The sequence below is a fragment of the Emys orbicularis genome, chromosome 2 (assembly GCF_028017835.1).
Source record: "Emys orbicularis isolate rEmyOrb1 chromosome 2, rEmyOrb1.hap1, whole genome shotgun sequence".
NCBI lineage: Eukaryota > Metazoa > Chordata > Testudines > Emydidae > Emys > Emys orbicularis.
Window position 1 is genome coordinate 178,700,795 of NC_088684.1, and position 72,089 is coordinate 178,772,883.

General features: G+C 45.6%; 1 protein-coding gene across 1 annotated transcript; it reads right to left on the bottom strand.

The window, feature by feature from the left end:
* Positions 1-4,308: 4,308 nt before the first annotated feature.
* GLIPR2 (GLI pathogenesis related 2) lies at positions 4,309-46,303 on the bottom strand. Its single transcript, XM_065398283.1, has 5 exons — positions 46,177-46,303; positions 25,874-25,982; positions 19,886-19,989; positions 6,679-6,756; positions 4,309-4,853 (listed from the first exon to the last, which is right to left on the bottom strand). Exons 1-5 carry the CDS (start codon positions 46,187-46,189, stop codon positions 4,693-4,695), a joined length of 465 nt encoding a protein of 154 aa, XP_065254355.1. The 5' UTR covers positions 46,190-46,303; the 3' UTR covers positions 4,309-4,692.
* Between the last annotated feature and the right edge of the window lie 25,786 nt (positions 46,304-72,089).

The window sequence follows — 72,089 nt, forward strand, 5'->3', positions numbered from 1 at the left end:
GTCCTTTTGCAGCCTCTGACCCCAGTCCCATCATGCCTGGAGGGGTAAAAGATTCTCCACCTGCCATCATATTTCTAGTCTTGTCCTTATCAGAGTCTCTGGGTGAGAGAGGAACCCTAGGTTACATAAGCAAAATATAAAAGCAGTTATTTTCCTGTTAATCAACAACTCAGGTATAAGCTGCTCCCCTGTTTCATTCTGCCACATTCCAGACGGTTCTACAAAGAACATAGTGACATTACACCATTCTGACTGAATACAGACTGAGTGTGGGGAGGGATAGCTCAGTGGTTTGAGCCTTGGCCTGCTAAACCCAAGGTTGTGAGTTCAATCCTTGAGGGGGCCATTTAGAGATCTGGGGCAAAAATCTGTCTGGGGATTGGTCCTGCTTTGAGCAGGGGGTTGAACTAGATGACCTCCTGAGGTCCCTTCCAACCCTGGTATTCTATGAACTACAAAAACAAAGGGTGTATTTTCAAAGTGCTAAATGAAATCACTTAAATTCTGACTGATTAAAAAGGAGGAAACTGCACTTCCAACAAGGAGTGGACCAATTTCTGCTGCTTGTAGTCCTGAGTTGTCTCCTCTATCACCTGCAACAGGAACCAAATGCGAGTTGCCTGATAATTAGCATTTCTGAGCCACCACATCAACCACCACTTAAGCCTTTCCCTGGGCATTACTTTGGAAAATAAGGCTGTTCTTTCTGCTTATCCTGGGTTGATGATTTTGAATGGTGCCATGATAGATTGATTACTCAGCCTCGTCTCTTGCAAGCCAACTGTCAGCTCACAGAACAAGCACTGAAATCAGTTCAGAAATAGCTTAGTTTGCTCAGCCAAACTGAGTGCTGGCAGATTTCCAAAGTGGTGAAGTTGATAAAAATGATTTTGATGAACTGGCAACCAGTGCTATAAGTGAGCATAGTTTCAGTGCTCTACATCATATTAAAAAATGGTTTCTAATTACAATGTGACAGTCACAGCTCAACAGGTGTATGACTTTACATGTACATAAGGACAAAAGTGCAAATGTACAGCTTATAGATGTTGCAGAAGAATTCATTTCACAAACCCAGGGGGAAGAGCAGTGTTTGGAACTTTTTCAGCTTTGGAAGTCATTCATTTTCTTAAGTTTTAAAAAGTAATGCTATAATTAGTAGTACTGTAGCATGACTAAATATGTCCACTTCTAGTAAACTGGGATAAACGATGTTCTGTGCTAAACTCAGCGTTTCCTTTATTTATTAATGCAATCCCTGAATTTCTGGGTGGGGAGAGGCTAAAGCCTACAGTTGTCTCTACACCCATGGAAGGCAAAGTGGGGAGGCTACCAAAATAAAATGGTGATTAGAGGCAGGATTCCCCTCCAGCATACTTTGTGATCAGGAGTGGGAGAACATTTACCCATCCTGTACATTTTTTTTTACTATGTAGCTTGGTTGATTGGAGATGGAGGCCAGGTCTAGTTAGCATCCCACCTGTGACTGCATAGAGAAAACTTAGGGTTTGATCCTGAGCCGAGCAAAGTCAATGGGAATCTTTCCATTGATTTCAGTGGCATTAGATCAGGCCTGTTCCTAGACTGTTGCAACTCTTGCTACAGGCATAGCCCCAAAGAAGGAAGCATTGTAAACACAACTCTACATTAGTACAGCCTATAACTACTGTTACCATGCTCCCAATCCCCCAGTCAGCTTCATATCCCGCTAAGAGAAGGTGGGAATGGTTTGCCTTACATAAGTTGACCTGCACTGATAAACATGATCGTTTGGAGGTTATTCTCTATAGGCTCTGACTAGCTGGGCTCGATCATGGAACTACACAAAGCTCCAATTCTCTTTGGGAGGCCCCCATCAATGATGCTACCACTCCCAATGGACATGGAATCAAACCTGGACCAGGATTTAGGGTGTGGACTGAACACATTATGCACACACTCTGTGTATCAACATTCCATGTCTTATGTGTGGGGCACTGAGAACTAAATTGGCATTTCTTGACTGCTAGCCATGTTTAAGAACTTGCTTTGTAAACATGGAACTGGCTTATTGTGACTGTGCTGTAAAGTTGTTTGTGTCTGGATGTCTTTATGTGTTTTTCAATTTTTATTCTGTTTTGCACATCTAAGCTGCCACAGACTGCTATTTCTAAACAGCTTATGAACCATTTGGAGAACAACTACTTATCACTAAATTTTTTAAAGAATGTTGCTAGGTTTTGATTTTCTCCTTTATCCTTGTCCCTATCCCCCTAGTTCTCCATGATACTTAGGAAATTGTTAGCAGGCAGAGAAAGTTCACTAGCCAATTCTTTTACTAATGATTCACACGAACAGATCTGGCCAAGTTTTCCCGGGTCTAGTTCCTTGTTCAAGAGACAATACAGCCAGTCTCAGGGCTGTCAGCAAGTATAACAAGCATATATTTATTCAAATAAGGTAATAAAGTTGGTGTTGCAAATTATCAGTTTTGTCTAACATTTTGTTAAAATTCTTCCATTTTCACCTCTGGAGGGGATAGTATGTTGCACGGATGGTAGTAGCCTGTCTGGAGTTGTTGGTTCCAGCATTTCTCAGACTGAGTTCTTGGGCACAAAGTCCCCAAACTTGCAAACACTTAAGTGCCCTATGTAAGAGTTTGCCAGGATCAGGGCCAAAGTGAGAATCTTCTACTGAGCATGTGTGAAATTAAAATAAACAAATAAAAAGATGAAAACAACATTGTAACAACTCCTGCTTCTAAGATGTGTGCAACCTTGGACCCATCTGGGAGCAAGTGTTAATTCAGACCTCATACAGGAGGTATGCGATATTTATGATCTGCTGTATCATTTACAACTTGTTGGGGGTTCCCCCCCTACTCCTTTCTTTACTGGATCAAAACAATCACCACTCCTGTGCACCGCATTGTAAAAGTTATAACTATATAATTCATTCTGAAAATAAAGTGTCTGGATTAGTTAATATAGACTGAGGTAAACGACTCAAATTAGTCTACAATTACCTAGAAGTAATTCATAAGAAAAATATTTATTTTCATTTTCAGATTTTCATTTTTGTGTGTTAAATTCTTGGGTTACAGCAAAAGGAATCTAACACACTACCACAGTGACATATAACTAAGCCATAACATTGCAATATACCAAAATTGTGTAAACAAAAAGCCTTTCCATACTGGTACTCTCTGTGGGCCAGATTCTGACCTACAGAATCCCACTGAAGTCAAAAGGAATACTTATGAAGCACAGGCCTACCCAATAGGAGTCAGGGTTTCAGCACCTGGCCCTGTAGTGCTGGGATAACACTGATCCCCTTTTTATATTTGATCAGGGGGGGAAATGCCTGCAGCCAGTTTTTAAAGAGATAATTATTTAACCTTGGATTGGTTCACACATCCATCCTGCACAGGAAAATATTATTCTTATTGCCTAGTCCAAACTCAAAGTAAACTATGTGGACCAAAGTCTTGCCTCATTTATACCCAATGCAACCCCATAGGATTTTGCTAGAGGATAACAGAATAGGACTCTGGAACATTATTGATCTTCTAGTATGAGGCATGTACCTGATATTCATTTGGAAGCAAATATTAGTTCATTGAACAAAAATGCAAAATCCAAGATGCTCCACTGAAGTTCTTCTTCTGGGGCCCAGGTACTAAGTATTATTCCCTCTGCATGGAAGCACGAGCCATCTGCACCATCTCTGGACCTATGTCAGGCAATAGATGTCTAAGAGAGAGTTTAGCACATTTTGATGGTAAGTAAACTAGCAGTTCCTTAGATTAGGTCTAAAACCGCAACTTGTGGCAACATTTAGTGAGTCAGAGAGAGAGTGCAAGAAGCTAAAGAAAGGGGGATATTTTGTTTTTCTGTAATGAAATAAACAGGACATGTGCACTTAATATCTATCTCCAATTTGATGTACATTATAATAAGGCAACATAAGTACTGTAAAATCTAAGAGATTATTTGAATTGGAAATATAGTCCATTCAAAAACTATTTTAGCTACTAATACTTAAAATCTACCAGTTGAATATAAACATCTTTGACAATGTACTAGACATTAATTACAGAGCAGATTGGTTTGTATGGTTTCACCTGCTGTGTTTTGGATAGCATTCAACAAGATTTTTCTCTTCATAGAAGAGGGTGGGTCTGGTCCCACCGCCCTTACTCGTATGTAACTTCCTATTGAAGTCTAAGGGAGTGTTGCGTGTCTCAAGACTGCAGGATTGGATCCTAAAACAGTAACATACAGATGGCGTCTCATTAAAAAATACTGGAAAACTGGAATACAGTGATAGATAATTACAAGGTGATATTTTTAGTTAAAAAGTTACAAAGTTACAAACTTGTTTGCTTTAAAAAAAAGCCACACACAGTTCACACAAACTATTAAAAAGCCACATAAATTCTTGCCCTTTACATGTTTGGCAAAATCAAAATCTTGGAGTTTGCATATACCCATGCTTTAGTACTTTTCAAATGAATTAGTTCAGAACAAGAACATATCTCAGAAGCTGTATAGATCTACTGTACAGACTCATTCAAGTAGCATAGTTGTTGCTTCGTAGTGACAGGTGAATGGTAGTATCAAGCATGGACTATCATTTGATTTTATTTAATTTTAAAGATGTCTTCAGTCCACAAGTACACTTTTCATTAACCAAAAAAAACCTGTCTTTTTATTATTTCTTTGGAGGAAGAACATTTTCTTCATAGAAACCTGGATTTACTACATTTCCAGGTGGATCGTATCTGGCCACCACAAATGTGGAGCCATCATTTGCTGTGGCTTTTCCAACTCCCATCTTCTTTGTGTTCTTCCAAACCATTGCTGTAAAGTGACCTAAGAGGAAAAAGGTCAAATAAACACATTAACTTTGGACAACAAATCTGAAAAATTATTTCTAGTGATTGAGCAAAAACAAGTCACACCAAACTAAGTTAGTTTCTTTCTCTGACAGGATAACACGCCTAGGGGGTGAAAAAGAAAATGCAGCTGATCTAATAGTTTGTCTTTAGAAAGACAGCCAACATGGTTCTCCACTGCACTCATGAGCTCCTTACTCTGTTCCAAAACCAAAATACATAGGAAAAGTTATGTGAAAACAACCAGGCCTGGATGAACATCAAGTACAAAAGCCCCAGATCCAAGGCCCTGGGTACACACCATACCATGCGCAACAATGATCCCAGCCCTGTCACTCCCAGCAGTATGGCTGACAAAGTAACCATCCTACCACTGATTGTTCCCCACCTGCTTCAACGTTCTGATCACCCCGATTATGTTTCTATGGTGCACAGCATAAGTTAATAGCATTAGTGAAACATTAACTTCCCAGGCTTTTTTCTAGTCCCTTATGACAGTTATGGAGTAGCGGTCTCTCAAAACCTACTCCACCAGCTGTTCCCTCTATGCACAGTTACAGATAAATGAAACTTTCCTATGAAAAAAGAACAGGAGTACTTGTGGCACCTTAGAGACTAACAAATTTATTTCAGCATAAGCTTTCGTGGGCTACAGCTCACTTCTTCGGATGCATAGAATGGAACACAGACAGAAGGTATTTATACATACAGAGAACATGAAAAGGTGGAAGTACCCATACCAATTGTCTTACAGTTGGTATGGGTACTTCCACCTTTTCATGTTCTCTGTATGTATAAATACCTTCTGTCTGTGTTCCATTCTATGCATCCGAAGAAGTGAGCTGTAACCCATGAAAGCTTATGCTGAAATAAATTTGTTAGTCTCTAAGGTGCCACAAGTACTCCTGTTCTTTTTGCGGATACAGACTAACACGGCTGCTACTCTGAAACCTTTCCTATGAAACACTTCTGAAATCTCTCTCATTGTTTCCTGCCAATTCCAAGAACAATGGTATTTTCATCTCATACTAAATTGCCAATAGGCAACTAAGGAGCCAAAATTTGGCCCCAATTTACACTCTAGGTAACCAGGGCTGGCTCCTGCTTTTTTGCCGCCTCAAGCGGCGAAGCAAAAAAATAAAATAAATAAAGCCGCAATTGGCGGCACTTCGGCGGCAGCTCTACTGCGCCGCTTCATTCTTCGGTGGCAATTCGGTGGCGGGTCCTTCGAGACGGACTAAGGGACCCTCCGCCGAATTGCAGCCGAAGACCCGGATGTGCCGCCCCTTTCCATTGGCCGCCCCAGGCACCTGCTTCCTTCGCTGGTGCCTGGAGCCGGCCCTGTAAGTAACACCTCATTGACATCAATGGGATTAGATGGTACAAGAGGTAAACCAAGGCAGACATCAGCACAGTATCTTTAATTAAACAGCTGTATAGTTTCTATTATTACAATTTTGATATTTTTTGTGGGAAATAAAGTGCATTTGTCCTCAAAACCAACACCTTTTAATACTGATGGTTGAAGGAAAAAGACTGTAGAATTTTTTTAAGATATATCTACTTTGTTTCTAATACAAATTTTGTTTACTTTCTCATTCCGCTCAGAATCACAGTTTCCTTTTATCTTTACAGTTATTGTCATTTTCCTGAGAGCAATTCTAACATTGGTCTTTTATACACACACACACCTTAATTTTTTTTTAAAAGCTGATTTTTGAAAAATAGTGAGAAAGTAGATTTAACAACTTTTTAAAGTAAGAGCTGCATCTTTGAAGGAGCAGTGCCCAGCCTGAGCTCACCTGTCCCAGAAGAAAACCCCGGATTTTGAAAGCTGTAATTTTTTATTTCAGCGTACCATCTTTCAGCTACTTCCTTTCCTGCAAGACAAAAGAAATGATGCTGTAGATTTGCAACAGACAGAGTGAACTCAGCAAACTGCAACTCACATCTCCCTGCCCACAAGATTCTTCTGTTAATAGCTCAGCAAGAACTGTTGATGCTTAAATGGAGTCATATAAACATGGAATGAGTAACAATTTTAAGCTACTTCTTGAATCAAGAGAAGTTCTTAGTTACAAGTGGCCTTCCCGCCCCACTCCCCAGTTACCATCATAATCAAATATAGCATTCCATTATAAAAGGAACTAGAGCAAGAAAAGAGAAACAGAATGCTGATGGATGCTTTCTATAACAGAAGAAAACCCTAGGCCCTTTATGAGCAACAGCAGCGGAAAGAGACATGAAAGGCCACACCCTAAACAGGATGATGTACTTTCAGAGAGAATTAAAATTAAAAACCACAAACCTACCCAAAAGGATGAGCACCAAAGTGAGGTTTCAGAAAGATTAACTCATCCTGTTGGCTGATGGCATGTACAGTAAAATTATCCACTGTTTGTATTATTTACACAGATCACGATAAGTTAAGGATGAAGTGCTGGTCTTTTACAGAGGGGTTTCTGCTCGGGGATTTGTGGACAGGATGCCACAAAGGCACTGCTCCCACCACCCCCATTTCCACATTTCTGGGTGATTTCTGGTCTTATTTATTCCCTGTGGTCCAAATAGCAGAGGGCAGTGTGATTATTATTACACCTGGCAAATTTATCCACCAATTAAAGCAGAGATACCCCTTCCCCATCCCCACCAAAAACCCCAGTAGTAATCCAAGCCTGGCAAATTTATAACCCCTCAAAATTGGAAAACATGAAAAAATAGAAAAGCAATAAATCAAAAGCAATGATAATATTTGGTCCCAATATAAAGCAGTTACCAGCAGCTTTAAGGTAATGCACTCACTGGGAAAACTTAATTTCCCTGAAATCTTTCAGGCAATTTCCTCTGTCTCAATGAACTTCGGCTAGAGAAAAATATGAAAAGGCTTGCAGTTCAAATTATTGGGCCCTCTCTGGATGGCAGGTGTGATCCAAGAACCTCTTGATGTCCATTGGCAGAGGGCGCAGGGGTTCACCAAAGCAGGTCAGATAAAATCTTTGCTGAAAGCCTGTGTCACAGTGGTCATCAAATCATTGTGAAATATATGGGCAGAATGTATTAATATATACTGAAAATTATATTCATAAGCCTTGTAGTTAAAGGCTGGTCACTTAGAGGTAGTGTGCACTGAGACAGACTTCTCCGGACAGGAGGTGGGAGATGACCATTGTGAATCTTACAAAGGAAGTCTTTCAATCAGACTGCGAGTGCTGCAGGAAAAAACAAAACCAGCAGGGGTTATCCTGTTTATGAGTAAAGACAATGAACTTTGGGGGGCAAAACTGGGGGTATGGAGGTACATCAGGTATCCTTCAATCTGTGAGGACACGCTGCTAGCTGTATTGATCTTATGAAAAAGGGTCTCAGCCATTCTGGTTGAAAAGGCTGGGGAAAGGACTTAGGGGAAGCTAACCTGTATGAGGCAGGGCTATTCGTCTTGTGTGTTATAGGCTGCACCAAGCATATTATCGTTTTGTTTTACATGTTACCAGTTGTTTCCAGTATTCTTTCTTACTATCATTTGAATCTCCGTTCTTTGATGACAAACTTGCTTTCACTATAAATGTATCTAAGTTCTGTGTGTTAAGTGGAGTGGTGATCCTGAGGTGAAACTAGTAAGCTGCTGTGTACTATTCCTTTGGGAGTAGCCAACCTGATAGTTCTGTGAGTGTTCAGTGGAATAAGGGCTGGGCACTGCAGAGGTATGCACAGAGGACTAGGGATTGGTGTGTGCCTATTGCTAATCCATACAGAGAGAGTGAAGCCTATGGAGGCCTGGAAGGCAGTGCTTGTGTTGCCAGAGGCTGGTGGAGTCATGGAGCTCATCCACACCAGGCACAGACAAAACTTCCTCATGCTAAGGGCAGGTGGCAGCGAGGTACCTCACAACCCTGGGTACCCTGGGAAGCATTACAGCAGGTCCACTCCAGAAGTCAGTCAGGAAAAAGTCACAGAGAGTCAAGAAGGTTCCTCCATCCACCACCAAAGAAAAGGCAGTTGAAGGAAAGAAGGAGCCACTTGAGACTCTACAACAAAATTCAAAGCAGGACTCCCCTGCAGTATTCTTTTGATCAGGGATAAGTGTAACACCACACACACATACACACACACACACATTGTAAGCACTGAACTTACCGATACTGTGCCTGTGCTGTACAGTTTGTGTTGTGTGTGTGTTTTTCAATGCTGCCTGTTTTGCAGTCAATCCCCGACCCCAGCGTTTTAATTCTATACAGCTCCTGCACCATTTGGAGAACATCTATGCGGTCCAATTTTCTTGTTAACCTTCTGATACAGTCAATTACTACAGCTGCTCTTCTAAATTTTTTGAATGAGTTATTAAAGACACTAGACCCGATTCTCCAGTGCTGTGCAGGTGCTTGGGGCCACCTGGAAAGAATCGTCTCGCTCTAAAGCAGTGTAAGTGAACCAGGGAAGATCGGGTCAGTGCGAGGGAAATCCTCTGGTGGAACAGAGCTGAGGTAGAGAGTCCTGCACCATTCCCTTTCCCTGCTGCAAGTAGATTAGGGAAAAGGGGACATGGCAAGACACCCCTGTGATACATCAATCTTTGGCTGCAGTTAAAATCCCCGGGGCCATTTGTTAGAGTAGCCTTCAGTTCACAGGGACTAGCCCTGCATAAAGCCAGCACCAGGATCAGGGAGGTAACAATGTGAGCTTTAAGCTACCCTGGCTGACACACCTGAACTGTGCTGTTCACCTCCACCCCAGGAGCTATCTGACCAGAACCACATTTCAATACCTGTTTTTACTGTTTACCATCTTCTGCTATTTTAATCCATGTTTGTCCCGCAATAAAATTAAGAAACTTTGATTATACTACACAAATCCTTAGAACAAAAAAAATGACCCAGGCAAGCTCTGTCTTGAGTGAAGAGTTTTATCATTTGTTAGTAACACTGCACAGTGCTTTGTTAATGTTTATAGCCCTGTGATCTGTTTATTCCCAGCCTTGGCAGAACAAGGCTTGCAGTTTGTTGGAGCTCAGAGGTTTTATATGAAACAGATTGTGTTTAATGGGGCTAACTGATCATTGACTTATATACCATGTAGTTCCACTAAACTCTATGGGAGTGCATGGAGCAAGGCTGGCCTAGGTGTTTTCCACCCAGGGCGGAAAATGTTTTTGGCTTGCATACACACATACAAGCAGATCAGCTGAGAAAAAAGTTGGCATCCAACTTGCCTGCCTCAAAGGCTGGCTTTCAGTTTATGTAAGTGATGAATTTGGCTCTATTTTCTTTCTTTGTTTTGGGGGAGGAAGGGGTAAGCTGTTGAGGATGGAAAGTTTATTTGCTCTTCTGTTTACTGTCAGGTTCTTTTGTGTCTGCAACTTTGAGGAGGCCAACAGCCATTTCATTTTGCTTCTCTGCCATGAGGGGCCAATCCTGCAAATTCACCATTACTTCCTGACAGTTGTTAACTGATGGAATTCAAAATGGGAGTTGAGGGTGCTTTGCACCCCTCAGGAACCAATCGAGAACTTGCAGGATCAATAAATTGAGAGTGTCCTGGGGGACTTGCAAACTCAGGTCATAGGGAGTCTAGCTGTATTTTGGTGGCTTCCACAGGTACTAACTGAGTTTTGAGCTGCCTCTCCACACCTCTGAACTTAACTGGGAAGATCCTGAACGCTGCAATCACACCTTGGAGATTACAACTCCCATAATGCCTTGGGGAAGGGAGAGAGTCATCCTCTCCCAGGGAGTGCAGGGGGAGCGTGTGGTGGGCTCCATTTTTGGGAGAGGACCTGAGATTGCTTTTGTGGATCTCTGTCCATACCAGGAGCTGCTGCTAACCTGCTGCCAGGAAGCCAGAAGCTACTACTGAGAGCCTGCTGCGGCTTTGACCAAACAGAGAGCCTCAGAGGTGGTTGGTGGCTTCACTGGAGCCAGGGAAGAGACTGTTACTGTTCCTGGAGCTGACTGAGGTGGGCCTGAGGTGAAGGCAGTGTGCGAGTAACCACTAGCCTGGTTTGGGAAAGCACTTGTACGGGAAGGGGCACAGCAAAGAGACTCTAAGGGGTGGCCTGAGAAGAGGCAGAGTGATCTTCTCATCGAACAAGAACCAGGGTTGCTGACATTTGGTTAAAACAATCTTCAGAGGGGTTGTGCAGCTTGTTGCCTTGGCTGGATGGATTCACTGGACCAAGAGAGTGCTATCTCCAGTTTCAAGATCTCCAAGCACGCCCACGCAAGCAAGTGTTGAGAACTCTGAAATCCAGAGGAATGTCCACTCCGGGGAGGGGTAAATGGTGGCAGAGTAAAGGCAAGTTAGATAAGTTTTTTTGTTTTTGTTTTTTTAAGAGAAGAGAAGGGAAGGGAAAAGGGTACCTAACTAATACTGGTAAGCTAAACTAAGAGGGAAAAAAGTTGAACAAGGGAGAGAAGAAATTCTCTAACGAGTCTGCTGAGCTCTGTCTCAGGCAGGGGACGGTAGAGAAGGAACTGAGGAGACCGGTCGTGCACGCATACTATTAAGTACACTCGGGGAGGGGGGGGCAGGCTCTGCGCGTGCTTGACCGGTACGAGTACTGCTGTAAAAATCTCCGAGCGAAGGTGCAGGGACGCACCAACACCTGGAGTGGAGCACCCACAGGGACATCTCTCGAAGAAGAAAGGTTTTTTTAAACATAATTATGATAATTTATGTGACACCACAGATGAATATCGCTCTGTATACAAGGAAAAGTTTATCAAATAAATAACCCTGCTCTAATTTATGGTTTCGTGTATCTGGTTTCCCAGTCAATTCATCTGTAATAAGTAAGGCAGAACAGAAAATACTGAAAGCAGGGTCTCCAAACACAATTTGCAGATGCAAAGCACTCTCTCTGAAGTCTATTTTAAAAAAAAAACCCACAACCATAGTTTGCAGAGATTGCTTATAACAAGCATCAGAGGGCCGAGATTTGTCTCCCACCCCCATCAGCTATGTTGTCTCTGCTTAACATTCCAGGAAGTAGAGTAATAAGTCAGTTGATGCTGCCAAAGCTGTTAGGCCTACAAACATGCACAATGTTGGGCCCTAGTTAATTCTCTGACTGCAGAACAGCAATGACTCATGTTTTGCTACGTCCCTCGGCCCGTGCCGCTTCCAGCAGCCCCCATTGGCCTGGAGCAGCGAACCGCGGCCAGTGGGAGCCGCGATAGGCCGGACCTGCGGACGCGGAAGGTAAACAAACCAGCCCGGCCCGCCAGGGGCTTTCCCTACACAAGTGGCGTCCCAAGTTTGGGAAACACTGATACAGAGAACTCACCACCGCATTTCTAGTTAATCTGCCTGAATTGATTTTGTATTGAGCTATGTAATTTTATATTAAATGCCACCATTTTACTTTACATTTGAATAAACCTTTTGTAAAACAACAGCAACAACAAACAAACAAAACCCCAAATAGGAAACATTTGGCTGAGCTGGCACTCGTAAGAAGTACATTTTAGTTTAAAGGAAGAAGCCAAACAAACCAACCACACCCAACCACCCTAGATGACAGTTACCAGATCATAGCAGAAGTGGTGGGTGCAAGCAGTGTGCAAACAGATGTGATCTCTTTTTAAATCACTTCCGGAGCTTCCTTTCTGCTGGACTTAGTTGCAGAGCAATGCGCTAACACTTTAAAAAAAAAATACTTTACTTGATTTTACTGCTGTGAACCACAGCTGAAATTGCAAAACTTTTCTAAGGAAACACAGCTGCTGCTGACAATGTCTGACTGATGGCCCCTACTAGACAGCAATCCTGGCCTGCCTCTCTGAAGTGTGAACTGAACAGTCTGGGATGGGTTTCGACATGCCCTGGCTGTGAGGACAAGCTGCTAAAATTCCATATCGCATGTAGATGACAGAACATGTATAATAAGAACAGGACAATCTGATAAGCGGAAGCTTTAAGTTCTAAGAGTTGATACTGCTCTATTGTGGTGATGATAATGATTTTATAGTGAAGATGAAGAAGAGGTATGCATTATACTTAGGGTTACCATACGTCCGGTTTTTCCCGGACATGTCCGGCTTTTCGGCAATCAAACCCCCGTCCGGGGGGAATTGCCAAAAAGCCGAACATGTCCGGGAAAAATGCCGGCCAGGCACTTCCCCTCCCGCGGCTGCTCTGCTCCTCCCCTGACTCTTCGGCTCTGTTTAAGAGCCGAGCCGCCCGAGCGCTACCGGCTTCGGGCAGCCCCCATGCCTCCGGACCCTGCGCCGCCGGAGCCTGGGAGGGGAAGTGCCCGGCCGGGGGCGCAGGGGCCGGAGGCATGGGGGCTGCCCGAAGCCCGAGCGCTACCGGCTTCACGGTTTGCCGGGCAGCCTCCAGACCCTGCGCCCCCGGCTGGGCGCTTCCCCTCCCGGGCTCCGCTGCGCTGGGGAAGCGCCGGCCGGGGGCGCAGGGTCTGGGGGCTGCCCGGCAAACCGTGAAGCCGGTAGCGCTCGGGCAGCCCTTTTCGCGTGGCTGGGAGTGGGAGGGAGGAGGGGGCGGAGTTGGGGCGGGGAAGGGGCGGAGTTGGGGCGGGGCTGGGGGTGGGAAATGGGCGGGGCCAGGGCCCCGTGGAGGGTCCTCTTTTTTTATTTGTTATATATGGTAACCCTAATTATACTTCTCCCTCTAAAACCTCTTCTCTCTCTCACTCGCTTTTTTGTACACTTCCTTAATATCTTGTGGTGCCTTTCCTCACACTGAGTAGTAATTTACTCCGTGAATAATCCTAGTGATTTTCATAAGTAGACTAACAGAGTTAGATATTATTCCATGTAAAGAAAAGCAGCAGAATTGGGCTCGATTAAAAAAAAAAAAGTTGTAACATTTTTCTAATTTCATTTTTAAACAAAAACTGTCTTAGAATTTACCAGTTCCCACAAAACACAGAAAATTAGGAAATGTAGAGTTGTTTCCTCTCAAAAATAAACCACATATTTGCTTAATGTAACCAATATTTATTTGTAATATTGAACCTTTCTTTTCTGCCAGCCCTCTTTGCGTGCTTGATTGGGGGGGTGGGAGCTGCCTGGGGCCCCGTGGTTGCTGGGGTGGCACAAGCAGCAGCGCACGGCCCAGGACCCCCACTGGTGCTGAGGGGGGGGAGTTGGTGGAGGCGGCAGGCTCCCTACCTGGCTCTTCCCCCCCCTCCCCCCAGCAGCAGAGTTTGGGTGTGGGAGGGGGCACAGGATGGGGTGAGGCGGGCTCTGGGCAGGGCTTACCTGGGGGGCTCCCCGGAAGCGACAACACTCCCCTCGTACAGGTCTTTCTAGTAGACGTGCGGTAAGTGATGCTGCAACGCACCAGGTGCTACAGCCTCTACAGACCTTTATACTGATCAAGCCCGTAGGGTGCAACTCTGCACTGAGTGGTAAGGAGCCATCCATGCCATGAGGCGTATTGGGGAGTCTCAAGGCGTGCCTGCTACTACACTCCTTTATTGCGGTGAAGCTTGCTCCCTTCTGCATGCTGATCCATCTCCATAGGCTAGGCCCTGCATCCTTCCAATCCTCTGGGACATCATGTGTCCCCCGGAACAGTGAAGTCCCTTTTCTCCCCAGAGTGCACAGCCTGCAGTCCTCTATGGCCATTTCACGGACCACAAGATGCCCTCTCATACTTCCCACCACATAAGGTCTAGTCAGAATTTCGTCCTAAGCGTCTCTAGTACCTGCCTTCAAGTTCACAAGACACCTGGCATGCCATCAGGTGTTTGGTGTACCAGAGCAGCCCAGAGAAGGGAGAGGTAGAATACACTAGGTAACTGTGATTATGCTGTCACTCATCTGACCATAGAAAAAGAAAGTCTGCAACGCAACTTCCTCAGGATCAGAGGAAGCAAATGACTGACGCATACTTGTTAGAATACAGGGCTAAATAAATTTCAAACAACAGCCATAGACTGTTAGCTGGAAATCTTATAATGAAATTTAAAGAAATTCTAAAAACTCACAGTTAAGGCATTACATTTTCAAACCCTACTTTTCTTCTGACACATGAAACCCAACTATGCCAGCATTCTTGTTGAACACCAAGAATCCAGCAGTGCAACAACTCTTTTTAGAGAGACTGTATGCCAAGTTGAAGACTTACTGATGTTTCCTTCATCTGGAAAGGAAATTGGAAGACACTAACTCCCTTTGTTAACTACTTGACTAGAATCCATAATACAGCCAGTTTCCAGCCTCATTCAGGTTGACGCAAATTAATTATCAGGATGGAACTGGACAAGGAAAAAAAATGGAAAGAGAACCAACTCCACAGGGGCATAGCCTAAGCCAACAGCTGAGAACAATTTTCTGCACACAACTAGCTTTCACTCACAAGCACTTAAAAAGGCCCTGCTCTATAGGCAATGTAGTTGACTCAAAAGATTTGTATCATAAAAGTTATCATTTTGGGGAACAAGGAGAGGACATGGCTCAGACGGACATGCAATGCTGTAAATAAATAAATTAGATACAGCCATATAAAAAGCTCTCCATGCAGATTAGACAAAACACCCGTGGAAACAGCATGTAGAAGAAAAAACTGCTCCATGAAGGAGTAAGGATTATATAATGTAGAGGTTTTTTTTTTCCTCGCTAAGTTGTCGAACAAAGTCATCATATAAACTGTTAAAAATGTTTGTGGAACATTAGTGCTAATAAAAAGGAGGAAATAAAGTACAGCTAGCAAGGGACAAGCCCTGTGCTAACTTCACACAACTATGCTCCCCCGGTTGCCCCAAAAGCATGTTTCATGCTATTCCAAAGGACATCATGCTAATAGTTCTGAAATGAGCCAAAGTGTGTAATGATTTTTTTACTATGAACGAATATCCATTAAGGGATAGGTCTGGGATTTTCAAAGGTGCTTAGAGGCCTAATAACAATGGGATTTGGGTTCCTACCTCCCCAGGACTCTTTTGAAAATCCCGGTCTAAGGTGACAGTATGAAACTACTTTTCTTCTAAGTCAAATGTTCTCTGGAAGGGATAGAGTCCTAACCTACTGCATTGCCTGGTCCCTGCAGAGGGAAAGCAAGCCTTAAAGTCACTAAAATAAGGGACTGGAGAAGGGATGGATGGGAGCTCAGTGAAAATTGTTCTTCCTGACCACTCACCACATGCAGCCTATGTGAGATAGTTTTACTAAGAGCTCGATTTGTCACATGTCTAAACTAAACCATATAAAAGTCATTTCTCTTTTAGGTCAGAAAGTATTTGCACTGGTGATTCAAGAGGGACCACAAAGCTGTTGACACAAAGGTCTCTAGAAGTGATTTATTCATATAGCAGTTCCCACACTTGGAGAGGAGAATGCAGGAGCAATTAGCATTGACTTAGGGCTGATCTACACTGAAATCCTACATCAGCATAACTACGTTTCTCAGGGGTGTGGGGAATCCCTCCCATTGCTATAGTGTATGTCTACATGGAAGTGCTGCTGCAGCTGTGCCAATGTAGAGTTTCAAGGGCAGACAAGCCCTTAGGCTTCTTGGCAATGTTGGGCCAACGACTCTCCTATGTTGTGCTGGTGCAAAATTGGGACAGGGAATAGAGAAGGTGTAGGAGGCTTCTTTCCCCGAAGGGGCATGGCCTGCTACTCACAGCATGCAGATCCAGCCCACCAGCTGTCTGTCACCTGCCGTTAGCAGACCATGCTAGCTGCAGCAGGGCCGCCCAGAGGATTCAGGGGGCCTGGGGCAAAGCAATTTCAGGAGCCCCTTCCATAAAAAAAATTGCAATACTATATTCTCGTGGGGTCCCCTGCGGGGCCTGGGGCAAATTGCCCCACTTGTTCCCCCCACCCCCGCCGGGCGGCCCTGGGAAAAATAAACCTTCCGCATCTCGGCACAAACCCAGTTTGAGAAAACTTCTTTACAAGCTATCACTGGTTCTCAGCATCAGCTAGTGCTAAAAGGCACTAAAGCTCATTAAAAGGGTTGGACAAATATTTTCCGTCAAAACTTTTTTTGGATCGAAAACTAGGGGTTTTTAAAAAGCAGAAAAAATCACGGACAATGTCTGCTTTCCTTCAAAATTTGTTGTGGTTTTTTTAATTGAAAATCTGAAATTAGTCTGCCAAAACCTGAACATGGATGGGGTTTCAGAAGTGTGTGGCCAAATATTTGCTGCTTGCTGTGTTTGATTGTTTAAAGAAACAATAAAAAAATTCTGCTTAAAAAAATCCAAAACTTTTGAACCACCTCAGCTTGTGACCAAACGCCTGAGCCCATCAGTCAGAGATGTTTCCAGGTTTCTGATACTCTGCTGGCTTCCTTGACTCCTATCTGTCTCCATAACTTTGGGTTCATTTAGGTTAGAACATAAGAATGGCCGTACCGGGTCAGACCAAAGGTCCATCCAGCCCAGTATCCTGTCTACCGACAATGGCCAATGCCAAGTGCCCCAGAGGGAGTGAACCTAACAGTGATCAAGTGATCTCTCTCCTGCCATCCATCTCCACCCACCCTCTGACAAACAGAGGCTAGGGACACCATTCCTTACCCATCCTGGCTAATAGCCATTAATGGACTTAACCTCCATGCATTTATCTGTTTCCTAGAGACTGGCTCCATGGGGTCCCTCACAAACTGGAGACGGTTACTGTGGGTTTGTCTTTAGTATAGCTTATGTACATACTCCACGAACTGAGCATTTGAGCTTGTTCTAGAATCTGGGATGAGCCTATGTTGTGAAAATTGAAATGCTCAAAATAGCACATGCATGTGAATGGACACAAGGTGCTAAAATTAAATTAACCCAGGGGTTCTCAAACTGGGGGTCAGGAACCCTCAGGGGTCACAAGGTTATTACTGGGGGTCGCGAGTTGCCAGCCTCTATCTCAAACCCCGCTTTGCCTCCAGCATTTATAATAGTGTTAAATATATATAAAAGTGTTTTTAATTTATAAGGGGGGGGGTCGCACTCAGAGGTTTGCTATGTGAAAGGGGACACCAGTACAAAAATTTGAGAAGCACTGAATTAACCCCTCTGAAGCCTCAGGGAATGCAGGGGAGGGCGGTCTCCCTTGGTAGGGTTGGGAAGGAGGTAGGTGGTGTAGGATATTGCTCTTCTCATGTGATCCCTCCCCCAGTGGCTAATTTTAAATGAAGCTACCCTCCCCTGACATGAATCTCCCTATGGCACTGACGTTAAATATAGACTATAATTTGGCATTTGAGAAGTGAAAGGGACGGCAGCAGTGGCGTAGCCAGGTTCTAAGAGCAGGGGGAGCAAACACATAAAAAAGGCGCCACCCCCTTGGCTCCTCCTCTGGCCACACCACACACCCCCCTTGGCTCCTCCTCCAGCCGCCCCCCCCCCCAGCTCCTCCGGCCGCTCCACACACACCCCCTTGGCTGGCTCCTCTGTCCGCGCCCCCCCCCCCCCTTGGCTCCTCCGGCCACGCTGCGGCCATGCTATGCCCCCCCCTCGCTCCTCCGGCCATGCCACCCACCCCCATGGCTCCTCCAGCCGCGCTGCGGCCATGCTGCACCCCCCTCGCTCCTCCGGCCGCGCCCGCCACCTCCCCTTGGCTCCTGCGGCTGTGCCACCCCCCCCATGGCTCCTCTGGCTGCGCAGCCCCCCCCGGCTCCTCCGGCCGCGCTGCGGCTGTGCTGCACCCCCCCTTGCTCCTCCAGCCGTGCCGCGCCGCCCCCTCTTGGCTCCTCCGGCTGTGCTGCACCCCCCCTTGGCTCCTCCAGCCATGCCGCCCCCTCCGCCTCGCTCCTCCGGCCGCACCCCCTAGCTTTTTTTTTTGCTTGGGGCAGCGGCAAAAAAGTTAGAGCCGGCCCTGTGCTCCCCGTCCCAGCTCACCTCTGCTCCGCCTCCGCCTCCCTGGGCCTGAGCGCGCCGCCACTTGCTTCTCCACCCTCCCAGGCTTCCCACGCAAACAGCTGATTCGCGGGAAGCGGGGGGGGGCGGAGAAGCAGAGCAGGGCGGAGCGTTCAGGGGAGGAGGCGACCCACCCACCAAATTTTGGAGCACCCACGAGTCGGCGCCTAAGGCACCACTTTTGGATATGTGCTCAGTGGGGGAGCGGCCGCTTCCCCTGCTCCCCCCCAACTACGCTAGTGGACGGCAGCCCTAATGGAAAAGCTAACAGCTTGGCTCTTCTGCAAGCCTCAAACTGCTGAATGAGCTTTAGGGTAGGGAAGGCTGTGCATCCCAAACAGCCTGGCCCTGCCCCCTATCAGACCCCACCCCTGCTCCCTGTCCCCTGACTGCCCCGACCCCTATCCACCCCCCCCCGCCGAGTCCTGACAGACCCCCGGAACACCCACGATCCAACCCCCCCCCCCGTTCCCTGTCCCCTGACCGCCCCCCCCCCCAACCCCTGCCCCTTATCCAACCGCCCCGGCCCCTTACCCCCGGGCCTCCCCTCACCCGGAGCCTCGGCGCGCCGCATCCAGGAGCGTCCCTGGACAGCGCTGCAGCGTGGCTCCGGTGGGGCCTGAGCTCCTCCCCACTAACAGCCACGTGGTAAGGGGGCGGGGCTGCAAGCTCCAGCGAGGCCTGAGCTCCTGCCGTTCGGCCCAGAGCTCGCAGCTCTGCCCCCTTACTATGCGGCTCTGAGCGGGGAGGAGCTCAGGCCCCTCCGGAGCCAGGGACGCTCCTGGATGCGCTGAGGCTCCGGGAGAGGGGCAGAGGCGGGGTCGGGCCGGGGCCGGGGAGGGAGCCTCAGTCGTTCTCGTGGGGACCCCTGTGGAACCCGGGGCCTGGGGCAAATTGCCCCACTTGCCCCCCCCTCTGGGCGGCCCTGAGCTGCAGCATGCACATCTTCTTTTCAGCACAGCAGTTTAAGTGTCCACCACTGCACATCCCCTAAGCCAGTCCCATGGAACCAGGTTCATACTCTCAAGATTTCTGGAGCTGAGGAAATATCTACCCGTGTTCTTGCTCTGAGCCACCCGACCAGCCAGGATGGGATTTGGGCCTTTGTATTAAAAATATTTACATGCCTAGTTCAAAGTGACTAAAGAGGCTTGTTTACTTAATATCGATGAGTTAGGAGCAAAGACCAAACTTACCTGGCTGATCATAGGAAGCCCACGCTAGATTTTCTCCACATTTTCCATTTGAAGACTCAGGGCTGTGTTGGAGGACCTTGGTGCTAGCCAGTGTTGCTGCATACCTAGCAAAGGAATCATACACCAGTGACAGAGCAGTACCAGCTAATATCGCATGCAGATAGCAGTCACACTGACCTGAGGGTTTATAATCCTGTTACAGAATTTCCAGGTGCCTAAAATAGTGGGTGCTCCGAGATCAACACAGATCTCAGCAGCATGAGGAGAGGAGACCAGAGGCCTTCTGCCTTCTTATTGCCTCTAGGGCCTCCCCACTTCTATACAGCATGACGCTCTGCCACAGAGAGTCTGGTACAAAGCCTCATGTCACTGAGATCTGTGTCGATCCTGGAGAATCCAGGAGCTGCAGCTTCTGCCACTTCTGTGTACGGAGAAGAAAAAGAACCTGCAGAAACTGCTGTAAGTGCCAATTCCTATAGTTTTTAGTCCTCTACATGGGAAAAATCTGCATAGGGACAATATGAATTATTAGGGTTACCATATTTAAAAATGAAAAAAAGAGGAGACGCCACAGGGCCCTGGCTCCGCCCCTGCCCCAAGTCCGCCCCTTGCCCGACCGGCCCCGCCCCAAGTCCGCCCCCTCCCCTGAGCGCCCGCATTCCCCCTCCTCCCTCCCAGCCACGTGAAACAGCTGCCCGAGCGCTACTGGCTTCGGGCAGCCCCCAGACCTCTGGACCCTGCACCCCCAGCCGGGCACTTCCCCTCCCGGGCTCCGGCGGCGGCTACTGCGTGCTGCTCCCTGACTCCTCAGCTCTGTAAGAGCCGAGGTGCCCGAGCACTATCGGCTTCGGGCAGCCCCCATGCCTCCGGACCCTGCGCCGCCGGCTGGGCACTTCCGCTCGGGGGGCGCAGGGTCCGGAGGCATGGGGGCTGCCCGAAGCCGGTAGCACTCGGGCACCTCGGCTCTTGAAGAGCCGAGGAGTCAGGGAGCACAGCAGCTGCCGGAGCCCGCTCTAAGGTAAGCCAGGGATGCCGGAAGCTGGGAGTATTTTTCCCGGACATGTTCGGCTTTTTGGAAATTCCCCCCGGACGGGGGTTTGATTACCAAAAAGCCGGACATGTCCGGGAAAAATCGGACGTATGGTAACCCTACGATTATAAATTAGAATATATTTGGGGGGGGGGTTCCCAAGTCCCAGCCAAGAAGTTATAAAGAGAACAAATTAATCGTGGCATGAGAGGTAAATAGTCATGGATTAGAGATTGTTTAAGAGACCAAAAACAGTGAGCAGGAAATAAATAGTCAATTTTCAGTGTGGACAGAGATGATTTAAAAGAATTTAAGCCCAGAAGGACCATTAGATCATCTAGTCCAGGGGCTCCCAAACCACAGTACATGAACATGGTATGGGAGCCTGTTGGAAGGGTTACACCCAAAACTCTAAAAAACCCTTTCGGTTCCAAAGGAACAGTCATTTCCTGCACCGCGGAGGCCAAAAAATGCCCAAGAAGCAACATGTATCAGAGGGGTAGCCGTGTTAGTCTGTGTCCACAAGAACAACGAGGAATCTGGTGGCACCTTAAAGACTAACAGATTTATTTGGGCATAAGCTTTTGTGGGTAAAAAAACCCCACTTCTTTAGATGCTTTTGTGGGTAGAAAAACCACTTCTTCGGATGTATCTGAAGAAGTGGGGTTTTTTTACCCACAAAAGCTTATGCCCAAATAAATCTGTTAGTCTTTAAGGTGCCACCCGACTTCAAGAAGCAACATGGTGCTTTCAGCCACAAAGGTGAACAACTTGCCCACTGCGCCGGCACAGTAGTTTTATTCGGTGGTGTGTTGAGCGTTGTGGCTGTCCACAGGGATGCTCTACTCTCACCAGGCACCCAGCTAGCTCCCTTTCTGCTATATTATTTTGCGTCACTGTAGTGCCTAGGACGAGGCCCCAGTTGTGCTAGGCGCTGCACACAGAACAGAAGGCCGGCATAGTCTTCTACTTGTACAGGGCTACACTGCTCAAGTTATTGTAGCAAATGTGCAAAGTTCCCTGTCGTGCCACAAGAGCTCCTCTCATCCGAAAAGACACGCACAGGCCGGGCTGGTTCAGGGCGGCTGCAAAGCTCACAGTCACAGGGAGCCACGGGATTGAAGCCCCCTCACCCCCACCACACACATAAGTAACCGCTGCAGAGCAGGAGCTTCCTCTGCACTCCCTGCCCCACAGAGGCTGAGGCCTGAGGCCTGACCCCTGCAGGGCTGGAAGGCAGGGGATGCATGGAGAATTCCCCCTGCCTCTGCAGGGAGGCCGGGAGGGTGGGGTGGCAGCTGGTCAGGTCCAGTGAATAAAAGCCTGGCTACAGGACTAAGCAGAGTCACATTGCTCTGGCTGCAGTCTGAGCCTCATCCTAAGAACGGGGCCACTGTGCAGTTTGTCCAGCATTGCAGATGTCCAGGGGCCATGTTTGGGAGTGGAGGCTAGAACTGAGGAGCAAAAGACCTCCTGGAGCTGCCAGGTACCCACATAAAGGCCCCAACTTCCAGCGAAGACTCTTCCACCAGCACTTAAAGTGGAGAGGGCAGGAAGGAGCATGCAAAAGATCACAGACCTAGTAAAAGACATTTAAACTCAAGCTGGGTTGCTGGGGGGTGCACTGTAAGCACTGTTTTACCAAAGCTGCTGCTCCCAGGTTAGGATAGAACCCCCACCTCTTCTTTCAGACCACTTTAAGCACTGTCCTCACCTCTCTACCCCACCTGCTGAGCCCCCCTGCCCTTTCACACAGATATGTCCCCTTCTCATTAATAGCACTCTTCTTTTTCTCTGACAGCTACTCAAAGTATTTTGTGTTTTTCTTGATTTACATCTTGCAAAAGGAAAGCAACATGACCTTTGGCTTGTGTTCAACAACCATCCAGATAAGAATTAGCAGGAACTCTGAATTTAAAATGAGATGATTTAAAAAGTCAAGCCATTGCATGTAGTACAGCCGCATACCAATACAGATCAATGCATCATGGATGAGATATGTAATTGTTTCTTGTAATCTGAGTACTATGAAAGGCCAATAATAATAATGGCTGCCTCAATGTGCTGCTTCTTGTTGCACTGTCTAAAAACCTGAGATGTTTTCAAATATTATAATCAAATATTTGAGGCTTCTGTATGCATTTATTTTTCTATAGAATCTGGAAATACATAAGGTAAGCCTCCTAAGGCCTAAAATAAATATGCACAACAAGGACAAATTTTCATGTGGTACCTCAAACATCAGTTTTTTTAGGAAGGTAGTATGTGAATCAATCCAGTTTGGGAGCCACTGATCTACTCTGACCTCATGTATATCACATGGCATTTCACCCAGAGACCTCTATACTGAGCCCAGTGATGTTTTAATTAAAAAAAAAACATGTCAGTCATCAGGAGACTAAACTATTGTGTGCCACAAGCAGGGCCGGCTCCAGCATTTCTGCCGCCCCAAGCAAAAAAAAAAAAGCCGCGATCGCGATCAGCGGCGGGACAATTGGAAAAAAAAAAAAAGCTGCGATCGGCGGCGGCAGTTCAGCGGCAGGTCTTTTGCTCCCAGAGGGAGCGAGGGACCTGCCGCCCCCAAATTGCCTCAGGTGCCGCCCCTCTCCCTTGTCCGCCCCAAGCACCTGCTTGTTAAGCTGGTGCCTGGAGCCAGCCCTGGCCACAAGCAGAGAAGAGGAGAGAACAAGGTGCCACCAATGCCCAAGTTTTCTGTGAAGTCTTCTGCACAGTGTGAGGCATCAGCTAATGACAGGGAGTTGTTTGATTGAGGGTGTACAGCGAAGTTGCCCAAGGTGCTCTACTAGGACCAATGTTTAATATATTAATGATTGGAATAGGGGCTTACATCTGCAATGACACAAAAGTTATTAGGTGCTTGTAGTGCCTGTTTACACTGGTATCTGAGTGCCTTCCAAAGTTAAAATAAATATATCAAGGTGACTAACATCAGTCAAGCAAAGGTTTCTCTTCATTCCACACCATACAGGGAAAAGTTAAGTGGTAAATTAGTCAAGAACAGAGAGGATTGTGAGGAATTCCAGAGAGACTTAACAATACTAGGCAATTGGGCAGCACAATGGCAGATGACATTCAATAGAGACAAATGCGAGGTAATACACATTTGAAAGAATAATTTGAACTATTCATAAACATTGCTGTGGTCTATATTAACTGTAATCATGCAGGAGAAGACCTGGGGTGGCTGTGGACAAGTCAGTGTAAGGCAATCAGTTAAAATACCAAAAATTTAGGATGCATAAAGAATGGGTTAGAAAACAGTAAGAATATTACTGTTTGTATACAACCAATGTGTGGCACCACCTGGAATATTGGGCTAAGTTCTGGTTATTGCATCTCAAAAAGAATATGCCAGAAGTAGGAGGAGTCCAAAAGTGGCCAATGAAAAGGATTGTAGAAATGGGGCGGCTCCTGTAGGAAAGACTGAAAAGAGCAGGACTATTCATTTTAGAGAGAAGACAAATACTAGGGAACCTGAGAGATATGTACAATAATTAATTGTGTAGAGAAAGGCAATTGGAAGCTTCTCAAATAAAACAAGGGGACATCAGATATAATTATAACACAACAAATTTTGAAGCATTTCTTAAATCAAGGCCTAATTAACCTGGGGTACTCACTACCGCAGGATTTATTGTGGTCAAATTTTAGTAATACTCAAAAATGATTTATTGATATAGATAACAAGAAGACTTTTTTACTACACAGTTACATTAGAAGGATAAAAGCATATAAGGTTGCATGCTTTAAGGCACAAACCAACCACTATCTATCTGTCAGGAGTAGGAAGAAACTTATTTTAAGGGTAGGTTATTTCACATATTGTCCATTCTCAGATTTTGCATACCTTCCTTTGTAGCATCTAGTATACCTACTTTCAGGGACCCTAGAAGAACTAGTGTACTGATGCAGTATGGTCGTTCCTATGTTTCTAAAAGATAATTTCTTCCATCCTCCTTCCCTCAGAGCACAAAATAGTAGTCTCACAAAAATTTATATTAATCAAAGGTCTGGCGTTATTATATTAGTCAAAGCTCTGTGAAATTATTGTATCTCTCCACTATTCCATCTCCAGAATTGGGTACTTTTGCAGATGACAAGAGTAGGATCCTGGGATGCATAGACAGGGGAATCTCAAATAGGAGTAGAGAGGCTATTTTATCCCTGTATTTGGCACTGGTGCAACCACTGATGGAATTCTGTGTCCAGTTGTGGTGCCCACAATTTGCAAAGGATGTTGATAAACTGGAGAGGATTCAGAGAAGAACCACAAGAATGATTAAAGGATTAGAAAACATGCCTTACAGTGATAAGACTCAAGAAGCAAAATCTATTTATCTTAAGAGAAGATTAAGGGGTAACTTGATTGCCATGTATAAGTACCTATGTGGGAAACCAATATTTAATAATGGACTCTTCAATTTAACAGAGAAAGATGTAACATACTCCAATGGCTGGAAGTTGAAGTTAGACCAATTCAGACTGGAAATAAGGTGTAAATTTTTAAGGGTGAGAGTAATTAACCATTGGAACAATTTTACCAAAGGTCGTGGTGGATTCTCCATTACTGGCATTTTTAAAATCAAGATTGGAAGTTTTTCTAAAAGATCTGCTTTAGGAATTATTTGGGGGAAGTTCTATGGCCTGTGCTATACAGGAGGTCAGACTAGACTATCAGAATGGTACCTTCTGGCATTAGAAGCTAGGAATATGAATACCACCACCACCAAGAGAGATTCACTGGTACGGAAGCATCATTTATGGAAGCATCATACATGAAGGCAACACCTCAACAAAGGACAATACGTATCAAAGTGCACATATTTCTGGGATATGCATAGGCAGATCCCGGTGCTGGGTAAAAGAATAGAATGCGCTATGCTTAATTCATATATGTGATAAAAGTCTCATTACAAGAAAGGAAGGGTTGAACTCACTGTTGTGCTCCACTGTTTAACTTCTTGCAAAGCTTCAGTGGTGGAACGCCATGCTTCTTCCTGTAGTCATTGTGGGCTTTTAAGACCTCTTCAGCAAATTGTTTGGAAGCTGAAATAATGCAAAATATTGGAGAGGTCTATCAAATACAGCCTTCATTAAAATCAGGAAAAGAAAACTTGAAATATATTGGGAAGCTGGTACAGCACTCTGAATGAATCTAAAGAATACTGTGTACACTGTTCAGTGAAATAACAACAGAGCTGTACCACCCTAATTACCTACAAGCAGAATGAAATGAAGCCAGAAGTATAGCAAGTGCTTTGTATCTCAGAATTTTGAAAGTGTTATATATATTTAAATACCTACCTGCGACCTCAAGAGAGTGTTATGTGGGTTTATTGATTAATGCCTGCAGAACACAGACCTTATTCTCATCAACAATAAGGCTCTTTTACATAGGGTGACCAGACAGCAAGTGTGAAAAATTGGGACAGAGGTGGGGGGTAATAGGAGCCTATATAAGACAAAGCCCCAAATATCGGGACCGTCCCTATAAAATCGGGACATCTGGTCACCCTAATTTAACACCTCAGTAGCAGTATAAAGAGGTCTTAAAGTAAGCGTATTTTAAGGCCCTTTTATACCGTTAGGTCAGTGTGAAGGGGCCTGAGTGTAAATGAGAATCAGGCCCTTTGAGATACTTTGTTGGAAGGACACGATATAAGTAGCATTATATTATGATGATGAATAAAAATAAAGGTTTTTTTTTATACAAGACCTTTCTACATATGTCAAAACCCCCGGTACAGATAGTCAAAAGACTACGTGAATGTTCTTCACAGTTAAGATATATGCAAATATTTTGAAACATACATTGCATAAGGTCACTGTCCCTGCCCCCACCCCCACCACTCCCCATTACTAGAAAAAAAATGTATGAGGAATTGAAAATACGACTCAGGGGTTAAAGACTGAAACAATCACCACAATTATTGAGAGGCAAGACAGGAATGGATTGTTTTGTTTCTTGTAAAAATCTGATTTTTTTCAAAAACTTTAAAATGTTTATTTTTATACCCTGGTAATCTTCAGCTTTAAGACAGCACACAGGATGAATAAGCAATGATATATGGTGTCACTGGAATAGTGAAGCAGGAGCAACTCACTTTGCTGACAGAAGTCAGAAGTTTGCAGAGACTGGAGTTTCCGAGATGCAATGAGCCAAAAAGCCATTAGGAGAGGTTTCAAAAAATGAACAAGGGAAATTTTGAGACATCATAGATTTACAATGGCTTTGCTGAATTTTTTCAAACTTCACCGAGGAACTCTACTTTAGGATAAGCTGTGGCATGTGAAGTTTCAGTTTCTTTGGGTGACAGTTTGGGTTTCAAAAAGAAAAAAATATACACAAACCTTAAATGAGAAGTTAGTTTCAACTTTAACTATTGCTGCTCCACAAGAAGACAAGTCCCATTAGAATGTTAATTCTATCTCCCCAGTGATGCAGGATTGTTCACTATTATCCATTTAATTATGTTTTATCAAGTCTATTTTTAAATATCCTAAACAACAGGACTTCCAACACTCCCCCTGTAAGATCATTTCTAGCTTAATTCACCTCCTGGTTGGGAAGTTTTTCCTGTTATTAACCTTATGGTTTCCTAAATTTCTTCTCAACACACCGCCTGCAGAGGTTGGGGAGCTGCGCGGGCTGCTCCGAGCTCTGGGGGCCCCACTGCCTGTGGGGGCTCAGAGCTCTAGGGTCCCCCCACCACCTGCGGCAGCTGGGAGCTTTGAAGGACCCCCAGTGGCTTGGAGCTCCTGGGACCCCTGCCCCCCCGTGGCAGCTAGGAGCTGCGGGGGAGCCCCTGTTGCCCGCAGCTGCTTGAAGCTCTGGGGGCCCCACCGCCTGCATTGGCTGGGAGCTGGGGGGGACCGCCGCCCGAAGCACCTCAGGAACTGCAGCCCCGCCCCTGCGGCAGCTGGGAGCTCTGGGGGGCCTGTGGCCACGGAGGGTGGCAGGAGGACCTGCAGCTCCTGGCCAACAGGGCTGAATTCATGGAGGTCACTGGAAGTCACGGATTCCATGACTTCCACGAACTCTGTGAAAAAATTGTAGCCTTAGTTATGTACAGTAAAATGACAGGTGTACATTCGTCAGAAGACAGGTATGAATGAGTGTTGAGTGGCGGAACAGTATGATTTGCACCAGTTTGACATTAAATAAACATTAAACTAATCCCTGCAGTAAAGATTAACAACTTCCACTGAAGTCACTGTGACTTGTGTTCACTTATGCCAGGTTTGAATTTGGCAATGGGAGTTTTCTGGGTGATGTAACTTTATTAAAAGAAACCAGCCTAGCAGCCTCCCCTGCATCTTCCTGTAAGATGTTTTTCCTTCCATACCTCACCTTTCCCCCCCCCCCACTTGTATTCTGTACTCACTTTCAATACCTTTAAATGCCAAATTGGTGCAGTTTATACCACTTTGCCTCTTAAACTCACATGCACCCATTTTCCGAACAATTTACACCACCATTTTTGTTATCACTGAATTTGGCTTAGAGATTGATTTAGAGCAGTGTTTTTCAACCACTGTTCCGCGGCACACTAGTGTGCCGCGAGATGTTGCCTGGTGTGCCGTGGGAAAAAAATATTGCGCACTGAATAAAGTATTTTATAATTTTTCATATTTCTGTTTACTTACTATTTCATAATAAAGTAATTATAAAATACTTTCTTTGTGTTTATTTGATTCCTATTCAAGAGAATTACTTTATATATAGTCAATATAGGCACAGAGTTAAATTTTTTAACATTTTCTAATGGTGGTGTGCCTCGTGATTTTTTTCATGAAACAAGTGTGCCTTTGCCCAAAAAAAGGTTGAAAAACACTGATTTAGAGGTTGCATCTGCATGTTCCACGCTGCACTTGCCGGAATGAGATCCATATTACTGCATGCAACAACTAATCAAATTCCACAATGACTGACTGATGTCATCGACAGTGGATTATCACTTCTGTCCTGCATCAAACAGTGGAAAATCTTGGACCGCAAGGGAAAGAGCTTTTATTCAAATACAAATTGTGACAGATGCTTTTGAAACATGGACTATTCAATGACTATTGTATTAATGTTATAAATTTTATATATATCTTCGTGGGCTTGCAAGTGAGCATCCCTGGCTCAATGGGTAAGTTAAAAGATGTTTCCTGCAGTAAATTAATGGATGGCAGTTAATGAAAATCCCCAATGCTGAAACAATGCAGAGATAAGTTTTTGAAGTTATGGCTCCTTGCAGAAATATCATATACTGGTTTGACCTAGTTCAAGAAGCTTCTGAATACAGAGCAGGGCCGGCTCCAGGAACCAGCTTAACAAGCAGGTGCTTGGGGCGGCCAAGGGAGAGGGGCGGCACCTGCGGCAATTCGGGGGCAGCAGGTCCCTCACTCCCTCTAGGAGCGAAGGACCTGCCGCTGAACTGCCGCCGCCGATCGCGGCTTTTTTTTTTCTTTTTCCCAATTGCCACCACCGATCGCGATCACGGCTTTCTTTTTTTATTTTTGCTTGGGGCGGCAGACATGCTGGAGCCGGCCCTGATACAGAGGATCTGAAACGGTACACAGTGACAGCCCTGACCTGGGAGAGGGTCACTGACACTTAATCAAAGAGCTGACATGAGTTTGTGCCCATAGACAGGCCCTGTGAGAGGACCTGAAGTGCTTTAAAGCCTGCCAGGGTTTCCATATGAAAGATGGATGACCACCTGGAAAACCAGACATGCATATAAGCTGTTTATTGTTTTTAAGATATGTTTGAACTGAAATGTTTTTGTTCTAAAAAAAATAGCATGCTACTTTATGAGAGCCGGTTGGTCACTGAATATCTTTGTTATTGCCTCTGAAGTGAGAGGTGCTGAGGTGATCACAGAATGACAGCTATGCACCCATGTCTGGAGGGAGAGGATTGTGGGATCTTACCTTGAGAAAGGTGAAAGCTAGAGGCCTAAGAGCTAATGAGCTACACTCATGGGGACCATGGAGGTTTAGAAGTACAGTTAACTCGGGAACTGTGACACAAATATCTCCAATAACAGCAAGAGCAAAAGAGAAAAATACTAGACAAAGAGTCCAGAGATTTACAGGATCACGTAAATAGTCACTCAACACATTAGCAGAAACATAGCACCAAAAATTGTTTTTCCATTCACATTTTGGCTTACAAAAGCAAATAAGTAGCAGGCACAATTGACAATACTGACAATTTCCTCAAGACTTAGCAAACAGGACTTAATTTTTGCCTAGAGTTACTCTGTGTCTCTTTCTCTGCCCTTTTCCCACCCCCACAAAAAAAGCTACTATTGAACAATTATATAAATGAGTAATTATCCACCATGATCTCAAGGTCATGTATATTTTTGCCTTTTTTTTCCTCCAGGATCTGTGTGCTCTGATATGCAAGTAGAGACTCCACACTGCCAAAAATCTTCTAGTTTGTTTTGGAAGGAATTCTATTTTTTCCATTTTAGTGACATGCCATTAACTAACTGAGAAGCCAGACACTGAAAGTGAGAGTTAGTGGGAATTTCCAGGCTTGTTCCCAGCTGGAAATAGCTTTTGTGCCTCCCTGTTCTGTGCAACTGGGTTGCTTAGGCCCATGGAGAAAGTTACTCCCTAATCCCAGTCAATTAAGATTCTGTTTTATGTCATGAAGTTTTAAACCCTCTAATTAAAAAAAATCATCCTATCAAATGTTACTGTAAGTATCTAATCCTTTTTTGAATCCTGAGGTCTTGGCCTCAGCAATATCTTATAGCAATGAGTTCCATAAGTTAATGATGTGTGGTGTGAAACAGTATTTCCTCTTGTCAGAATTAAGTTCTGCTGCCTTTCAATTTCCTGGACTGTCTCCCCATTCTCATATTATGAGAAAAGGTAAATAGGAGCAATTTACCTTCTCTGCACAATTTACTATTTTGAATACTTCTGTTTTGTCCCCTCTGTTAACCGTCTCTCTAAACAGTGCCAATCTATTTAGTATCTCCGCATATGAAAGTTTCTTCATTTTCACCTCTGAACCCCCTCTATTTCTGCTCTATTCTTCTTGAGACACGGTGATCAGGACTGACTATAGCAGTCCAGGCTGTTGACTGCCCCAGCTCTGACCGCTTTGTGCCACTTCAGCAGCCATAAAGAAGTCATAATCCTCAGGTGGTGCAGAGCTGCCATACTTCGGTTGTAAGTTCCTTGGGGCAGGGACTGTCTTTGTTCTTCTGTGTTTGTACAGCACCTAGCACAATGGGGTCCTGGTCCATCATGGGGTCTCCAAGATAATAGAAATAATAAATAATACTGTGCGATGTTGGGGTGGAGAAAGGGCAGTGAGGGGGCATCCCAGGGGGAGAGTGCATGGTGCGCCACCTGAATCCTGTCCAACACACTGGCCCCTGTGGGACCCACTGCAGTGAGTATAATTTAGAAGCAGCCCCTAGGTTTTGCTAAATTATTCCAGGAGCTCTCTTTGGTCTCTGGCTGACCCAGGATCAGGGGATTAGAAAGGTGCTTCAGAGCCTTAGCAGAAGCCATGCTGGTTTGTACGTGTCATATTGTGTTCACCTATGATAGGTATTTTATAATTTACCTTTATTGTGAAAATGACCTTTTATTAGTAAAGCTATGACTGAAATAAAAATAAGAATATCATAATACATAGTACAGATATAATTAAATGTACTGGGACCAACATCCTACTCTGAAGCAAGACCAGATACAGTAATCTTTATTTAATCATTTTATTCCCCTACAATAACAGCCCTTCTGTGGGCAAATACCTGAGATTTCTGATTTGGGTGAGAAGTGAAAAGCCCATAGCTATACCTATCCTTTGCCTCACTTTGTTCCACATGCCCAAGGTCACGAAGGCCTCAGGATGGTCTTTATAGACTCACAGACTCTAAGGCCAGAAGGGAACATTGTGATCATCTAGTCTGACCTCCTGCATGTTGCAGGCCACCTAACCTCACCCACCCGCTCCTGAAATAGACCCATAACCTCTGGATGAGTTACTAGTCCTCAAATCATGGTTTAAAGACTTCAAGTCGGGCCGGCTCCAGGAGAAATTCCTTCCTGACCCCAAATATGACAATCAGTTAGACCCTGAGCATTTGGGCGAGACCCACGAGGCAGATACCTGGGAAAGAATTATCTGTAGTAACTCAGAGCCCTCCCCATCTAGTGCCACATCTCTGGCCATTGGGGATTTTTGCTACTTTAATGACGAAACCTTTCGGAATGCTAGCAAGGAGTTAAAAATTCATATTTCTTACTCCATTTTAATATCAGAGAATCCCTCCTTCCCTTCATTTCAGAACTTTGAGTTTTCCCACTGTTAAGGCTCCCCTCTTTCAAATAAAAATAGTTGCAATATTTATGGGAAACACAGAAGAAATAAAAGTTATGTACGCACAGGGCGAAGGATGCTGTATTAGGAGAGCAAAGAGGCACTTTCCAGAAAGTGGGAGGAGCATCCTTGTAACTTCCTGCACAGGGCAAGAGTTAAGAAAAAATACCTGCGGGTGTGGTATCTCAAATTCACAGAGAAAGTATTGCCAAAAGGCACTAGAGGTTTTGGGGTTATAGTTATACATGAACTGGAAGGGAAGTAGTTTCCAGGAACAGTCTTTTTTTTTTTTTTTTTTTTTTTTTTTATGCTGGACTTTCTTGTGTGTTAGACCTGCTCAAAATAGCATTCATTTCAATCTAGGAGATCCCTTTTGGTGAGGATTTTCCTTGATCTATTTTTGCATTTTCCCCCCCTCCCATCTTGCCTTTTCTTACACTTTTCTCACCATGGGGCTATATTTTCAGTGAGGCTCGTGTCTCTCAAGCTCTTATTAAAGTTAATTGACGTTAAGACAGAATCTCTTCTCATCACACTATTTCTTTCTACGTTACACTGGCTATGCAATAGTCTTGTATATGTGCCACATCATGTAACAAGGTGAGTAGTCACGCTACCAGATAACTGTTTTGGCAGGCTTCCCCCACTTGAGGTATATGGTATGAAGTGTTATAGTTGGTATACAGTGTTTCTTATATTTTTATGCATAGCATTAAAAACATTTGAAAATATATTAACTGCAAATTCCATTTTTGTTTAAATCAATAACAGCCTTTATATATTTTCTCAGTTAAGGCTTTTTACTAACTAAACCACTGCCCACACTTGGCATGCAACAGGTGAAAAAATACACTTGTTAACCTGGATGTTGGGAAGAACGGCCCTTCCCAGGATCATCCACTTCTGTAGAGAGATTTGGGGAGCTCAAAAACACTTGCTGGAAGGAATCAAGAAGTTTGTTTGTTACTCCTTGAGAGGATTTAGAACCTTCTGCCAAACAAACAAAGCAGAAGCCAGGCTAATGAGCATAGATTCCCCAGACCTTGAACAGTTGTTACACCAAGTTTCCCACTTTCATGGCATAAGCAGACATGATTTCCTTTGTGTATCAATGAAGAAGCTAGCTACTGAACCACTAACCAGCCTCCTTCATAGATAAGTTGCCATACTTATGGTTGGGCCTGACTACTTGCTGTATTTGTAGAAGCCAGTGCTTGCCACGCCATTGCCACGCTGCCAAAAGCCCTTGTTTACTGATTAATGATTAATTATTGCAAACAGGCCACATGCAGAGACATTCTGCTTTTAGAAAGCTGGGGTGGGAATAATGCATCTCTGAACTTCTTAGCCAATCTAAGATGGTGGAAAACATGGTCAGGCCATTAACTCAAAAGAGGAAGCTGCTGCCTGATTAAGAAGAATCCCAAGAATTCCTTGTGAGTTATCATGCCAAAAATTCTCCAAGGCCCAACCACACAGTAAAAAATTTCCCTGAAAATTCATCACTAGCTAGCACTGGATTATATCCATTTGGTAGAGCTGAGACAGCCAGTGGATCTCCTATATAGGCAGAATGAAGCAATCATAATGTTTTCCTCTTTTGATTTCACCTTCTTGTAGGGTCACTGATCCAATTCTGTTTTCTGGTGCTGGAGACTTCCCTATTTCCAGGGGCAGTAGTAGGTAGGGTTACCATACGTCTGGATTTTCCCAGACATGTCCGGCTTTTTGGTCCTCAAATCCCCGTCCGGGGGAAATTGCCAAAAAGCCGAACATGTCTGGGAAAATGCTTTGCCGGCATCCCTGTCCCCTGCTTACCTTAGAGCAGCTCCGGCGGCGGCGGCTGCTGCTGCTCCCCCCAGACACCTCAGCTCTGTGTAGCTGAAGAGCTGAGCTGTTTGAGCGCTACCAGCTTCACGGTTTGCCGGGCAGCCCCCAGACCTCCAGACCCTGCGCCCCCGGCCGGGCGCTTCCCCAGCGCAGCCGGAGCCCGGGAGGGGAAGCGTCCAGCCGGGGGCGCAGGGTCTGGAGGTCTGGGGGCTGCCCGGCAAACCGTGAAGCCGGTAGCGCTCGGGCAGCTGTTTCGCGTGGCTGGGAGGGAGGAGGGGGAATGCGGGGCGCTCAGGGGAGGAGGCGGAGTTGGGGCGGGGACTTTGGGGAAGGGGTTGGAATGGGGGCGGAGTTGGGGCGGGGCCAGGGAAGGGGCGGAGTTGGGGGGAGTTGGGGCGGGGCCGGGGCGGGGGCAGGGCACTGTGGAGTGTCTTCTTTTTTAAATGTTTTAATATGGTAACCCTAGTAGTAGGAAACATTTTCATACATTTTTAATAATATTTGTGAATGCAATTCACCTTAATGTGAATTTAAAACACAATTTTTATATGAACAAATTGCATATTGCTTCATTAGCAAATTTCAGTTTTAAGCTAGATTTCTCGTAAATAGCTGTGCACCCCAATATGATAAATATTAAATATTTGTATACATATTCATATCCAAGGAATGAATATAAATGACACATCTGAATTTGTATTATTCAAAAGTAGTAAATTGCATAAGACGTTCACTGTATTCTGTGTTTACATTGTTTTCTAGACCACTACATAATCTTGCTACCTAAACCTTATTTTGAGCACAGATTTCAATAATTTGTACTGGTTGCTTATGTTTAGAAGGAATATAAGCAGGGGGGAAAGTGAGCCAGTGCGGGCCGGTACAGCGTACCGGTAAGGAGCCGGTACCGGCCCATACGCAGCCTGGGGGTGGGGTGGGGAAGGGGCAGCAATGTTAAAGCGCTGCTGCGGCAAAGGACTGTCCTTAAAGCGCTGTCACAGCAGCGCATTAACGTCGCTGCCCCTTCTCCGTCGGCGGCCCTGCCAGTACGGACCCTACCGGCAGGGCTGCTGACGGGAGAGGCAAAAGGGGCAGGGACGTTAAAGCGCTTTATGGGGGGTCCTTTGCCGTGGCAGCGCTTTAATGTCATTGCCTCTTTCCCCCACCCCGGCTGCTGACGGGCGGGGGCAAAGGGAGCAGCTGCCCCAGGGCCAGCGATTTAAAAGGGCCCGGGGCTCCGGCTGCTGCTGCTGCTACCATGGGCCCTTTAAATTGCCCCTGGAGCCCCAGGTGGCACAGGCCATGCAGCGTGGAAGGGCTGGTTGGGGGATGCTCACCCCAGCCCTGCCCCTTCCGCCCAAGTCCCCGCCCCTTCCCGGGGCTGGAGCCGGCCCCCATACCGGTAAGTCTTCGGAGTTACTTTCACCCCTGAATATAAGGAAGCAATTTATAAAATCATGCCATGAATAGATAAACAACATGACTTGTGGCACGATCTCGAACATATGGTATGTGCAGTCATGCCGCATGGAGGACACCATTTTGTACTGCAAGTCTGTTGGGGAGATGGACACATTTGAGGGATGGAGGGAATTGTCCCCTGGGCTGGATCTGACCTGTGGGCCACCACAGTCTTACTGCTTGTCCATGGAGATTTATTGCTCCTTGTTTCCAGTTTCTATATCACATTAAAATAAGCTTAAAATACATTAAATAGTTTCCTAACTTTTCTTTACCACATAGACAATTGTAGTTGCCACAGGGAGGGAAAATGTCCATACAACACTCTGTGAAGATGTGGCCCAATTTATTTCATTACAGTATCGGTAGGACCTAGAGGCTCCAGCCAGGATTGAGTCCCCATCTGGGCTAACCACTGTACAAACACATTCAAAAGCAGTCCATATCCTAAAGAGCTTTTTTCTAATTATAAAATGGTTTGTGAACTCTCCATCACAGTAAAATCTGCGTAAGACTCCAGAGCGATGGCACAGGTTATCTGCCAAGTTACCTTATCATACCATAATTTATTTGCACAGTACACATGACTGTGTGAACCGGTCAGACTGATGCCTGAGACCACATGAAAATCACATGGTTTCTATGGAAATCTAAAACTCGTTCTGGTTCCTTGTCAGTGAACCTTAGATAGTTGTGTTGGCCTCAGGCAGGCCCAAAACCTCTTCCTCCAAATGACTCAGCCTGCTCCTTCCTTATTTCGATCTTCTGAGGGTTTGGGGGAGAACAGCAGCCTTTGGCCCCCTCTCTCACCTTCATATTTCTTTAGGGGAGCAGCTAATTGACATCTGGCCCTTCACTTGGGGAGGAGAGTGGGGAAAGGAAACTCAAAGGGGGAGGGGGAAGGGGCACCATGGGATGAATCTTCAAAAGGAGTTGGAATTTCTACCTTGCCCACTCACATCCCTGGATTTCTGCTGCACTATGAACCTAGAACTATGAAATACTGCTTCAGTCCCACTGCTAGCACTTATGTGACTTACCTCACTCTGGGGTCAGATAACACAGAACACTCCGGAGACACAATAGAGCCCTAAAGGCTGGATCATAAGGGCCTGTCAGCAGTTTTTGCACCAAATGCTACCTCTACTGCTATGATGACCTTCCTGAAGGTGGGCACACTCTTAGGTCTGCATGGCACACGTACAAAATAGCACACTCTCCCCCACCCAAATTTCTGATTCTCCAGTGTATATGAAGCAGTGATTATGTCCAAGTCAAACGCACACAAGCGAAGGCAGAAACTACCACTGTATTAATAAATAATAATAATAATACCTCATGTTCATATAGCGTTTTTCATTACTAGATCTCAAAACAATTTACAAAGAGATGAATATCATTACCTCCATTGTACAGATGGGCAAACTAAAGCACAGTGTTGAAGTGACCTGCATAAGGTCACCCAGCAAACCAGTAGCACAGTTGGGAATAGAATCCAGGTCTCAATCCTAGTCCAGTGCTCTGTCCACTTGGCAACACTGCCAGAAGACTCATTTCTTGGATGAATAACTTTCACCTAATTTTAGTAAAGGAAAATTTTTCGTGGTGCCTTATTAACTTGTTGAAAAAGCCCAACAGTTTCCCTTTGGATTAAGAGAAAGCAACAAAGAGAGCATGTTTTGAAGTTCTACTTTATGAAGAACCTTGAGATAGAACTGCAGACAAGTACAGTCTGTCTTGCTCTTTTAAATTGCTCGGATATATTTGCTCTGAGCATTTATCAGTTTTGAGCATGGGTGGGCTTCACTTAACCTTCAATAAACAAGAAGAATTAGAGATATGCCACAATCTACTGCAACATTGGTGAGTCTCATGTTTAAAGGGCAAGTGCTGTGCAAAATTAGAGCCAAATTCTGCACTCTCTTACACACCATGCAGCTCCTTTGACTTCAGCAGGGTTACAGGGAGTGCAAGACAGATTTTGGCTTGAAGCGTTGTCTGCTGGTTAGGAATACTGCATTTTGATTTTTTTTAAATATAGCATCTCTAATCCTTTGTTTGATTTAGGGCTTTTCCACACAAGGAACAGACTAAAAGCACATGTGTGTGTTTTTAACTGGGTTAAGTAGCTTGATTTTAAAAAGCACTTTTTTTAGTCTATTCCTTGTATAGAAAGACCCTTAAACAATAAGAGGAGATAACATTTCGAAGATCTGCAATTGCCCTAATGTTCCTGAACATCAGGAGGGGAGGGATAGCTCAGTGGTTTGAGCATTGGCCTGCTAAACCTAGGGTTGTGAGTTCAGTCCTCGAGGGGGCTGTATAGGGATCTGGAGCAAAAATCTGTCTGTGGATTGGTCCTGCTTTGAGCAGGGGGTTTGATGAGATGACCTCCTGAGGTCCCTTCCAACTATGATATTCTATGAACACCTTGTTGCTAACAACAAAGACTAATTCATCATCTCCTGTCTATCCTCTCTGGTCCTGTAAAACATACAAACACAGAAAATGAATTATCATTTTGGTAGTCTGTGTGCATAAGGTTTCACAGAAAATTAATAGATGGGGTCTCTAGTGAACTTTTGATACTTTCCTTAAGAACTAGAACAAGGCAGTTGCAACAAGTGTCGAAAGACATTTTGTATAACAGCTTCACAGAACAGTGACATGAATTTTAGCTCACTTTAAGATGTATCTCACTTTGCATAAAGAAATCAAAGGCATTTGAATATTTCCAAAAGTTGCATTTATCCCACATTACTTAATGAGAAAAATGACATTTGCTTCTAAAGCTGTAACCGTGTTTAAAACAAATTTTTAAAAGTGATTTGTTTTTCTTTTGTAATCATTTGTATTCTTTTTGGATCTTATCAGTTATTTATTTGTTGTACTGGCTCAATTGGCAGTACAACCTAGGATACTCCTAGTGCTCACTCACTTCTCACGGATACAGTTCTTTTGTTTTGAATTCTGACTCATATTTACAGAAGGATATGTAAGATGATATACAACAGTGGTTTTCAAACTGCGGGTCAGACCGGACCTGCTGCTGGCCCCTTCTGGGGCACAGCGTGGTCTGCGGTGCCAGGACAGGCAGGAAGCCTGCCTTAGCATCCCCACTGCGCTGCTGCCCGAGAGCTGCCTGAGGCAGTGCCGGGTGTGACAGTACCTCACATAAGGCTTTATGGAAATATGCTTAGAATGTGTTTTATGCTGCTACATATGCCATGTAACATATCTCCGTAAAGGTTATGATCTACTGAATGTATTAATCCTATTTGTATGCATGTATCATTTTTGTTTTCGAAGTTATGAATGTTGGCAGTGAACTGGCTTGATTTCTAAATAACCTTAGTAGAGCATTTGGTCAGTTCCTGGAGAAAGGAATGTTTAAATTAAGTACCTAATCAAGAAACACTTAAAGGACAATGGATCTTGGAATGCTCCAATCCACATAAGAAGTCTATTTGAGGACATTCAAGGTAGCATGTAAACAATGACAGGTTTCAGAGTAGCAGCCGTGTTAGTCTGTATCCGCAAAAAGAACAGGAGTACTTGTGGCACCTTAGAGACTAACAAATTTATTAGTTAGTTACTGTTCTTTTCATGTAAACAATGGGTGCTACCTGTAAAAACTGTGAGTCATGCATGGACATGTGACTTGCCCAGGTGACTCCTAAACTCCATCTTGGAGCTGGACTTTGCATAGGAGTGAGGAGGGGGACTCCACCCACAAGAGAAAGTCTATTTAAACCCCTGGGAGACCCCTCCATTTTGTCTTCAGCTGGCTAAAGAGAGAGCCTCTCCACCCCCCCCCCAGGATACTTGAAAGAAACTGGAACAAAGGACAGTGTGCAAGGGGTGTGAGTGACTGCTGGACCCAGGCTAAAAGAAGATTAGTCTGTAAAAGGGAGCATTCTAGAACTGGTGAGGATCTTATCTGTATTCAGTTTGATTAGACACAGATTTGCGCATTTTATTTTATTTTGCTTGGTGACTTACTTTGTTCTGTCTGTTACTACTTGGAACCACTTAAATCCTACTTTCTGTATTTAATAAAATCACTTTTTGCTTAGTAATTAAGTCAGAGTATGTATTAATACCTGGGGAGGCAAACAGCTGTGCATATCTCTCTATCAGTGTTATAGAGGGCGGACAATTTATGAGTTTACCATGTATAAGCTTTATACAGGGTAAAATGGATTTATTTGGGTTTAGACCCCATTGGGAGTTTGGCATATGAGTGTTAAAGACAGGAACACTTCTGTTAGCTGCTTTCAGGTAAACCTGCAGCTTTGGGGCAAGTAATTCAGACCCTGGGTCTTTGTTGGAGCAGACGGGAGTGTCTGGCTCAGCAAGACAGGGTGCTGGGGTCCCGAGCTGGCAGGGAAAGCAGGAGCAGAAGTAGTCTTGGCACATCGGGTGGCAGCTCCCAAGGGAGGTTCTGTAATCTAACCCGTCACACCGGGTTTACAATGGCGCCAGTGGCCCATGCTTATAAGGGGCCCCAGCCTGCTCCGTTTGCACTGCGCCCGGGGATCTCACTGGTTCCCCCCACCCACCACTTGCTCCTCTCGGCCTGCCCGCCGGCTGGCTGAGGGTTTCTCTCGGCCCCCTGGCCCCATCCGCCTGCTCCTCTCTGCCCCCTGGCCAGACCCCAATGCACCTCTGGCTCCAGGCAGTCTCTGCTTCCCACCATCTGTGGGGACCCCGGAGCTGAGCTGCCTGGGACTGGTACAGAAGCCCTGCCAGTCTCAGCCAGGTGGGGGTGGGGGAACAGTGGGGGGGGCTTGGCTGGGCCCCTCCAGGCAAGTGCGTCTTGAGGGAGCCCTGCCAGGACAGGCCCTGGCTGATCACGTCACTCCCAAGGGGCCAGAGCAATTCCCCACCCCGGGACCAGCCCTGGCTGTGCTGCCATCTCAGTCTGGCAGACACAGTCACCTCCCAGCAGAGCAGGTGAGTGTGGCCGGGAGGCAGGGCATGGGGGAGTGGGTCTCTGGGGTATGCGTGTGGGGGGGAGGGATGGGCTGTGAGGGACGGGGAAGATCTCTGTGTGTTGGGGCACTAGGGAGTGGGGGTTCTGAGGGGGTGCTGGACAGTTGTGGTGGGGCTGTGGGCAGGGGGGCGCTGGGCAGGAGTAGTGTTGTGCAGGGCGCTGTGCATTTGTGGGGTGGAGGGCGCTGGACGTAATGGGTCCAGGGGGCTCTGGCCATAGGGAGTCGGGCAGGGTGTTGGGCGCGGGGGGGAGCTGTGTGGCACGGCATGGACCTGCCCCTGAGGAGAAGGGGCATGCTGGCAGCACAGGGCCAGGTGGGCCACTGTGTGTCTGGCAACTGCCGGTTTGTAAATAGTGGCCTTGCACTGGGCTGGGGGAAGTGGGTCCACCCCTGCCCTGCCCTGCCCCATTGCCTCTGGCTGGCCCCTTGCTCTGGGGACTGACCTCCCTGTGCCATGCACCATTGCCTCCATGGGGGCCCACAAATATGTTTGGCACCAGGCCCACAAAAGATTAATCCAGCCCTGGCCCGAGGTAAGCCCGTGCCCTAATCCCCTGCCTGAGCCCTGAGCCCCCCCAACCTAGAACCCCTTCCTGCACCCCAAGCCCCTCATCCCCAGCCCCACCCCAGAGCCTGCACCCCCAGCCCAGAGCCCCGACCCCCTGCCTCAGCCCAGAGCCCCCTCCCACACTCCAAACCCCTCCGTTGGGTCACGGGCATCAACAATTTTCTTCAGCTGGGTTGCCAGAAAAAAGTTTGAAAACCACTGATATACAATATCTACTGAGTCACTCCTTATTGAATCTCCCCCAACGTGATGTTATTTTATACCACATTAACAAGATTCCTTCAAAGAACAGTTAGTGACAGATCTCTGGGCCATCCCCTCTGCTCAGGAGTAGAGAACACTCAAATTAAAAAAGCCTTTCTCAGAGCCTGGAAAGTGGGGAGGGGGAGGGAGAGAAGGGAAGTGCGATTTTTGCAACATTCTTCCACCCCTTCAGTGGTAGGGTGACCAGATAGCAAGTATGAAAACTTGGGACAGAGTGTGGGGGGGTAATAAGCACCTATAAAATCAGGACATCTGGTCACCCTATTCAGTGGGGACTGTTAGAAGCTTATTTATGGGTTCTCAGCAAGGATCAGGCTCCTCAGAGCCTAAGGGTGGGGCTGGCAACCAGCTGCTCTCTGAAACATCATGACCAGATGGCCCTACAGACATGCAAGTGGCAGTTATTGGGAGTTAATGCTGCAGAGTCCCTGCACAGCTGCAGGGAATTCAGCCATTAGGAATCTTGCAGAGCAGCATAGAATTGCCTGCCCCTGGGGTGGTCATTTCTTGTCAAGAAGCACTGAGAGAGTCTCTTCCTTTCAGATCCCCAGGATTCATGGAGTTGAAAGACTGCCCCAAATATTGTCCCAAAAGGAATGATTTCCTGAAAATGTAGGCAAAATTTGGGGAGTTTCCCGACCAGTGTATCATTTTCATGGGAGGGGATGTTCTAGTCCTGACAGGGGAATATTGCTATCATGTTTAATGTTCTAAAATTACCAAGCGAGAAGGCGGTCTGACTGCTAGGCTAAGAATTTAGAAATATTGCTACTAGGGCTTGAAAAATCCACTCACCCACAGCAAATAGCAATCTTTGCATCAATTTCTGCAGAACCTCAGCTTACATTTTTTTAAATGCCCTTAAAGTTTCAAACAAAATCTTCTAAACATAACCCCATGCAGTGATATCTGTCGGCAGGCTCAGACAGATGGCTCTACCACCCACACCACTGTTTGGGAGCAGGGTGAGCGCAACTACCTCTGTAAGGGGGGAACCTGGCTGGCATTGCAGATAAGACAGGGGTGCTCAAACTGGGGGTTGCGAGGTTATTACATGGGGGGGGGGTCCTGAGCTGTCAGCCTCCACCTCAAACCCAGCTTTGCCTCTAGCATTTATAATGGTGTTAAATATATTGAAAAAGTGTTTTTAATTTATAAGGGGGCCGCACTCAGAGGCTTGCTATGTGAAAGGGGTCACCAGTACAAAACTTTGAGAACCACTGAGATAAGATGCTCGGTAGGAGGGGCACAGCTGCTGCTGTTAGGAGTAAGGTTCTTTGGCCAGCCTGTGACTCTGAACTGAGTGAATCATTGATTATTTTTTTTTGGTTCCATGGGCAAACTGGAAAAAAAATGTTCATTTCAAACAGAAACAACTTTTTTGTTTTTTCTCAGAACAAAAAAAGTCATTTGAGTTGAAATGGAACATTCGGAATATCAATTTGAATTGGCATTTCCAAAACAAACTGTCAAGTCAAATCTTCATTTCCTTCTGAAATGTCAATTCAAAACATTTCAATGTTTTCACAATTTTTGTTTTCTGGCTTTTTTTTCCAGGTCAAACTATTTGCCACATTTGACCTGAATTCATAAACAGTTTGGGTGCCTCCAAAAATGCATTTTTTGGTAAATTTACTCTTCATTTGAAAAAAAAAAAATTGTCTGGTTCTATGTAGCTCCTGGAGCAGAAAGTTCTGCTTGTATGGGGGGCCTCCTGCCAATACTGCCCCATCAAGGGCTGAGTAGGGGAATGGATGGAAGCCTCCTGCCCTATCCTCCCACCAGAAGGTTGCATGTGTAGGGCCAGCACAAATCAATTTGTTGAGGAGGTAAGGGCTGTTTAGCATTGACTTGTTATAGGGAACTCAAACTGATTTAGTTTGTAGCTGGTGAGGAGGTAGCATTAATTGAATGATTTGGTATTTGGGATGAGGAGTGCGATTTGTGGAGCACATTACATTTGTACAGGAGTTGTATATTTACCTAAAGAGCTTTACAAATATTAATTAAGCTTCACAACATCAGATATATACTAGGAATCAGTTCACCTATCACCGAAATGCAGCCACCTCTTTATGGAACACACCGTTATTTAAAGAGAAAAGACCACAGAATGGTTCAGGACAGGAAATGAAGAATACTACATCAAATTGAAATTGCACAGAGAAATTAGTCAGTGAATGTAATTGTCTAAGAGGGAACAGGGCAGAACATAGGGGTCAACACCTCTACTCTTATTGTATGCCTGGAAGATTTTTAATTATAGATGGTCAGAATCTCCCGTGGTGCTGGAATAATTTGTATAGTGGGGGTACTGAGAGCCATTGAACCAAACTGTAAACCCTGTATGTGATAGAAACCACTTCAAGCCAGGGGTTGTAGCAGCATCTATGAGGACCTCAGTTATAGATCATATCTGAATGTACCCCCAGCAACATACACTGCCCACTGATAGCATGCTGGGTCACCCAGTGTTGATTCAAAAGGAGGAGTACCACCTATTAAGTAACCAAAGAAAATCCACTTCTGGGATGTATTTGTATAATGATTATCTAAAAATTATACCCACAAGAACTATCAAGATTGGCAAACTAACAAAAACCAGTAAGAGACTGGAAGTAATTTCAGAATAAAAACCACAACTGACTGACGCTCAGTAAGTGTCAGGGAAACATAATCTGTTATTTATTACAGAGATTAATCTCATCATCCACAGAATTACCAGTATTCAAACATGGACCATGTCCATGCCAAGATAAACAGATTTTAATCAAATTCTAATTGGATTGCACCTATTTTGATTTCCACCACTTTTGCCCAATTAAACATAATCTTTACTGGTGTAACACTGGGTTGTTAATTTATCTGACAATTGTCCTTTTTATTCTACTAGCATAAAAGTGTTATTCCAACCTAAAAATTATATAGTTAAATTTAGAAGTGCTGAAACAGGATAGGAATTTAAATCACAAACATATTTACTAAGGACCTAATCCATTTGAAAACATCTGTAGCCTTCAGAGCCATGTGACTACAAAGAGCACTCACATTCTAGCCATGTAACATCTGACATAGAATGTATGTATCCTACCTCCCTCTACTGGATGGATTAAGTCCTGCTCTGGTTTTTGCAATTGTCTCACCTTTTATGACCAGATTTTCTAAAGACCTCAGCACTCAACATGATAAACTGTTTGAAAATCTAATCCTAATTATGAGTGCTGAGTGGTTTTGACAATATGGCACCTGGTGTATGGTCTTCCAAGGAGTAAAGGCCCAATTCAACTCCCAATAAACAGTAAGGTCAAAAAGCCCTATCATAACTGACAGCTAATGAAGATGTTTCTTGAGCTTAACTGGGAGAGGCTTGCACTTTTAAGAACTGAAAGTCCTCTGTTCTAGTTTCTAGGCCCTATATATGTCATTTATTGATGACCATCCATTGTTTGCTGCCAAAAGAAATGATTCAGCTTCACAGCAGCGAGCAGTGGGAATATGTAAATGAGCTCCCCCATTTTTCTCAGAACAGTCAATATCCCCATGTGAGCAAGAGAGTTACAAGTGTTCTAGTGTTGGAGTAACTTCTCCTGTGTGTCCGCCAGGGGACAGAATGATTGAGGCCAGGCCTGGCCTGGCCTATGCTCAGACTATTTTTTTTCAAGTTACCTATTTGTATTAGAAGGAACTTCTGTTCCATCATCTAAAAACTATTTTACTGGAGTCAGAACTCCTCTTCTGCTATGTTTGGTTCCCAGGTCCTGTCAACTGTGTGTGTAGGCAGAGCATTAATCTTTAAATTGCATAATGCCCTTCTTCCCCTTCTCTGAAATGCAGTTTCAGTGAGAGAGTTTAGTATCTTTGGGGCATGAGCCCTTTCAAATTCTTCAGACTAACAGATATAAAATCAACCAGGTAAAACTCATATCCCCTCATTAATAGACTCGACTGATCATAATAAGCAAATCTCCATTGGCTCCATAAATCTGATAACTAATATAAAGACACCATGATGGGCTTAGGCCCAGTTCTGATCGCACGCTGGTGTAAAACTAGTGTATTTCCAGTGACTTCAGTGGAATTTGTTCTGATCTACACCAGCATAAGAGATCAGAATCATATTGACAGACTTTGGCCATGCAAAGGATGACAGCTGTGGAATGTCTAATGCAACAATCCATGGCCGGCAGAGAGGGTAGATTTCATCCTCACAACAGGGAGGAGGATACACAGCTGTGAAACCTATGAACCCTGCAAAGCCAGAGACTATATTCTGCTGAATTGTAGCTAAAGGCTGATCCTAACAGTTTCCTGAATATGGTCATCTAGGCAAGAAGTACTTAACTTAATGCAATAAGCATATTTATAACTACATGATTTGCCTCAGTTATGCTTACGGAGCCACTCACCAACTGCAGTTTCACAACTAAGGTGCTTATAATTATAAATATCTTGCTTCAAGTACTGTATAGCTAGTCTAACTGCATACATCAAAGCAAAGCTACCTTAAATATTAAAGTCACCATATATAATAAGGTAACTGGTTTTATCTTATAAATTCTATACAGTATTTTTAAATCTAATGAAAACATTCCTTTGTCACAAAACAAAGAAACTCCCCCTGGATTACTGTATGCATAAAAGCAATCAGCTCGTACAAGACAAAGCCACTACCATTTTTGCAATTCTTAAACCATCAGGAAGGATTTTGGCATACAAGCTTTGTTTACATAATCTACAGATTAAGTATTCACAACAAGCTCTGTATAAATATTCACCAACCTGACTTTCCCATGACCTCGTTCTTGATTGTTACCTGAAGCTGCTTCTGTTGACTTAGTTACTCCTATAAGAATTAAGATGTGTTTTGAGCTGACTGTAATTTTCTTGTAGAGCTCCAAGCCTGCAGAGACTGTCTGCAGAGCTGACAGTGCTGGAGTGAGCTCACAGCACACTGAAGTGTAACTACACCCTTTCATGAGCCTGCCCATGCCTTATAAGGAATAAGGCAACTTTTTTTCTTAGCAAGATTCCGGCTTATGGTCAGGGGTTATTTATCTTCCACAGAAACCAAGCAGCTCAAAAACCACCATGTGGGTCTACATGCCAATTTAGTTTAGTAATAACAGACCGTTTCTGATACATTAAGTTGTTACAAACAAAATACTACACCATATGTGAACTGGCACAACAGGCTTCACAACAGTACAACAATAAAAAAGAAGTTAACTTACTTTAAATTGGGTAATGTGTCAACTTAATTAAGGTAAAAATAACTAGGTATTTTAGAGTGTGACTGGTGTCCTGGGGGCATGGGTGGTGGGTATGGTAGGCAGGGGGAGGCCTCCTCAAACAGCCTAGCGTGGCCCTGCCAACCCTCCACCCCCAGGCCAGGTCCCCCATGCAGTTCCCAGCGCTCTGCCCTGGATGGCTGGCCTGCCTCCCACACTCAGAGCTCAAGGTGGCTGGTGCTGAGGCCGCGTCGCCTGCCGCACCAGGGCTGGGGACGCTGCAGCTGTGCCAGCCAGCACTCTGGGGCTGGCCGCCCGGCTCATGGGGCTGGGGGCGCTGCGGCCACACCGCCCAGCCACCCAGAGCCTGTATAAACAGAAGAAATAAGAATGTAAATCTAGCAAAATTGCCAAGTCATTGTATAAATGGATTTTGAACTGGGGAGTCATCCTATCACATCCCTCATATTAAAGTTTTCATGTCTCCTACTGGTTTGTTACACTATCTCCTCAAACAACCAGTTGTTGTTTTTTGTTGCTGTTTTTTTCTTTTTGGTACATAGACATTCAATTATGAACGTTTAGCACTAAGGACCTTTCTTTCCTATGTTTGTAAAGCATACTACACATCTCTGGCATTATCTAGATAGTGTACCTAACTTTACAGATCCAACAAGAGTTTGCCTTATATTGTGCAGTATATTGATACTTATCTTCAACTCCTTTGATGTTGAAAAGGGATGTCCTCTTGAACAAAAACAAATTTTCTTTTGCCTTGAAATACATTCACAGAAAATTAGCAATGAAAAGACCTTTGAGGTCATCTAGCTCACCCCCGGAGCCACTGTAGTGTATTTGCTAGGGCTTTGTCGCATACAGTTTAAAGTCTCTAATGATTTTTTGCCATTCCTCTAGCAAGATCTAGTTTACTACAATCTTACTGTCAAGTAGTTATTTTTTGTTGGTATTGTTGTTATTCAGGCTATGTTTTCACTTTAATATCATTCATTTATTCCTATTTGAGCCAACCTCTATCACCCTACATTCTTCTCTTTCCTTGGTTTTTACATCCTTCAGTTGTTGGTGGACTTATGTTCTGACCTTCGGCTTAGCTTAGTCAAACTGTACACAGTTGTATGAGATAAGCATAGTCTAGTCTAGTGTTTAGAAAACAGGACTGAGAATCAGGAGCATAGGTTCTATTTACCTGTTGTGTTACTGGACAAGTCATTTAACCTCTCTGTGCCATAGGGTTCATCTTCACTGCAAAAAAAAAAAAAAAAAAAAAGAACTGCGGCAGCAAGTCTCAGAGCTTGGGTCAACTGACCTGGCATGGGTGGCACATGAGCCGCCTGTTGGGGGAGTCTAGCCCCCAGCCCCACCTCCTCTGCCCCTGCCGCCCCCATTCCTTTGCCGGAGCTCTGAGCCCCTCCTTCCTCCTCACAACTGCCGGCTCCACTGCACCAGGCCCGGGCCGCACTGCCTGAGCACCCTGGAGCGCTGGGCACCGTGGGCCCAGTGCCCCCAGCCCTGGAGCGCTGGGTGCTGTGGCCCCTGTGCCCGGGGGCCCTAACCGCTCCGAGTCCCGGCCGCAAGCCAGCTGCCCTAGCCCCAGCACCAGCCTGCTTCCAGGAAGAGGAGCAGCCTGCCTGGGCTGGGGCCAAGGGAGAAGCAGCAAGCAGGAGTGGGCAGGGCCATGCAGGGCTGTTTGGGGAGGCTTTGCCTCTCCCAGCTACCTGGGCTTGTGGGGAATCATACTATAGGGCTAAAATAGCAGTGTAGCTGTTCCTGTTTGAACTAGAACCCAGGCTCAGATTCTGGGCTTCAGTTGACCCAGGGTCTGAGACTTGCTGATGCAGGGGTTTTTTTGCAGTGTAGGCATACCCATAGTTTCCTCGTGAATTAAATAGGGATAAATGCTTTACTTATTGCCCCAGGGTTATTGTCAGGCATTAAATTTCTTTTTGGACATTTATTGGATAATCTAGATCAGTGGTCTCCAAAGTGGGGTGCGTGCACCCCAGGGGGTGCGCAAGAGGATCCTTGGGGGTGCGCAACAGGAGGAGCACTTTTTTTTCTTTTTTTTTTTTGCTTTGGCAAAAATGGTAGAGCCGGCGCGGCAGGGGGTGCGTGCTCAAAATTTTTTACTGATAGGGGTGCGCGATCAAAGAAGTTTGGAGAGCACTGATCTAGATCATCTGGAAACAAAGAACATAGGTCATACTTAGAGGATGGGGGTGAGGGGCTTTCTCCTGGAAAGCAGAGACTCTGAAAAAGATTTGGGGGACAGGGTGGATAATCTGTTGAACATGAGCTCCCAATGTGATGGAGTGGTCAAAAGGGGTAATTCGATCCTTGGATTCATAAACAGGGGAATCTTCAGTAGGAGTAGAGGTTATTTTGCCTCTGTATATGCCACTGGTGCAACTGCTGCTGGAACACTGTGTCCAATTCCTGAGTCCACAGTTCAAAAATAATGTTGATTAATTGGAAAGGGTTAAGAAAAGAGCCATGAGAATAATTAAAGGATTCAAAACATGCCTTAGACTCTAGGAGCTCAATCTATTTATTTTAAGAAAGAGAAGGTTAAGGGGTGACTTGATTACAGTCTGTCAGTACCTACACAGGAAACAAATATTTGATAATAGGCTCTTCAATCTAACAGAGAAAGGTATAACACAATCCAATGGCTGGAAGAAATTCACTATAAAAATTCAGACTAGAGACAAGGGATAATTTTTTAATAGTGGGAGTAATTAACCATTGGAACAATTTACCAGCGATTGTGGTGGATTCTCCATCACTGACAATTTTTAAATCAAGTTTGGATTTTTTTCTAAAACATATACCCTAGGAATTATTTTGGGGAAGTTGTATGGCCTGTTATACTAGATGATCACAAAGGTCCCTCCTGGCCTTAGAATCTATGACCTGATCAGAGAATCTTAAACTATGGTTAATATTTCCTCATAAATCAGTCCCTCCATATTGGTAACTTTTTTTGCTCTTTCCTGAATTCCAAATGATCTATAACTATTTGTTTAGCTGCCCAGAACTAAGTATGCAGAATTCCAGGTGCAGTCTCACCAGATTCATGATTCACCTTCCTGGTCTATGCAGGGAGTCCATAATTGCACTGAACTCTTTTCTGCCCGGTTCCATTGTAAACTTATAAACTAGTTTGCAATGTTCTATAATGCTATCCAGGTCTCTTTCAACATTGCTGCTTTCCTATTGTCTTCCTCCCACTGAATATCTATGTTTCATATGTTCCTCCCTGCTGCATTAGTTTGCATTTTTCTAAATGTAATCCCATTTGTGCAATTTCCTGATCATGCTCTTTATTTCCTTTGGTATTATTTCTTGTTCCTCAGTGAAATATTTCTCATTTTAGTACAGTCTTCAATTTAACCAATATGCTGTTTAATACCTCTTTCTTATCATCCTTATAAAGCATGTACCTAACACCCACCTCTACATTTTGGTCCAGTTTATACTTAAAAAAAAAAAAAAAAAAAAGTTGTCCTTGCTTATCCCGTTTTAAAAAACAGGTTAAGCCTGAGATTCATTTAATTTCTTTTGCTTTGTCACTATGGGCCTCACAAAAGTCTAAACTGGCTTTTCCCCCCAAAAAATCTTCCAGTAATCGTTAACACCAAAACAGCTTTATAGGTAGTAACAACGCTGATATAGACAAGGCATCAGCAGTCAGTGGTGTTTCAGCCATTGTGTTGAATGGACTTCCTCTGAACAGGTTAAGACCTGGTCTGTGCTAGGAATTTACATCAGTATAGCTACATCTCTCAGGGGTATGAAAAATCCACATCCCTGAGATATGTAGCTATACCAACCAGTGTAGACAGTGTTAGGTCGACAGTCAACCTGGCTACTGCCTGTCGGCGAGGTGGATTACCTACGCCAGGGGTAGGCAACCTATGGCACGTGTGCCAAAGCGAGCTGATTTTCAGTGGCACTCACATTGCCTGGGTCCTGGCCACCGGTCCGGGGGGCTCTGCATTTTAATTTAACTTTAAATGAAGCTTCTTAGACATTTTTAAAACCTTATTTACTTTACATACAATAGTTTAGTTATATATTATAGACTTATCGAAAAAGACCTTCTAAAAACATTAAAATGTATTACTGGCACGCAAAACCTTAAATGAGAGTGAATACATGAAGACTCGGCACACCACTTCTGAAAGGTTGCCAACCCCTGACCTACGCCATCAAACTGGGACAATGTATCTACTGGGGTCTCACAGGGATCAGTCTTCATCTAGTACTATTCAATATTTTCATTCATGATTTGGATAATGGAATGGAGAGTATGCTTATAAAATTTGCAGATGACACCAAGCTGAGAGCAGTTGCAAGCACTTTGCAGGACAGGATTAGAATTCAAAATGACCTTGACAAACTGGAGAATTGCTCTGAATTCAACAAGATGAAATTCAATGAAAATAAGTGCAAAGTGTTTCATTTAGGAAGGAAAAATCAAATGCATAACTATGAAATGGCTAGGTGGTAGTACCGGTGAAAAGGATCTAGTAGTCCTAGGGGATCACAAATTGAATGAGTCAACAACGCCGATGAACTTGGTATGTAAAACACAGGAGGTAATTGTCCTGTTCTACACTCTGGTGAGGCCTCCGCCGCAGTTCTGTGTCCAATTCTAGGCATCCCACTTTAGGAAAAATTTGGATAAATTGGAGAGTCCAGAGGACAGCAACAAAAATGATAAAAGGTTTACAAAACCTGACCTATGAAACAAGTTTAAAAACACTGTGCTGTTTATATTTGAGAAAAGAAGATGGGGGAGGGGACCTGATGCTCATCGAATATGTTACGGGTTGTTATAAGGAAGATCATACTCATTTGCTCTCCATTTCCACTGACAGTAAGGCAAAAAGTAATAGGCTTAGTCTGCAGCAAGGGCGATTTAGGTTAGCTATTAGGAAAATCTTGCTAAATATAAGGGTAGTTAAGCTCTGGAATAAGCTTGCAAGGGAAGTTGTGGAATTCAGTCATTGGAGGTTTTTAAGAACAAGTTAGACAAATCCATCTGGCGTAGTTTAGCGCAGAGGTGCTCAACCAGGAGTACGTGTACCTCTGGGGGTTTGCAGAGGCTTCCCAGGGGGTTACTCCTGAGGGCATTCTGTGCCAAAAAAATAAAAATTCTGCACACAATATTTTAAAATTCTGAAAAATTCTGCAAGTTTTATTTGTCAATAAGTAAATGCAGAGGCTCCAGCATGGCAGTACATGAAGGTGGGAGATAACCCTGCAGCCTCCCCACCCCCAATCCCAGAGACACAGACTAAGTGGTGAGGCTGCACCCGACCCTGACACTGCACAAGGCCTGGGCCTGCCCCAGAAACCCCTGGGACCCTGCCGCTCTGAGCCAGGTACGGGACAGGCAGGCTCAACCAGGCAGGATCTAAGTGTGGAGGGGCTCAGTGTGGGGGATCCAGGTGTGAGGTGAGAGGATTCTGTGTGGAACAATCTGGGTGCAGGCAGCTCAGTCTGGGTGCAGGCAGGGGGGTCTAGGTGGCAGGGGATCAGGATGCAGAGAGGCTCATTTGGGGGTGGGGGGAGAGGTTTCCAGGTGTAGAGGCAATGGGACGCTGCCAGGGCTTCCATGTGAAAGTGGTTGGGGCTCAGTGGAGGGGTCTTGGTGTGGGGAATCTAAGGGGGCGCAGGGGTGTGGGGATCATCAGAGTGGGGGTTTGAGTGCATGGAGCTCTGTGGGGGTGCTCTAGGTGCAGGGGTGGGGGTCTGGAGGCAGGGGGTCTGGGTGCAGGGGTTGAGGTTCAATGGAGTGGGGTTTGGGTATGGAGGGCTAGGGGATTCTGGGTGTACGGGGTGAGGCTTGGTGGGGGGGTATGGGTATGCACGGGGGTTGGGCAGATGGGGGAGCAGCTCCCTGTACAGTGACCCCTCCCCCACATAGCTGAGGAGCGCTGGGGGCAGGAAGCTGGGGAGGATGCTGAGCTTCCTGCAGCTGGGGGAGGGGGTCTGACAGCCTCAGCCAGCATTGCAGGGGAAGAGAAAGTCCCGTCCTCTCCTGCCTCCAGCCCAGCCGGGATTAGCAGCTAATCCCAGCTCAGGGTAGAAGCCACAGGCTGGGGTGTCCCCAGCTCTGCGGTGATTTACCTCTCTGCCAGCTGCTCGATATACCTGCTCTGCAAGGGAGTGGTGCATGACTGCTCTTGCAGCTTCCCTGTCAGAAAGTCATTTTTCTGTGGGGTAGCAAAGATAGATGGGGGGACATGAATTCTGCACACGTGCACTGGTACAGAATTCCTCCAGGAGCAAGGGGGTACATCAACTCATCTAGATATTTACAACAGGCAACATAAAAAGCAATAGCGAAGTGAGTACAAATTTTCATTCAGACAACGACTTGTTTCTACTGGTCTATGTACTATATACTGAAATGTAAGTACAATATTTATATTCCAATTGATTTATTTTACAATTATATGGTAAAAATGAGACCATAAGCAATTTTTCATAACTAGTGTGTTATGACACTTTTTTGTATTTTTATGTCTGATTTTGTAAACAAGTAGTTTTTAAGTGAGGTGAAACTTGGAGGTACACAAGACAAATCAGACTCCTGAAAGGGGCACAGTAGGCTGGAAAAGTTGAGAGCCACTAGTCTAGCAGCCATTACTTGGGCCTGGCATAGCACAGGGGCTGGCCTTCCACGCCTTCTTGAGGTCCAGTCCTACATTTCACTGCAGTTTGTGCTGCCCACCACAAATCAGGATTTGCACTGGTGCCGCTTCCCCATGCTACAACCAGCCCCAGTATAGGCAGCGCCTGAGCCAGGGTGGCTGCAACTTGCTCCAATTACACAGGCTAGTGGCTTGGCCGCGCCACGGGGGGGGACCCGCCTCCCCCGTTCCACCGCAGCTCGCTCTTCCGGCTCCCCCGGCACCGCTCCCCGCAGGAGCCCGCCCCGCCCTCACCGCGCATTCTACTGCATCGCCGGGGGGGGGGGGGGGGGGCGAGACTGAACCTCGGCGCGAGCGGGCGGCGCCATGGCGCTAACGGCCCCTCCGCGGCCCTGGGCCTTCCTCTGGCTGGCGGCCGCGGCGCTGCTGCTGCCGGGGGCGGCGGGTGAGTAATGGGGCGGCTCCGCCCCCAGAGAGCAGGGAGTGAGGCGGGGCCTCTCCCGAGTGACGTGAGCGCCCGCCCCTCCGGGAGATCCTCAGGCCGCGCTTCCCTGGCTCCAGCCGGCGGCCCCGCCTAGGGGCCAATTCACAGCGGCGTCTCCGCAGGCGGGGAGAGTCCGGAGTGCACCTGCGCTCCGCACGCTGGTGGCTCAACCGGGCGCGCGCGTCCCTCGCCCCTCGAGGAACGTCCCGGCGTGTCAGTCATCCCAGGCGGTGCGGGGAGGACGGGGCACCTGCTGAAAGAGCCGCTGGGCCCGGCGGCGCCAGCTCCTTCGCCTCGCCTCCCTCTGCCGCGCTTCTCTGGTACGGGAGCTCCGAGGAGCAGCTTCGTGATCGGTGCATTTTAAAATCGCCGAGTTGCTTAAGGGCCCTTGGCTGCCGGCTGGAAAGGTTGGCGCAGTTTTCCCTCCCACGCCCCTCAAATAGCGGTGAGACGGGCCGGTGACCGGCTCATGGCCATTCCGTCTTCTGCATCGCGCTCAAGCCGCTAGTTGTCCTCGCTTTTGTTGCTTCCCTCCTTTGCCACACTCTTAATCAGGGATGCCTGACCTCGGGGTGCAGGAGCACCCCCTGGCTTGAAGTAGTTATAACAACCCAAATACATGGTTTCCGCCTTTAGCGCCCCCACTATGAAAATTGTTCCAGCACCACTGCCCTTAACAGGCCCAAAACTTTGGCCTTTTTCTCTCATTACTCTTCTCTTTGGTTCTGAGGCATTTTTGATTATTCTTCCCCTTCCGCCAGACTCCTTTACTTGCGCATGTTCAAAAAACTAGTGGAGACCCACCTGCAGTGCAGCCAACTCAATTTTATCAAGAATCTCACACTGTGTTCTTAAAGGCTCAGCTTCTGGAGTTACTGTATGAAACTCTCAGCGTGCTTTCTTTTTCTTTCTTTCTTTTTTCTTTTTCAAGGTAAATTTTTAGCCTTCCTGGTTCTCGAGAAAAGCTTGAAAATGTGTTCAAAATGTACAGTGAAGGTTCAAAACCAGATGGCAAACAGGAAGGAGCCAAAATGTGTATTTGGAATATCTCATGATTTTAAACCACTCATGACTTTTGCACAACTGGGATTGGGAAGCAGGTCACTTACTTTGGGAAGCATTTGAGTTGGACACATATCTTCCTTTCTTTGTTGTTTTTTGACAAATGTTTGTGTGATTCTGTAATCTATCAACACGTCTTTTGACTCAAAATTCTCTTTGTCAGGAAAGCTATTAATTTGTAACCCATTTTACTTGTCAGACAATGAAATGTACATATATTGTGCTATATAACCTTATGTAGCCCTTCTGCCAGGTGCTGCCAGTAGCAACCAGGGCAGGGTTCAATATCTAGGGGTTCCTTTCTATTGGTACAACACAGAACCAGCTCGAGCCCCCATCCAGTAACCTGGGACATTTACACACCACCCCTGGGCACCTCTGAGAGGCAATACTTCCCCATTCATAAGCACAGAGTCTGATTGTAGAAAAGAAACTTTTCATAAAAGGAGGGAAGTAACTCGGCGTTAATTTGGGAAAACACTGCAAACAGGGTTCATAAACATAAACCATGAGTAAAAGACCCACCCCCAAGTACAGTAACTCCTCACTTAATGTCACCCCGGTTAACATTGTTTCGTTGTTACGTCGCTGATCTATTTGAGAACATGCTCCCTTATAATGTTGTTTGGCAGCCACCTGCTTTGTCCACTGTTGCAGGAAGAGCAGCCCATTGGAGCTAGCTGGTGGTGGCTTGGAACCAGGGTGGGCTGGCAGCCCCCCATCAGCTCCCCTAAATTCCATGTGCGGCAGCCGCGCAGTAGGCTATCAAGTGTCGGGCATTTCAGGTGTCCCTCCCCCCACTGCCGTGTGCTGCTCCTGCCTTAGAGCTGCTCCCAGGAGCCTCCTGCTTGCTGGGCAGGGGGGTGGGGAAAGAGGGGTGCTGATGTCAGGGTGTCCCCCTCCCCCCACTCCTGTACCCCATCTCCACAGAGTGCGGGGGGGGGATACATGACGGCTCAGGATGGAGGGAGCTTGCTGGCAGCAGCTGCTGTCTCAACTTGCTGATATACTTAAAAAGGCAGTGTACTTAGAGTAGGGTCAGCATATTTCAAGGGGCAATGAAATATGCCTCTGTCTCTCTCTCTCTCTCTCTCTCTCACACACACACACACACCCTGGCACTTTGGAAAGTGGAGGGAGTGGTGAACTCCAGTGGAATAGTGTGGGTTCATCATCACGTTCAGTTTCCACAGGGAATGTTTGCAGCCATTGCCATGCGTCTACTGTGTCTCCTCCCTTCATTTGAGCTGCTTTGTAGAGTGTGAAGCTACATTAACAACAATGTGTTAACCCTGGAGGGCTCAGTCAAGTGTTAGTTCATCATTTAGCAGTAAGGAATTCCCTGGGAAATATCCCCCCTCTGACTCCACCTCAACCAAGCTTCACAATCATCATTGCTGTGTACAGTATTAAATTGTTTAAAACTTACACTGTGAATACTCTCTCTCTATAGTCTTTTGTCTGGCAAAAAACATTTCCCTGGAACCTAAACACCCCCCCCCCTTACATTAATTCTTAGGGGAAATTGGATTTGCTTAACATCATTTTGCTTAAAGTAGCATTTTTCAGGAACATACCTACAACATTAAGTGAGGAGTTACTGTAGGTTGGGCAGTGTCTAACCCAGTCTAGGGAGGGCCCTTGATGAGGGCATGCAGCCTCCTGATTAGAGATACCTGTCCCCACTCCTCTTACTTTCACAGGGCTCTGACATTTGAGCCCCTGGCTTAATGAGGTTCTTTCAACTGAGGGTGGCCCCCTCATTTGGGACAGGTTAAGCACAGTCCTGCTTTCCTGTATTTCTACAATAATTACAACATTGGTAGCCATATTTCACTACCCCTGCTTTCTATAATAAGGTGATTTGTACCCAACACCAGACAAAGTTGATCACTTTGACACTGCTGTATCTGCTGAATATGTAAGCAAAGCAAGAGCAAACTGTATTTACCTAAACATACCCAAGTGATTTCCCATCCCAGCTAGCTGTTAGGGAAGATTCATTCGGACCCTGTTTACACTTATAATAAAACTTAATAGTAAGAAAAAATTGTTGTATACTTTGATACCATATAGATAACCTATTTGACTGAAAACATTAGCAAAGCATGCTTTCTGCTGTAGCGTACTCAGAGAACTTCATAGTCATATATTTGAAAATATCCCCTTTTTATCAACTAAACAAAATTCATATCCCCCCCAATCTCCAAACTAAAAGTATGGTTAAATTAAATTCAGCAGTGCTTCAGTTTTGTTTAGTGGGCTATGATGTGGGCTTTATGTATGATACTCTGGTTTTCATGTCTTATATTTTCATCCTTGCTTAGTGATCAAAATTTGAGAATCGTTTATCCTTGTTGTTCACAACAGGGGTGGCAGGTTTCTAGAAATTTTGGTGATGTCCAGAACACCCAGAGCCCACCCGCCCAAACTCCGCCCCCCCCCACCTGCCTAAGGCTCTGGGAGGGAGTTTGGGTCAGGGGAGGAGGTCTGGGGTGCAGGCCCTGGGCTGGGGCAGGGGATTGGGGTGCAGAAGTGATGCAGGGTGCAGGCTCTGGGATGGAGTTTGGGTGCAGGCTGCAGGTGCAGGAGGAGGGGTTGAGGGATGCAGGCTCTGGGACAGAGTTTGGGTGTAGGCTCTGGGCTGGGGCAGGGGATTAGGGTGCAGGCTCTGGGAGGGAGTTTGGTTGCAGAAGGGGTAAGAGGTTGGGCTCTGGGAGGGAGTTTGGGTGGGGGAGGGGGCCTGTGGTGCAGGCTCTGGGATGGAATTTGGGTGCTGGGTGCAAGCTCTGGGCTGGGGCAGGGGTGGGGGTGCAGGAGGAGGGGTTGAGAGGTGCAGGCTCTGGGAAGGAGTTTGGGGATGGGAGGGGTGTGGAGGACGGGGGTGCAGGCTCTGGGAGGGAGTTTGGGGGTAGGAGGGAGTGTGTGGGAAGGGGAAGGGGGTGCAGGCTCTGGGAGGGAGTTTGGGGGTGGGAGGGTACAGCGCTTACCTGGGGCTCCTAGGCAGTGCGGGCCGGGGGGCCTCCGCACGCTGCTACCCCCAGGCACTGCCCCCGCAGCTTCCTATTGGCCGCAGGAGCGCTTGGGGCAGAAGCAGCGCACATAGACACAGACCCACCTCACCCCACCCAGGGGCTGCAGGGAGGGTCCAGCAGACACGTGGAGCAAGCAAGCAGGAAGCCGCTCAGCTCCGCTGCACTGCCAGTGGTGGGTGGGGGCTCCGGGCCATTTTAAATCACCCCGGGGGACGTGTCGGGGGGGAGAAGCGCCCGGGGGCGGAAGGCAGGGCTGAGGGAGAGACCCAGCCTCAAACATTGCTGGAACTAGGCCCCGGGCCATGCATATTCCTGGTACCCAGGCACCACGGGCCCATAGAACTCGCCGCTTATGGTTCAGAAGGCTATAAACAGAGTAATTACATACAGTTAAGATACCACACAGCTCTTCTTAAGCAAGCACATTTATTCTTAAGGTGAAAGGCTTACAGAGAAAATAAAAGAACCTGCACACAGGCTTATAAGCTTTCCCCCTGACTCCAACAAGAACTTTGGCAGATGAACAGTCCCTGGGTTTTTCTCTGGTCACAAGTTCATAACACCTTTTAGCTAAGAACTATCACCCCCATGAATCTGTGAGTCATTCTTTGATCCAGTTTGGTCATCTGGTCTGGTCCTCATGTAACTGGCAATCAGCAGACATTAGGTTTCTCCTCAGGCTGCAGCTGTGAAAGGATGACTCTGGTGGTGGGAAGTTACCTTCCCCTTCCAAGTATTTCCTAGGAATCCCACTTAACATTGTTTGTCTAGCACATTGTTTCAAAGAGTCCTTTGAAGCTCATAACACTTCCCAAGATTTACATTAGTCATGTCTCTAAATTACATTCAATCCCACAATAACACATAAACATTTGGATTTTTTAATAACAGTAAAATTTAACTTAATTCAATGAGGTTTATCCAGCATATTGCAGGAACTTGTCATATCTGTCACAGCCTCCTCAGCAATATAGGCTAACAGAAGTATTTTATCTCTACATTGCTCATTCCACTGGTTCCTTATTGAACATCACGTTAAATTTAACAGACTAGGGGAAAATCTTGGCCCTACTGATGTCAATGGCCAAATACCCAAGGTTTCATCTTTGGTCTTTATTTTCAAAATCCTCAGCGCGCTGGCCCCAGGATACCTATAAGACACCTTCTATCCAGGGCCTTCATTGCCCTTAATAGCTTTTTTTCTCAAGAAGAATGAAACTCTATCTCAAGTATGTTGAGATGGAGATTTCTTGACAGCTTGCCACAGATTGTGAAATTCACTCTTGCAAGAATTAAGCAAAATCACAAATGTCATCACTTAAAGCTTATGTCTTTTACCTTGCTTTTTCATAAAACAACTCATAACATTTTAAAATGTGCATATGGATAAAAAATGTACTCCCCACAAATGTGAGGATGGAGAAGAATCTTTATTTTGTGGCTGTAACTCATCTGCTTTTTTTGGTTATTTTTTACTCTGAAGGTGCTCCTCTAGTACAGTGAAGGTGCAGTAGAAAGCTGCATATCCTCTACAAAGTTTAGTTGATGTACATTATGTCAGCTTACAGCTGACAACTTTTGTATATCACAAGGGCACATACTCACTTGGCTGCTTGTGTCAGAGCTGCATGGCCTCACCAAGAGTGGTTATGTCGATAGAAATGTGGTTCTCCATGGGTAGGTATCCTAGTGTGCCCTGCGCCTCTGTCTGGTACAATACCTGGTGGGACATTTTCATAGTGCTTTGTGGGATACCACAAAGGGATTTCTAGGAACTACAGGTCAAGGTCCCAGAATTCCACTTTCTCCCTCCCATAATGCTTATTCCATCCCATAATTTTCATGTCATTAAAAAAATTCCCACAGTCCTGCACATCACTTTTTGGATAGAAAGCTGGCTAGATCATCGGGCTCAACGGGTAGTGATCAATGGCTCCAGGTCTAGTTGGCAGCCGGTATCAAGTGGAGAAGTGCCCCAAGGGTTGGTCCTGGGGCTGGTTTTGTTCAATATCTTCATTAATGATCTGGAGGATGGCGTGGATTGCACCCTCAGCAAGTTTGCAGATGACCTAAACTGGGAAGAGTGGTAGATATGGTCTCCCACAGTATTCTTGCCGGCAACCTAAAGAAGTATAGGCTGGATGAATGGACTATAAGGTGGATAGAAAGCTGGCTAGAGTGGTAGATGTGCTGGAGGGTAGGGATAGGATACAGAGGGACCTAGACAAATTAGAGGATTGAGCCAAAAGAAATCTGATGAGGTTCAACAAGGACAAGTGCAGAGTCCTGCACTTAGGACGGAAGAATCCCATGCACTGCTACAGGGATCGAGTGGCTAAGCAGCAGTTCTGCAGAAAAGGACCTAGGGGTTACAGTGGACAAGAATCTGGATATGAGTCAACAGTGTGCCCTTGTTGCCAAGAAGGCTAACAGCATTTTGAGCTGTATAAGTAGGAGCATTGCCAGTAGATCGAGGGAATGTGATCATTCCCCTCTATTCGGCATTGGTGAGGCCTCATTTGGAGTATTGTGTCCAGTTTTGGGCCCCACACTATAAGAAGGTTGTGGAAAAATTGGAAAGAATCCAGCAGAGGGCAACAAAAATGATTAGGGGGCTGGAGCACATGACTTATGAGGAGAGGCTGAGGGAACTGGGATTGTTTAGTCTGCAGAAGAGAAGAATGAGGGGGCATGGACTTCCTGTTTGCCACCCACAATCAAATTCTCTAGTGGTGGAAGCAGCAAACCACTGTGCCAAACAATCTCAATACCGCTCTACACCACAGGATAAAGACCCCAAGCATCTAGACCTCTTGGTTGCAAGGTCAACACCTCCTCGATGCTACAATTCTGCATTGCCAACTTCAGTGCCCTCTCGGCTAAATATGACTTTGACAATTATCTCTTTGAGTTTACCGCGGACATACCGGAAGACAGGAGAGCACAATTTAAATTAATCCTGATGGAGGGACAATTGGTTGCCAGGACAGCCTTACTGGCCTCCCTGGACATCGCTGATACTGCAGCCCGTACCACGGCTACAGCGATAGTGATATGCAGAGCCTCGTGGCTGCTATTGTCTGGCATACCAAAAGAGCTCCAACTAAAGGCTGAGGATCTACCTTTCGATAAAGACAAACTATTTTCAGCAAAAACTGATGAAGTCGTACACACCATGAAGGACTCTCAAGCGACCCTTCGTACACTTGGCATATATACACCGCCCCCAAAAAAGGAAGTGGTACCAACCATACCAACGAAACAGGGATACTCAATACACCCACCCTCAATCCAGGCCTTATGAGGCAGGCAGACACAGAAATAGACCACCTTGACACCGGCAGACACAACCTCAACAAGCGGAGTCCCAACCATCAGGGAACAAACCAGTTTTGAAGGCTTGGTCGAGGGTCGGAACGACCTCCCCTTAACACCAGCACCTATCTGCCCATTTGGTCACCGCCTACAGCATTTTTATCAAGCTTGGGAGCATATTACACAAGACCGTTGGGTTTTACAAATAGTTCAATCGGGCTATTCCATCCCTTTTACTTTTTGTCCCCCTACTCTACCCACCTTCCCGTCTTGGGACCGTTCTCACGAGCACCTTCTAAGACTGGAAGTAGATCATCAACTACAGCTAGATGCCATGGAACCAGTACCAACACAATACAGAGGGAAGGGTTTTTATTCCCACTATTTCCTAATCCAGAAGAAAAGTGGTGGATGGCGACCGATACTAGACATTCGAAAATTCAACAAATTCATATGCTCCCAAAAATTCAAGATGGTTACTTTAGGCACAATAATCCCAGCGCTGGAATGGGGGACTGGTTTTCAGCCCTCGACCTACAAGATGCATATTTACACATCTCAATACATCCGTCTCACAGACGATTCCTCCGATTCACAGTGGGACATGACCACTTCCAATACAGAGTGCTCCCATTCAGACTGTCCACAGCACCAAGGGTGTTCTCCAAAACCCTTGCAGTAGTCGCAGCTCACCTGCGCAAACAAGGGATCATATTTTTCCAATACCTAGATGATTGCCTTATCAAAGGACACTTGTAAACAGAGACAGAAACAATTATACAATAGATCATCAACCTCTTCCAAAGACTGGGGTTGCAAATAAACTTTCAGAAGTCCACATTGATACCCACACAACAACTAGAATTCATCAAGGCACACCAGGACTCAACTCAAGCCAGAGCCCTAGCCATCAAACATCTCATAGACATCAGATACATCTGTCCAATAATCGAAGCACGGACGTGCCTACAATTACTAGGACACATGGCCGGCACCATGTTCATGGTAAAACACGTCAGATTACACATGCGGTGTCTTCAGGGCTGGCTGCGTTCAGTATACAGACCCACCAAACACAGCCCCAACATGGTGGTAACACCACTGACCAAGGTTTTAGCATCCCTACAATGGTGGACAAGACCAGAGAACATCTGCATAGGGGTTCCCTTTCACCACAGCCTCCTTCAATCATGATCACAACAGGTGCCTCTCTACTGGGCTGGGGGGCACACCTGGACCACCACACAACACAAGGCAGGTGGTCGCCATCGGAAGCACACCTTCACATAACCTGCTAGAACTCAGAGCAGTAAGATACGCCTGTCTTCACTTCCTACCACTTTTAAGAAACGAATCAATTCGAGTGATGACAGACAATGTTGCAGGTATGTTCTGCATCAACAGACAAGGGAGGGCACGATCCCACTCCCTATGCACCGAAGCCATGAGACTATGGAACTGGTGTATCCAGCACCACATCAACATCTCAGCTTCTTACCTACCAGGATGCCAAAACACCATTGCTGACACATTAAGCAGACGGCTCTCACAAGAGCACGAATGGGAACTGAACCCTACGATCTTACAACAGATATTCTATCAATGGGGGTTCCCATCTATCGACTTATGCGCCACAGCACAGAACCACAAATGCCTGCTATTTTGTTCCAGGGCGGGACTTGGTCCCCTATCCCTGGGGGATGCTTTCCTAATCCGGTGAGACAAGACTCCAGGGTGGGTGCTATATTAGGCCTTACTGTCCTTTCTGCTGCTGTTATGCACATAACTCCAAAGTCTCCCCCCAACCATAGTGGGTACTGCTCTACATTCACCTGAAGTGGAGCACCCACAGGGACAGCATTCTAAGAAGAAGAGAGGGTTACTCACCTTGTGCAGTAACTGAGGTTCTTCGAGTTGTGTCCCCCCGTGGGTGCTCCACTATCCACCCTCCTCCCCTCTACTTTGGAGTTCGACATGTGGACTCTACGGTAGAGAAGGAACTGAGGGGGTCGGGCCGTGCACGCGCTGAAGAGACTCCAACGGCACCACGAGACAGTTGCTGCGCATGCGCGGCCTGGCCAGGCAATGCTACTGAAAATCTCCGATCAATGGTGCCGGGATGCACCGTCACCTGAAGTGGAGCACCCACAGGGGGACACATCTCGAAGAACCTCAGTTACTGCACAAGGTGAGTAACCCTCTCTTACATAGATTCTATTTGAAGAGCTCTTATTGTAAAAATAGTTAAATATAAAACTAACATGAGGCACCTGGTTCTGATCTCACTTAAAAGCAGGGCTTCTGATTTTCAGTTTTATCCAATAAGCACTGATAAAACACCCCTGATAACAAAAAAAATAAAATTGGTGTTTATCCACTAAACACTGGAAAAACACCAGAAATGGTTACTTGCATCTAAGGGCCTGTCTACACGGATCAATAATGCATACTACAGGGATGTGATTTCTAAAGTGCACTAACCTGTTGCGCATTAATTGGTCCATGTAGAGCTGCTGGTGCTTACCAAAGATTCCCTAGTGCATTTTAATGTAGTGCTGTTTGAAGCAGCACTATGTTAAAGCACACTAGAGAACATTACAAAGAGACTACTCATTACAGTATATACAAAGAGGAAAGCCCTGAAAAAACCTGATTTTTGACATCTTAAAAAAACCTCAAATTGCAAAACATAAACACTGAAAAAATGAAATAAATAAGCCCCCAAAAACAGAAATCCTGTTTATAATGAAGTAGTACTATTGACTTCAGTAGAGTTACTGTTAGTGTATATTGGAGCAAGTGAAGTCAGAATCAGGTTTCAAGAGGCATCAGAATCAGCTACAGTAGAACACTGTAAATGTTCCATTATTCTTATTTTTATTAATGTAGCAACTAGGAGTCCTAGTCATAGAGCAGGACCCCATAGAGCTAGGTGCTGTACCACTGCAAATCAGTTACAACTCCATTTAAGAGGGCTGAGTGGGCAGCGGTACTCAGAGAAAGGGCACATGATATAGATGTTGGAACGACATGAAACTGAACGTTTACGAATCTAAAGGTAGGCGGCTTTTAAGATTTGGACGTTATTGATTTCAGGCTAGTAAAAACAGAAAATATAGGGCCCAATTCTCCACTCGGTTATACTATTTTTACATTGATGTAAGTTAAACTGGCGCAAAAAAAAAAAAAGCAGTGGTATTGGAGAATTAGGGCTTCTTCATTGGTTTGAGCTCTCTCTCGCTCTCTCTCTCTTTTTGGTTGCATTCCTGTTTACTGAGGCTAACCAAGAATGACTTACTTTTGGGTGTATCATGAGGAAGGGGTGGAGATACATATCATGACTGCATTCACCATTAGATTGAACCTAGAGTCCTTGTTGGTATGTATGAGAGAGTTTAATTTTTATAAATTCTTAGACTTAAGGGCTGTGTCAGGGTTCCCTCCCCACTCTGAACTCTGGGGTACAGATGTGGGGACCTGCATGAAAGACCTCCTAAGCTTATATTCCACCAGCTTAGGTTAAAAACTTCTCCAAGGCACAAATTCCTTGCTCTGGGATGGTATCGCTGCCACCACCAAGTGAGTTAGACAAAGATTCAGGAAAAGGACCACTTGTAGTTCTTGTTTCCCAAAAATATCCCCCGAAGCCCCTTTACCCCCTTTCCTGGGGTGGCTTGAGAATAATATACCAACCAAATAGGTAACCAAAGTGAGCACAGAGCAGACCCTTGGGTTTTTAGGACACTAAAAACCCAATCAGATTCTTAAAAAACAGAACTTTATTATAAAGAAAAAAGTAAAAGAAGCACCTCTGTAAAATCAGAATGGAAGGTAATTTTACAGGGTAATAAGATTTAAAACACAGAGGATTCCCCTCTAGGCAAAACTTTAAAGTTACAAAAAAACAGGAATAAACCTCCCTCTTAGCATAGGGAAAATTCACAAGCTAAAACAAAAGAGAATCTAACTCATTTCCTTACTGTTTCAGTAATATTAGACCTGTCCTCGCTTACAGACAACCCCCAAACCTAAAGCAAATACTCACCAGCAACCACACATCACTGAACAAAAACACTGACCCAGGAACCTATCCTTGTAACAAAGCCCGATGCCAACTCTGTCCACATATCTATTCAAGTGACATCATCATAGGGCCTAATCACATCAGCCATACCATCAGGGGCTCGTCCACCTGCACATCTACCAATGTGATATATGCCATCATGTGCCAGCAATGCCCCTCTGCCATGTACATTGGCCAAACCGGACAGTCTCTACGCAAAAGAATTAATGGACACAAATCTGACATCAGGAATCATAATACTCAAAAACCAGTGGGAGAACACTTTAACCTGTCTGGTCATTCTATGTCAGACCTGCGGGTGGCTATCTTAAAACAGAAAAACTTCAAAAACAGACTCCAACGAGAGACTGCTGAGCTGGAATTGATATGCAAACGAGACACAATCAACTCAGGATTAAATAAAGATTGGGAATGGCTGAGCCATTACAAACATTGAATCTATCTCCCCTTGTAAGTATTTTCACACTTGCTTCTTATCAAACTGTCTGTACTGAGCTATCTTGATTATCACTTCAAAAGTTTTTTCTCTCTTACTTAATTGGCCTCTCAGAGTTGGTAAGACAACTCCCACCTGTTCATGCTCTCTGTATGTGTGTATATATATCTCCTCAATATATGTTTCACTCTATATGCATCCGAAGAGGTGGGTTGTAGCCCACGAAAGCTTATGCTCTAATAAATTTGTTAGTCTCTAAGGTGCCACAAGTACTCCTGTTCTTTTTGCGGATACAGACTAACACGGCTGCTACTCTGAAACCAGTAATATTAGATGTATCATTTCAATAGGAGCTGGATTACTTGCTTGGTCTCTCTCTTTGTCTCAGAGAGAACAACACACACACACAGAGCACAAAGCAAAAACCTCCCCCCACAGATTTGAAAGTATTTTCTCCCCTTATTGGTCCTTTTGGTCAGGTGCCAACCAGGTTATTTGAGCTTCTTAACCCTTTACAGGTAAAGGAGGGATTTTATGCTACGCTTAGCTGTATGTTCATGACACGCCCTCCCCCCCCCAAATCACAGACGGTGCTGGACAGCCTGCTCCACACTGCCTGTGATTTCTTCCTGGAGCTCTGTGTCAATGGAATGGTATGCCCGTTCGGTCCGTCCTGGGGTGGCTTAGAACATCGGCACGAAGCTAGTGCACAGTTCCTTGATCTGCTGTCGCTGCATATGTCCAAGGATCATGGAGAGGTTCACCTCTTCCACGCCACTGTTAATTTTCCTTCATAGTAGACACCTTCAGGGCACTTAGCGTCATCTCCTCCCTGGGCTGTAAACTGACAAACCTTTAATTCTCTGGAATAAAAGGGCTTTAGAGAATTAACATGGTACACCTTAGGCTTTAGGTTTGAGGTGGGGGATGCTATGAGATAGTTAACAGCTCCCAGGCACTCTTGGACCATGAATGGCCCTTCCCACGACGCTTCCATCTTATGAGCCTGGAGCGCCTTCAAGACCATGACCTGGTCCCCTACTTTGAAGGAACGCTCTCTGGCATGTTTATCATGCCAGGCTTTTTGCTCTTCCTGAGCATCTTTTAGGTTTTCTCTAGCAAGGGCTAAAGAGGTTCAGAGGGTGTTTTGTAGGTTGTTTACAAAGTCCAGAATGTTAGTTCCTGGAGAAGGCGTAAACCCCTCCCATTGCTACTTCACCAACTGTAATGGCCCCTTAACTTCGCGGCCATACACAAGTTCAAATGGTGAAAACCTTAAACTGGGATGTAGTACCGCCCTGTGGGCAAAGAGCAACTGCTGCAACACTAGGTCCCAATCATTGGAGTGCTCATTTACGAATCATGGCCCCCAAAGTTCCATTAAACTTCTCCACCAGGCCATTTGTTTGATGGTGGTAAGGGGTGGCAACCAAGTGGTTCACCCCATGAGCTTCCCATAGGCTTTTCATGGTCCCTACCAGGAAATTAGTTCCCGAATCTGTAAGGATGTCAGAGGACCAATCTACCCTGGCAAAAATGTCTGTTAATGCTTGGCACACACTTTTAGCCCTGGTGTTGCTTAGAGCTACTGCTTCTGGCCATCGGGTGGCAAAATCCATGAAAGTCAGTATCTCCTGCTTTCCTCTGGGTGTCTTTTTTGGAAAAGGACCCAGAATATCCACAGCTACTCGCTGAAATGGAACCTCAATTATGGGGAGAGGCTGGAGAGGGGCTTTGACCTGGTCTTGGGGTTTTCCCACTCTTTGGCACACCTTACAAGACTGGACATAGGTAGAAACGTCCTTGCCCATTCCCTCCCAGTGGAAGGACTTCCCCAAACAGTCTTTGGTCCTGTTTACCCAAGCATGGCCACTAGGATGATCATGGGCTAAGCTCGAGAGCTTTACCCGATACTTAGTGGGAACTACCAACTGTCTTTGAGGATGCCAGTCCTCCTGGTGCCCACCAGAAAGAGTTTCCTTGTATAAAAGTCCTTGTTCTACAACAAACCAGGATCGATTTGAAGAGCTGAGAGGCAGTGGGTTGCCCCATGCTGCCGTCCAAGCTCCCTGGAGGCTGTCATCTGCTTTCTGCTCGGCCTGGAACTGTTCTCTTGATGCTGGAGACATTAATTCCTCACTGGATTGTGGACTTGGGCTTGATCCCTCTGGAAGTGATGTAGGTGATGGGGCTGTTTCCCTTGACTGTGAACCACTCTCCGTTGGTGCACTAGGTTGTGTTTCAGGCTCCGGCTGAGCCTCTTGCGCAGGTTTAGCTGCTGCTGCCAGTGTAGGCTCGGTGGTGCCCTCTGGCGTTGGAGTTGTAGACGGGGTTGCAAGCACTGGATTCAGTGCTGGCAATGGTTCTGGTGCTGGTTGCTCTGCCAGTTCCGGTTCTGGGCCTGGCTCTGGCTGGGTCTCTGCGACTGGATCCACTACTGCTGTTGCAGACGTTGGCATGGGATCCGGTTCCACCACCTCAGTCTGGGTCTCTGGTTACACAGACTGGGCCCTTGTAGAAGGCTCAGGAACAGAGCTAGGTGTGGAAGCTTGTTTAGCCTGGCTGCGGGTGACCATTCTCACCCTCTTGGCTAGCTTCACATGGTTGGCCAAGTCTTCCCCCAGCAGCATGGGAATGGAATAATCATCACAGGTGGCAAAAGTCCACATTCCTGACCAGCCCTTGTACTGGACAGGCAACTTGGCTGTAGGTAAGTCAAAAGAGTTTGACTTGAAGGGTTGAATCGTCACTTGGGCCTCTGGGTTGATGAATTTGGGGTCCACTAAGGATTGGTGGATAGCTGACACCTGTGCTCCAGTGTCCATCCACGCAATAACCTTCTTCCCGCCCACACTCACAGTTTCCCTTTGCTCTGAGGGTATCTGGGAGGCATCTGGGCCTGAGGACCTTTGGTGTGACCCCAGTGCAATGAACTGTAATTGTTGGGGTTCTTGGGGCAGTTCGCCTTTACATGCCCCAGCTTGTTACATTTAAAACATCATTCAGCTGACTGGTCACTGGGGCAAGGTGGGTTGCTGGAGAATGGTGTGGTGGGACTATAAGGTGTCTGGGGTTTTCCTTGGGGTGTAGTTGGGGCCTTGGGCTGGCCCCGGTGGTATGGTGTGGTCTCGGGGTGTCCCTTCTGGTATCCACCCAAACTGCGACCAGGGTTGTTCCTCTGTGCTACCTCCACCCATTTTGTTCTGATTTGCCCCACCTCTCTGACTGTCTGGGACTGCTCGTATTGATCAGCATAAGAAGCAAGACTTTCTGCTGAGTCCATTTTCTTATCCCATAAACACTGTTTTACATCATCATTGGTCAGGAACTGCTCCTGGACAACCAAGTCACACATTCCTTCAAAGCTAGTTACAGCCCTGCCTTTGACCCATTTATCTAAGGCCTTGGCTACACTTGGGAATTCATAGCACTGCCGCGGCAGCACTGTGAAGCGCGAGTGTAGTCGCGCTGCCAGCGCTGCGAGAGAGCTCTCGCAGCGCTGTATGTACTCCACCTCTCCGAGGGGAGTAGCTTGCAGCGCTGCGAGCGAGCGTGCAGCACTGCAGGCGCTCATTACACTGGCGGTTTACAGCGCTGCACTTGCTGCGCTGGCGGGGGCGTTTTCACACCCCTGAGCGCAGCAAGTTGCAGCGCTGCACAGCGCCAGTGTAGCCAAGGCCTAACAGATCCTTCATCTGGTTTACATAAGCCACATTACTTAGTCCAGCCCCTCTCTTAAGGGCTCTAAATTTTACTCTAAGTTTCAGGTGTAATTTGAAATTGTTTCAAAATCAAATCCTTAAATTAACCATAGTCAGAAGCATCCTCAATAGGCATCTTGTTGAATATGTCCAGAGCTCTTCCAGTCAATTTTGCTACCAATGTGGTCATCTTGTGATCGTCAGGAATTGCATGGAGGGTGCACAGTTTCTCAAAGGTGATGAAATATTCAGCAATATCACTGGATTCATCATACTGCGGACATAGTCGCTCCCATTTGTGGATTTTTGGGGAAGTGGAGCCAGCTGCTGAAGGGTTCCGTCGTTTCCACTCCATCACCTCCAGTTCATGCTGCCTCTCTCTTTCCCTCTCCTCCTCAGAATGCTGCCTCTCTCTTTCCCTCTCCTCCTCAGAATGCTGCCTCTCTCTTTCCCTCTCCTCCCTAGCAGCTTTGTCTCTGGCCACTTGTGCATCAATCTCCATCTGTCTCAGTTCCAGCTGTCATGTTCCTTCTTTCTTTCCTCAGCTTCAAATCTGGCTAATTCCAGTTTTTTCTGGACATCACTTTCTGTCATCCTAGCCTTTCTGCGCTTGTCATCCTAGCCTAACCCGAGAGTTTAGAAAGAAAACAAAACAGCTTGTGAATTCCCTTGCAGGACTTAGCTACTCTGCCCTGAGGCAGAGAGGAAAAAAAACCTCCAGCTGCTCTCAGCTTAAAAAAAAAAAAAAGTGTCCTTTGAAAAACCAGGGAGGTTTTTTTTTTTTAAGTCGGCCAAAAGAAAAAATGTTTTTAAAATCCTCAGGTTTGTGCTTCTGGTTCAAAATGATCCCACCGCGCTGCCACCATGTCAGGGTTCCCTCCCCACTCTGAACTCTGGGGTACAGATGTGGGGACCCGCATGAAAGACGCTGTAAATTTATATTCCACCAATTTAGGTTAAAAACTTCTCCAAGGCACAAATTCTGTGGATTATTTCCTCTTCATATAAGTTCTCACTGATATATACAACATTTTAATAACTGGAATTGCCAGGATGTTTGAAAGTACAAGTTTTTTCAGTTTCTTATTAACTTAATATAACATCTAAAATATTAAGATATTTTTTTAACTGTGAATGCACACTCTTCTCTATTGTAAGGAACTGGAACATCTGGTTGCATGGGAAATTGCTGTCAGGAATCAATTCTTGTAACCAGAAAGCTATTTTAAAACTACATTTAGTTTAGGTCATGTTAGTGTGTTTAACTGTATTGGGCTATTGCATTATTAAGTCATCAGTCTCTTATTTAATTCAAAAGGACCCAACATAACTTCAAAGGTTCCTCATGCACAAACTGGATGGTAGTGTAATTGATTAACATGCTGCTGTTCCTAGAATTGAACTTTTAAGTGCTGAAATATTGACTTGATGAAATCAAGAGAAGCTGAAACGTTAGAATTTCTTTGATCTCTTAAGTAACTGTAAACATTTAATTGCTTTAAGTACTGTAGCTGATTTACACAGCTGATTACCTGGCTAATTTTTAGTCAGCCTAGGTGATCTGCTCCTTTTTTCCAGATTTGTAATGTGTATTTATATGGAATTGTATTTTCCAGACCACCCCTCTGAAAAGTGACACAAAAATTTACTTTATAACTATATTTTAGAAGGATATTAATTCTAGACTCAGCATTCTGCACATTCTTTATCATTACTAATATGGATCATGATGACTACTTTTCCTTTTCCTGCCAGATGTTGGCTCATATATACTGTTTACAACCCCAGTGCCAGGTGGTGCTGACAGATAAAAGACTATATGGTTTTCAATGCTATATTTTTTAGTATGTAGTCCCCATAGTTCAACTACCTGCCTTTCTTATGCCTGCCACACAGTTATGTCTTGGAGGTTGAAATGTTTCACATTGTCCAGCTAATGCATTCTATTTTTCTCTGAAATTTTAATATCTTAAATATGATTACAGTACTACATCAAACTACAATTAGATAATGAAGATATTGATGGTGAAATACATTGGCTAAAGAAATACAAAGAATGAAAAATGAAAGAAAATGATGATGAGCATCTGCTACAGAGCACTAATTGCATAAGAGAGCACATTTGATAAATTCCTGGTCTTGTATTATTTGGTCTCCTTTTACGTGTGATAAGATGAAGTATGAAAACCCAACAATGTGGAAGAAGGCTAGGCAATTTGTGATGCTATTAGGCAAAACACAATAACTGTGAAAAATTGCACAACAAATAAGAAGTGGCCACAGTGACTTTGAGGGTACTCAAAAATGTGAGGTTAAAAAACAAACTTGTGCTGTATTTAGAAAAGAAGAAAGATAACTAAATAGGAATATGGGAGGGATAAGAAAGGGGCAGCAAAAAAAACAGTAAGTTACCACAGCGCAAAGGTGTTCAGCAACTTAAGAATGTTTTTTATAAATTTATCAGGTGTTCTAAGAACATCCCCTGGCAGAGAGTCTTAAGAAATCTTATACTCAATATTAATTCAAACCAATGAGGATACAATCAATGTTGTATGGATTAAAAATGACTGAAAGACTATAAATGAAGGTTAATGATAAAAAGCAACATACTGAACTGGGGAAAAAATCTCTAAAGCTTCATTAAGGGCCCAAGTCTACTCCCAC

What these genes read in the sequence shown, in the direction of transcription:
- GLIPR2 (XM_065398283.1), bottom strand. An exon ending in TTAAACAGTGGAGCACAACA is followed by an intron (nt 19,990 to 25,873) that starts GTGAGTTCAACC and finishes TTCCTTTGCTAG; the next exon opens with GTATGCAGCAACACTGGCTA. An exon ending in GGCTTCCTATGATCAGCCAG is followed by an intron (nt 6,757 to 19,885) that starts GTAAGTTTGGTC and finishes TTTGTCTTGCAG; the next exon opens with GAAAGGAAGTAGCTGAAAGA.